The sequence below is a fragment of the Hyperoodon ampullatus genome (genome assembly GCF_949752795.1).
Source record: "Hyperoodon ampullatus genome assembly, chromosome: 18".
NCBI classification, from domain to species: Eukaryota; Metazoa; Chordata; class Mammalia; order Artiodactyla; family Ziphiidae; genus Hyperoodon; species Hyperoodon ampullatus.
Genome location: NC_136931.1, coordinates 34120386 through 34192474, shown reverse-complemented (window position 1 = coordinate 34192474; position 72089 = coordinate 34120386). Strand labels below are relative to the sequence as shown.

Genomic DNA, 72089 nt, shown 5'->3' with positions numbered 1-72089 from the left:
CCTTGGGGCAGAAGCGCTCCTGCAGGCCCTTGAAAAGAATGACACCATCCTGGAAGTCTGGTAAGGCCCCTGGGCAGGCCTCTTTAACCTCCCTCAGTTTTCCAATCTATAAATTGGGGTGAAGGGAGAGAGAAACTTGAGAATTTCTAAGATCCCTTATGACCCTGACATTGAGTCCCATTCTGCATGTGATGGATCTGGCTCCCTGGGAAAGATGTCTTCATGTTTCTAAGCTGGGACCAACTCTCTCATTTTTAAATCATGAGCATTTATTCAGGAATGTCTCTGTTCTAGGCAACCGTGTGGGATTTGGGGTGTGGTTGAAGAGGGAAACAGAGAAAAGAACTCAGCTCTTGCCTTCCCTGGGTATTACATCTGCCTTCACAGGTCAATGCTGTTATATTAGACCCTCTGCAGTTCTGGGCGGCTGTTACACAGGATGGGAACTGTTGGCCAGTGTTTCCAAGTCTTATACGTAATGAAAAGCCATGTTCCTTTATGTATTTGAAAAGAGCAGTGCATCACAACTTCAAAGATTTCTCCTTCTTCTTTCCAGGGATCTATTTATCGCTCAGATTAGAGGTAGAAAGATTTCCCCTGATTTAACATGTTATGAGTGAATAACACTATATATGTTTCAGACACTGGGCTAGAAACCAATATTTTAAAATGAGGACATTCCCTATAAAAATCTATCTTTCAGGGGTTTCTCAAAAAAAGCTGGCCACTCTGGAACTCCATTTAGAATGCCAGTAATTAAGCAGAGTAGAGGACAGGCTGACCCCACGCAGCTGGGCAAACCGGCTCAGGCTGACCCCAAACCCCACCATGCTGATTGGCTTGGACCAGGCCCCTTTGGCTGCTGTATATTACATGCCTCATCCCTGAAAGCTCGTGAACCCTGCTTTACATATGCAGATTTGTCCCTCCCTCAAAAAGCACATCAAGGCAGTAGCAACTGTAGCTATCAAACGATGAAGTTAAAAATAAAGACTTGTAAAAATCTGTCCTGCCATGGAGAGATTTTTCCTTTCTGTGCGATTGTGTAATCCCTGTAGCCTGTGAGGTCCTCGGGTCCTGGGTAGAGCGTGGGCTTTATTTTTTTCTTAAACCGTTGCACAGTTCTGAGAAATGTCACATTCTGTGTCCAGGGGGAGCAAGCTAGCATCAGGTTGATATTTTAAGGGCTCTGATGTTATTGGCAGAGCTTGGGAGGACATTGGGACTTGCTCATTGCATTCTTGACAGATTCTGCTGTTGCCTTAAAAAGAATGGCCAGCCTTGGGAGTCAGGGCTGGCTGGGCCCCGTGTGGACTCTGCAGAGCCGTGGAGGCTTGTTAAATCGTGCACAGTGATTCATGAGCCATCCTGGCTGACAGAAGGTAGAACCTGAATAGACTTCTCTCCCAGGAGAGCTGCAGCTGGGCCGGAGGGCCAGGCCATCCAGGCATGAGTTCATAAAGCCGCAGCTTCCCGGTTGAAAACACTGCTCTGGTTCCTGTTCTTACTCAAACCTCTCTCTGCTTTATCCCCTTCAGGCTCCGAGGAAACACCTTCTCTCCGGAGGAAATTGAGAAGCTCAGCCACAGGGACACCAGACTCTTGCTTTGATGTCTCCAGGTCAACGTTTATCTCAGTTTGCTTGGGAGCAGGCCGTGGGTTTGGATCCCAGAAACGGGATGACATCTGACAGCAGTCCACTCAGATGGAACCTGGTCCTGCCCAGGGCCAGCCCAATAGGTCACCTTTGTTCTGGCAGAGGAAGGCGCATCAGTGCCCTGCAGAGCAGACTTTCCCAAAGCCTATTTTTCCTGTCAAGTTCTTCCCAAGATTCAATCCTGGGATGTGGAAGAGGGGCAGCCCCCCTCTACACGATGGGGCTGGTCTCCGGCCAACCTGACACGGGTCAGTGGAGCCACGGATGCCACTGCGTGCTTATTGGTGTAGAGAGCTCCACGTGAGGAGGGTTATTCAGGAAGCAACTTTCTGCTGTGTCTCAACTCATGGTCACCCATTAGGTTGTTCTCTATGTCTGGTTCCTCCACTCATCCTGGACCCCTGTACATGGCACTTCCTCTGTGGTTGAGGATTCAGAATACTGGCGTTCTCACCTTTGCTCCTCCTGTTACACCCCAGCCCTCCTCCCGCCCTCCCATCCCCCTCAACACCCCACACATCCTGGATGGGAAGGGCTTTAATTTACCCTGCTCTCCTTCTGGTACTTAAGACATTTTTGAAAGGGGACACATGACAGCCGTGTGTTCCTCAAGACATTCTAGATTTTCAAGAAAAATATGACCACACTACAGCTGGTATCACATCTGGACCTTTATTTCCAGTGAAATCAATTACTCTTCAGTTAAACCTTTGGAAACCACTCCCCACCCAAATGCAGCTTTTTAAAATTAATCTGGGCCAGCATTTTGAACAGCCCCACTCTGATGCCTGTGAACTGAACTCTGGCAGCAGACTTCCAAAATATATTCATAAGAGACCGTTCAGTTTTATTTGTGCCAGAATGCTTTAGGATATAAAGTTATGGATCAAAAGTTTACAGGGCAAAATCAAAGGCCCTTCCTTATAAAGCAAATGTTTTTTCTGAATTTTTCAAAATGATGCATGTTGAAGCTTTTCTAAACTGTCAGGTGCTGTGCAAGTGTTATTATTTTAAACACTGTTATCTGTGAAAAACTGGTTAATATTTATAAACCACTTGGTTTTTTTCTCCCAAGTTTGTGTTTTTGTAAAAAAATAGGACCATGAATTTTATGCGCACATAATCACAGAGGAGAAAACTATTGAGTCACTGAAGCTATCTTTGTTGAGACCAAACATTAAAAAATATTCCTGAACATTGTCAAATATTAAAGCACAATTTTCTACTTGAAGGGGGGAAACATGATGTTTCAACCAGATAGTTGATTGCTTAAGGCACAAGCAATTTTTAGAAATAGGCTTGCAATCAAAACACATTTGGCTTTGGTTTAGAAAAGTCTAATCCAGCATGAACTTTAGGCTGTGGCAAATGTGAGAAATGCGAGAAGGACCCCTGGGCCTCCCTCCATTCTCTCCAAGTGGCTCCAGGAGTCTCTAACAGGCGAAGATTTGGGAACAGTTCTCCTCGGCAAGCAGCCTCCTGAGTGGGCCTTGGCGAAATAATTCTTAGATGCCTTTAATTAGCAAGGACTCAGGTGGCTGCTCATCAAGGTGAAATCTGCTTCCTTGAATGGTTTTGTGTGTGTCTGGTTGGTTAAATGCTGTGGCATCTCCCTGGGCCTTTGCCCAGGGAGAGCATGTGTGTGGGTTCTCTTTGTTTGTTTGTTTTAGTTTATTTTACTGATGCATAGTTGATATACAATGTTGTGTTAATTTCTGCTATACAGCAAAATGATTCAGTTACACATATATGTACATATTCTTTTGCATTATGGTTTATCACAGGATATTGAAATAGCTCCTTGTGCTGTACAGTAGGACCTTGTTGCTTATCCATTCTGTAGATCTTACGTCTGCTCACCCCAACCTCCCACTCCATCCCTGCCCCACCACCCCTCCCCCTTGGCAACCACAAGTCTCTATGTCTGTTTCTTTTTTTCTTTTTTTTTTTTTGCGGTACGCAGGCCTCTCACTGTTGTGGCCTCTCCCCTTGCGGAGCACAGGCTCTGAACGCGCAGGCTCACCGGCCATGGCTCACGGGCCCAGCCGCTCCGCGGCATGTGGGATCCTCCCGGCCCGGGGCACGAACCCACGTCCCCTGCATCGGCAGGCAGACTCTCAATCACTGCGCCACCAGGGAAGCCCTGTGAGTCTGTTTCTGTTTCATAGATAAGTTCATTTGTGTCCTATTCTAGATTCCACATATAACTGATATCATATGGTATTTATCTTTCTTCACTTAGTATGATAATCCCTAGGTCCATCCGGGTTGCTGCAGATGGCATTATTTCATTCTTTTTCATGGTTGAGTAATATTCCATTGCATATATGTGTGTGTGTGTGTGTATATATATATATATATATATATACTGTATCTTCTTTATCCATTCATCTGTCGACGGACATTTAGGTTGTTTCTATGTCTTGGCTATTATAAACAATGATGCTATGAACGTAGGGGTGGGTTCTCTTTGTTGGTGTCATCAGGTTCTGTCCAGACCATTCTTTCAAATAGAGAAGATCAGGAGGAAGATGGAGGGGGGGCCTGCTTTCTCAGAGGAGTGGACAGAGCAGCCTGTTTGCATGGCACCATCTTGGATTGTAAATTCATCTGAACAGAACAGACACCAGCCCTGTCATCAAGGCACTGATGGGGAGGGGAGAGGGAGAAGCAGGCAGAAAACAAGTAAACTGGAAAATATGTAAAATAAAGTCCACTGTGGCAAGTGCTAGGAAGGAAATAAAGTTTCAAGACAGAGGGAAACCTTTGGATTGGAGGTTGTTCAGAGACAGGTTCTGCGAGGTGGTGACAGGTAAGGTGACAGGCCCCCAGATGAGAAGGAATTGGCCATGCAAAGAGGGAGGGGGACCTGGAGGGGGGAGGGGGACCAGTCACAGGGAACAAGCTGTACAAAGACCCTGTCATGGAAGAGAGCTTTTTGGGTGTGGTAGGCTGAATAATCCACCCCCCGCCTCAAATAACCAGGTCCTGATCCCCGGAACCTGAAAATGTTGCTTTACATGGCAAAAGGGACTTAAAGATGTCATTAGGTTAAGGATCTTGAGATAGGGATATTATCCTAGGTTATGTGGGTAGACCCTAAATGCAACCACAAGTATCTTTATAAGAGAGAGGTGAAGGGAGACTTGACACAGAAGAAGAAGGCAAGGTGACCGCTGAAGTAAGAGGCTATACTGCTGGCTTTGAAGGTGGAGGAAGGGGCCTCATGGGCCAAGGAATGCAGCTTGAGAAGCTGGAAAGGGCAAGGACACACATTTTCCCTTAGAACCTCTGAAGAGAGTGTAGTCCTGCAGCTACCTTTGTTCTAGCCCCATTTTGGACTTCTGGCCTCCGGGACTGTAAGAGAATTAATTTGTGTCATTTCAAGGCACCAAGTTTGTGATAATTTGTTACAGCATCCACAGGAAACTAATACAGTGTGTCTGAGGCAAGCTAAGGGGAGAGTCCACCACATGGGTCTGCAGAGGTAGGTAGGGCCAGTTCATGAAGGGCCTAGTTGGCCATGGGAAAGAATCATGGCAGGCCACTGGAGAGTTCTAAGCAGTGCAGTGGAACCCATTGAAAGAAGATCTCTCTTGTTCTGGGGTGGAGAAGCGACTGGAATGCATAAAGGTAAGGGTGAGGAGAAGAGGAAGTAGGGGGACCATCTAGGAGCCATTGCAGGGGAGAGGCAGCTGGGCAACATCAGGGGGTATCAGTGGAGGTGGAGAGAAAAGGGTGGATTCCAGAGATATTCTAGAGGTCAATTCCCAAAGGTTTACAAATGGAATGGATGAGAGGGATGAGGGAAAGTGAAGACTCAAGGATATCTGCTAGATTTTTGACTTGAGTAACTGGGGAGGAAACAAGTTTGGAAGCAGGAGAGACTTCTGTTTTGGATTTTCAAGTCTGAGGTATCTAAATAGAAAGGTCAAATGGAGATGCCACATTCTGGAGCCCGTGGGAGAGGTCACCACCAGATATAACACCATGGGCGTCCTCAGCATCAAAAGGGGAATGGAGTCCTTGGGCCTGGATGATATAACCCAGGGAGAGATTATGGAGAACAAAGAGCTCAAGAGGGCCCACGTGGGACTGCTCTGGTGGAGCAGTGGCTAAGAATCTGCCTGCCAAAGCAGGGGACACGGGTTCGAACCCTGGTCCTGGAGGATCCCACGTGCTGTGGAGCAGCTAAGCCTGTGCACCACAACTACTGAGCCTGCGCTCTAGAGCCCGCGAGCCACAACTACTGAACCCGCGTGCCACAACTACTGAAGCCCGCGCGCCTAGAGTCCGTATTCTGCAACAAAGAGAAGCCACCGCACTGAGAAGCCTGTGCACTGCAATGAAGAGTAGCCCCTGCTTGCAACAACTAGAGAAAGCCCACGTGCAGCAACGAAGACCCAACACAGCCAAAAATAAATAAATAAATTTATTAAAAAAAAAAAAAATCTAAGAGGGCCCAGGTAAGGGTGGAACTGAGATCTTGACATGTGATTACCGTCAGGGCTCAGAGTGGATGTTTCCTAACTTGCGAAAGGCCAGTAGGTCCACCAAAGGCGTTCTAGGTATCTGCAGGTAACTTGCGAATTAGTACTCTTAAAATTCTCCAACAGGGAGGTTACCTGAAAGATGTGTGCTTGTGGCCAGTGGCTTATCCAGGAGAAGGCAGATTCCAGATCTGTAGCTCAGAATATTTAATTCTTCCACGCAGAAAAAAAAGGTATCAGAGCAGAAGAATTTTTTAAAGAGCTTGAGACTTTAATTAGATTCACCATCATCTTAGAAGAAAAAAAAAGTCAATCTGAGTGTTTTTTTCCCAAAACCTAGAGTGCCAAACCCAGATGCTGAAATGAATACACCCCACGGAAATGTGGGAGGCGGAATCCCATTCCAAGCGGGCTGCGTTGAGACTACATGCAGCATCATTTCATTATTGCACCAACACCTTCACGCCTCCTTTCCTGCTCGGGAGATTGGTGCAGCACTGTGAGTGAAGCACACAGCGCTCAGGGCACACTCCCCGGCAAGGCCTTCCGGGAGGGGACACAGGGCCTCGGGCCCTGGGTGGCAGGTTCCAGTGGGCAGCAAGGTCATGAACACCATCGAGGACCGGCCTGGGCAGTTGCCCTTGGAGAATTACACAGGGGGAGACTGCAGCTGTGCAGACTGGCAATCCAAGCTCTTTGGATCCCCCAAGGTTTCCTTTTTCTCTCTCTCTCTCTAAATTTAATCCCACCTATCATCACTTCCAGAAAAATCCACAAATCCAATCCCCTAAGTGCTACCCCTCCCCCGTCAATCACCTGGAAATCCTTCCTCTCAGGAAGGGCTGCATCTCTTCTTTATCTGGACCTTCTTTCTTGACATCTTCAGTTCCACATTCCCCTCCTCCCACCTGCTCTCTCCCACCCCCCAAGAAACAAGGGGCTCTTTTGGGGTCCACCCTTGCCCGATTACTGACTGGTCTCTCTGCTTTTGTCCTTGTCCCTCTGAGTGAGCCCATTAAAACATAAGTCAGATGAGCCAGGGCTCTGATTTAAACGCCTCAGGACTTCCCATCTGGTGCTGGGTAAAAGACGAGGTCTGCTGCTGGCCTGGACCACCTCCCCTGTGCTTTCTCTGGCCTCACCCTCGTCACTCACACCCCCATTCTCTGAACTCCAGCCACACTGGCTTCTTGGCTCTTCCTTGGCAACGCCAAGCACACCACTGCTTCCAGACCCTCTCACTTGCCTGTCTCCTCCTACTGGGACACTCTTCCCTAGACGGCAGCATGGCTGGCTTCCTAGTTTCCTTCGGGTCTTTGTTCGCATGCTACCACATCAAGGGAGCCGTTCCCTGAACAATCTACCTAAAATAGCAGTCCCCAGCCACCTCCTCGCCCCTTCCCTGCTTAGTCCTCTCTTCTCAGCATGACCACCTGACGAACCCTTGTTTCTTCCTTCCCCTAGAATGTCAACTCCGTGAGAACATGGGCTATGCTCACGGCAGCATCCTCAGAATCTAGAACGGTGCCTGGCACATAGTAGGTGCCCAAATATTTGTTGAATGGAGAATCCACCTACTTAAAAGGGGCAGAAATAGAAGTTTCTGCCCCTGGGGTAGATTCTGATAATGAGTCACTTTTTTCCAACACTGCTAGTGTCTCCTTCCTTAGGGAGGAAGGCTTCCTGGGACATGGGATCATTCCTAACGTATCTACTGCTCAAAATGAGATTCTAGATGTAGCACAAAGATCCCAATGGAGAGCATGAAACCCTTTTTCTCTGTGTGTGTGTGTTTTCTAAATCACACAGAAATCATTTGTCATTGATAAGAGCAAATAGCTCAAACAGGAGAACATGGATTTATAGTTCAGCTGGATTCGTTTAAAGATGATTAAAGTAATCTCTTTTATCTGATTAAAAAGAGCTTTTAGGTGACCGGAGTACAAGCCCTCAGACAGAATGTTCAGTTGTGTTTAGAGTGTGCCCTCGCTAAGAGAGAAGCACATCCCCGAGATGGAGGGCTCTCGACTCAGCCATTGACTGAAACACCACACTGGTCTATCATGGAGAAAGCAGTGGTATGGTGTCCTTGTCTGTGGGGACGCCTGGTCCATTTAGCCTCGTGGTTTAGAGTTCATGAATGCACACGTTGCTAGGACTGGACCCACGGGAGGCTGGATGAAAAACCGGCAGTTGCCATTTACTGAGATGGGGGAGTGGAAGTGTGAAATATCAGGAGTTCACCTTGGGTTGTGCAACAGGATATAAAATTCACACTGAAGTTGGCAAGGCTGGAAGTAAGGGTAGCCTGTGGCAGCGATTTGGGAAGCACGGGGCAGGATCTCATGAATAAGCATGACTAGTGCTGCTGTGAAGGTTTTGCTGAGACCTGACTGGGTGTTACTCCAAGTCATAGGCCTCTACCAGGCAACCAGGAGGGTCCCAGCTCCTGGGGGAGAGAGCTCCATTCAGTTCACTGGCTTTTTGTTGGGGTCCTGCTATGTGCCATGAGAGAAGTATGCAAGGTAGTGTAGAATTACAGTTACTACCCTGCTTAACCCCCTTCAGAGGGCTCCGACTGCTCTTGGGATATAGACCCCCCCGTGGTCCTCGCTCATCAGGCCCCGTCTGACAGGCCCTTCTGCGCCCACACTTTCTGTGCCCTGCCCCTTCCAGTTCCTCCAATATGTCATGTAACATGTTCCCTTTGCCTGGGGTGCTGCCCTCACCCCGGCTGCCAGTCAACTTTCCTACCTCATCTTAAAGATGACTTCCTCAAATAGGCCTTCCCTGGGTACCCAGCCACCTTTGATGTGTGCTCAGAGCAGTTCTCCTTCTGGGGCTCCCTCTAACCTCCCCAGTTAAGTGATGGTGTAATTATTCGTTTAAGGTCTGCCTTCCTTGCCAGAGGACGAGGGTGGCATCTCTCTCAATCGTTGCCGTGTTTCTTGCTGCTTGCGAAGTAACAGAACCACTGGTCATGTGAAGCCAGGGCCAGGCTGAGTGGAAGAGGCTGCCGGGTGGTGGGTAGACAGAGGGGATCAGTGAGGCCTGGAACCATCAGCAAAGACCCCGGGAAGTGGGAGGACTCTGGCTGAGCCTTAAGTGAAGGAGGATTTGGAAGGCAGAGAGGATGGGCATTTCAGTTGGAGAATCCATTTAAACGAGGTAGAAAGAGCCCTGGCTCGCAATTAGGAGAATCAGGGTCCCAGCTCATCTCCTGGGTGACTGTTGACAAGCTGTTTTCCCTCTCTGGACCTTAATCTCCCATCTGTAAAATGAAAGGCTAGCTTACTAAGGACTGCAAATAATAGCACCATGACACCGTTTCCCATTTCATCCCCTGGCAGGCATCTCTCTTCCCCGTGAGCCTGAATACAGCTTTAGAATTGTTTTCGACACAATGTTCTAGGCGGTCATTACCAACTGATAGGAGACGGTAATTGAGATAAACCCTGTTTATCCCATCTGGCTTGGAAGAATATCTGTTGGATGAATTTGGGCCCTGACACTGTCTGATTCAGGGAACCTGTGACAGGAGGGCTGACCACCGCTGGTAGGGAAGAAAGCCCTCCTGAAGCCTAGGGCTCAGTGGCACCAAATGCCATCATCAGAAAGGACACGAGGATGTTCTGTGCCAGGGGTGGCAAATTCAAATGCCTTCAGGAGCCTGGAGATAATGTAAATGAGAGAAGTGTTCCAGCAGGACAAAATAGGGAATGGTGAGGAGTGTGGCAAACTGGAGAAAGGGAGTGGGCTTGCCCTGTCTAAAAGGATTCAAAATCTTTCTCCCTCACCCCACTTCCTCCTCCTCACTGTATGGGTCAAGCAAAAACAGTCCTCAGGCTGAATTTTTCTTCCCGACCGCCAGACTGTGACTTCGGAGTCCTATTGACTTTTTTTGGAGAATCTAGATCTAGAAGGGAAGTGTTGCCTAAGGCCACACTTAGAGTTAGGCCTGTTGAGTCTCATTTGATTGCTTTCTCCTGCATTGTGATCATGAAGATGGCTAAGGGTGGACTAAGGAGGGACAAGAATGGATTGAGGTTTTTCAAAAGATGTCCATTTCCTTCTGGCCTCTTATGGCAAAGGAGATGGGTGGCCTGTTTACCAGTAATGTTAATAATCACTCCTGTGACTTATTTTATGGACTCACTGGTTTAAATTCTCCAGATTTTCAGAAATGTCACTTTCCACTGAGGAAATTTTCCCTCTCATGGTTAAACACGCACACACACACACACACACACACACACACACACACACACACACCACGTCTTCCTTCCTCAGTATTAATCACCTTCTCCTATAATTGGTACTTAAAATGTCAAAGGAGAAGGAATTAATTAACAGGAGTATCCGGTGCAGCAAGGCATGCTGCAAGGCTCTGAGACTGATTATAAAAAGCACTTCCTTAAATATTGTGAGCACTTTTGGGAATCAGAAATCTCCCTTCTAATTGAAAGATCCTTAACTACACCCCAAGTCCTGGCTGGTGGCCAGGGGTGCAGAGCTTTGGGAGGCCTTGTGTGGAAATCCCTTCTCCATCACCCTAGGGAGACGTCCCTCCAAACTGGGATAGGTGGCAGCGGAGGTTCAGAAACAGCAGGGGTCCCACACAGAATCTGAGGAAGAGGAAAAGACTTAACTTTACTGAGCTCTTGCTGTGTGTCAGGACTTTACATACGATTTTTCACAACAATCCTGTAACACAGGCGATCCGATTGTCTCCATTTTACAGATGGGGAAATTGAGGCTCAGAGCAATTGAGTTCCCCATGTCACGCGGTTACTAATTGAAAGCGCAAAGGATTCAAACTTAAGTCTTATTCTAAAGCTTTGCTTTTTCGTGGAATCCTAGAATCCTATTCCTAGCTTGCGTCTGGGCTTCTCCCCACCCCAGCTCCGAACTCTCAGTCTACGGGAGTTTTGACAGCTAAGCCAAAAGCCAAGACCCGGGTGGAGCCGGGAGAAGCACAGCGCCCCGCCCAGGCTCTGTTGTTAGCCAATGGGGCCGTGGCACCCGCAATATTTCATCCAATCAGCCAGAGCCCCCGCCCCCCATATCTCCAGTTCTCCTCCCCTCCCCTCCGCTTTCCCTTTGGCTCGACCGAGCTTGACGGAACGGAAAGTCCCTTCAGTCCGCTCCGAGCCGGCAGCCATTGGAGGAAGGTCTGTCACAAGAAGGCCCAATCAGGGCGTGCTTAGGAACGCAGCTCGGGCTGCGATTGGTTAGCGTCGGGGTTGCCCCCGCCTACCCCTCTCCCTCCCTCTGTCCTTGGGCGGTTCGGAGGCGGGGCAGGTGGGGGCGGGCCCAGGTAGCAGGTTCGGCTGCACTGGTGCTCGCGCGTTGGAGGTAAATACTAGGGCGGCGGTTGTGGGGCGCCGGTGCCGGCCCGGTAGGCGGGCTAGCGAGACTGGGGAAGGGGCGCCGCCCCGCCGCCCGAGGTGAGTGAATGAGCTGGCGGCCGAGCGGGCGAGCGACTGGCGGCCCGATCCCTCGGGCGCCCCTCCCCGGCCTCTGGGCTCCTCAAGCTACCGCGGCGGCCGTCGGGCCTCGGCGCCGGCCCGTTACTTGCCCCGGCCCTTAGCCGGCCGGGCCCGCGGGGTGCTGAGCCCGTGACGTCAGCCTGGACTTACCTACTCCCCGGGGCTTCCCCACCGCCACCCCCGACCCCCCGGCCTTCCTGAGAGGGCTCCCAAGTCATGGGAGCGTGGTCACCACCGCCAGGACCCCGGGAGAAGAGAGGACTTGGGGGTGGGAGCAGCGCAGGAAACCGTCTGTCCCTTGGGCCCCCCATTTGCAGATGGCGAAACTGAGGCACGGGCCGCTGGCTGGCTCCCGACAGCCCGGGTTGGCATCGAGAGCCCCGGGTTGTAATGTCTCACATCGGTGCCTTGGGTTTTGGAGTGTTTGTGGCTCCCGTCCAGGAGGAGCAGTCGGGGTTCTGGCCTCGTTAATGGCGTGTTGTGTTTTTCTTTCAGTTTCTCCCTTTCCAGGGTGAGGACGGTTTTACACAACAACCCGGAGTTCTTTAGTTGAAAGGTGCGCTCTGTTGAAGCAAGGTATTCATTCTTTTCTTTCTTTTTTTTCTTTATTGACATATTAACGATCTCTGGGGAAATCGTGAAGTCTTGACGGAAGATGGTGTTCCTGAGTTTGGTTTTCAGCCGGCTCAAGTGCCCAGTTATTCATTTACTTGGCATCTTTTCTATTCCACCCTATGGCATTTGCATGTTTTAGGATGGTTGTCACCTTCCAGCCACCAAGCTTTTCAGTCCCCATCATGCCTGCCCCCTTCCTCTCCTCAGGCTCCCTAGAAAGTTGTATGCTTAGCTTAGCTTAGCTAAGGAGCATTCCCTGCTTGGCTTTTGATTTCGGGCTAATAGGGATCTTAATAGGATTGTTCCTTTTGCAGTCATTGGCTCCAGGAGAAAAATCCAGGCCTTGAGAGAGGGTGTTCATTCAAGCGTTGGTTTTCTGCGCACCTCCTCACTCCCCAAGTAGATTGAATGGTCTAAGAATTTAGCTTGCTAATTCCCTACTGAGTAGTGGGTGGATTTGAACTAGCACAATATTAGGTGAAAATGATTTGCTGGAAATTCTTGTTGAAGTTCACGTACTGTGAATGTTGATAACACCTAGAACATTCTCTGATGTTCTGCTACAAAATTTTACAGTACTCCTTCGAAGAAGCCTTCCTTTGGAGGGTAACTTTAGTGAAGAGCTGATAAGACCAGGGCACTTGTAATATAAAACAACAGACATGCAGCAGGAATGATTTCTTGTGATCTGGCATGCCTAAACTGTGATTTTGTTCAAGGAAGTCTTGAACACAGAAGAAAGGAGTAAATTATCCTATTCATCAAACTTTTAGTATTTTGTTCCTGATTTTCACACTGTGATCTCAAATTTGTCAAGGTATTTTCATTGGTTGCGCAGAATTTATAATTTCTGCGCAATTTCTATAATTTCTCACACCAGACATGGTGTGAGGATCTAGGAACCCAGTTTCAAATGAACCTCAAAACAACTTTTCGTAACTGTGAAATATTCCTTATCTGTTTCCTCTTATGTGTGTAACAGTGAAGTGGTATAAAGACTGACCATTCCTTCATTGAGCCAGAGAATTAAAATTAGCATTTATTTAGGGAATTAGGTAAAAACCATTATATACTCTCAACTCCTGAGTCTTTTCTCTTTTTCTTCTTTTAACCTAAAAGAAGCTTTTAATCACTTAAACGATTAGGATGAGGAAGTGGAAGTTTGGCTTTCATTGTTATCACCTGAGTTAACCAAGTCATTCATTCATTTCTTATGTACTGATTGTCTAACGTACTGTCAGGCTCTTGTTTGGGCAGTGGAAATATAAAGATGAAGGACTTAGAGAGTTCACAGTTTGATAATGCAGTGGCCAGGTTTAACTCCAGTGAGACAGGAGTGTTTCAGGTTCTTCGGAGAACGTGAATATGTGGATGTGGGAGCCAGACTTTCTTCTAAACCTCATAAAACCCACTTGTTTAGGGACTGAATATGTGTGTACTTGGGTCACAAATTAATCTGTGAGGAAAACGGACTCTTCTCTGGTTTGGTCTCTTTTCTGGAATCTCTGCTGTTTGGGAATATACAACCTTGTTCTTTTAATGGGAAATATTCTTTCTTAAAATGGTAATTATTCTAGTCATCTAGAAGCATTTGGAAAAAGTCCTGTGTATCTTCTTTTTTTTGGGTATGCACACTGACCTCCCTACCTGTTTGCCATTTATAATTCTGGGCAATTTTTTAGTGTTGTAATGTTTATTCTGATCTACATAGCCCCCTGTGGTTTTTAGAACAAGTCACGATATCTCAGGAGATGCAAAACGTTACTGAATTGCATCTGTTTTTGTTTTCTTTAGTGAAGTTCTTTGAACAATAACCTGATAACTTGAGAATCAAAATGACATTGTTTCTTCTAGATAAGTTAACCATTGTCACTTTTATGTAGCTAATGCTGTTCATCTGTACTATATATTATCTTTGAGAACTAATTTGGACCTTTAATATTTTCATATGAAACTTAATTCTCAATCATTTTCTTTTCATTGCATTTGATAGGAAACTGATATTTGTGCCTTCCTACCCTCATCTTGGTTTAATGACTTTACTGTAATACAATTAAATTCTCCTTTACTCAGAATCCAGACCATCAACAAGCTTAGATAACCAGATATATTTTCAAATCTATCTGACCCTGAATCTCATCCGAAATGTTGTCAAAAGGAAGTCCTGTTCAGTATGGTTTTAGGGTTAAAAATATTATTGTATTCCAACTCTTTGATAATCTTCGTTCAGTACTTATAGTATTTATCAGGATATTCATAATTACTCAGTTTTTCGGCCTGAAATAAGTACGATGGTATTTTAGATGAATCGTTTGTGATACATTTACACTCAAAGTGAAGTACAGTATATTGTTAGAGGCAATTTTTAAACAATTAGACCTGGAAAGTAATAAAAGAACACAAATGATGGCAGCCACCAATCTTAAATCTTCTGTATTTTTCAGTGTCTAACACTGTGCTGAGTCCATAAAAATACTAAACTAACAAACCTTGATTGATAAAGAACTCACTGACAATGTGATTTAAATCTTTCCCATGTGGTCTTGAGTCAGTTTTTACTGCTTGGGGTTCTTTAAGACTTAATTTTAGTGTTGTGCATATCCCAGTGAAAGAAGAATGTGGGCATCCTATTCATTTCTACAGGGAGGAAAGTCTGTATTAGCATATTCTGCTGTAATGCCAGTACGTTGAGATATTAATGATCATTAAACTTGTCTTATATACCTCTAATAGAGCCATAAAGTTCCCTGTTCAACTCTCTCTATCAGTTGCAATGAGGAGAATCAAATTTTAATATGATAATTCCAAACCTATTCTTTCTTCATGTGTTCTTTTTCAAAGAGGAAAAACCACATCCTTTTTACTTTTTGGATAATGCTTTTTAAATATTTTATAACTTTTGCTTTGGCTGTTCTAGTTGTCTAACATGACCCATCCTGTTAATGAGTTAAGCTCGCTCTGACTTGTGCTAATGCAAGTCAGAAAAAAGTTACTACTCCTTGTGTAGTTAACTTTAAAACACAGTTCTTATTAACTATTATTAAATCACCCTCAACCTTTTTATAAACCAAAGTAGTTATATTTTACTGTGGACTGTCTCTTAAATGATTTGCAAAAAACCAGTCTTGTAATCAAATTCGTTTAAAATAGGGTGTCCTAATGCCTTCCATACAGTGATTTAGTTTTGTCTTGGTAATATTCCATTAGCACTGGTGGTTTTTATTTTAAATCATGACATGGATTGTTAAGCTAGAGCATCAATAGAGCAGAAGTTGTTGGCATATACTAATTATTAAGATTCAAGGAATTTCTTAATTTTAATATTTGAAGATATAATTTGTAGGAACTTAAAAGATTTCTTTTCAAAATAGAATTGTCATACTTTAAAAACAATTTTTGGCCCCAAATATTTAAATATATTCTAAAGAGAACAAAACAACTTCACTTTTTTAGGAGTCGCTTTTTGACCGTCTCATCCTTCCGGGAGCAACTGAAATAATGTCTATGCAATAAAGCCTATGCACTTTACTCCTAAAAGACCCGTTCAGAATTTATGCATTCCTCTTTTTGTTATTGTTTTGTTTGTTTTTTTAAAACACACAACCATATTTCATCACCTGGTTAGAAGCAATAAGTTGGAAAGCAGCAAGGCTGTAAAAGAAGTCAAATGCATGTTGCAGGAAACCACAGAAAATGGCTGATGGCAGGGTAAAACCACAGACTGTAAATCTACAGAAGGCAGATGAAGAACTCAGAAAGCATGATGTAAAGCCTCATAACAAAGTAACGAACACCCTTGCATATTGAGGGTCACACATAATAATTTATATTCATGTTGATAATTCAGTGATCAAGATAAAAATGAGGCTATTGTTGAAAAATGCTGACATTTAAAAAGGATTTCAGTCAGCAATAACAAATACTTCATTTGAGGACTTTTAAGGAATAGAGCCAAATTACGGTTTGGGTCGCCTTCCTAAGGGGTTTTGTTTATATGGGGTTTCCACAGGTGTCTTATATAAGTAGCAAACATAAATTGATCCTATTCCTGCTGAAGAGACAGTGCCCTCAAGTGGAATTAAGACAAACACATTATAAAAAGAAAAGAAAAGAAAAAAAAGAGAGAACCACTTTATGCTGCTTGCCCTCACTAAATATTGTGCATATATTTGTTGCGCATATATTTCGATAATGTTGGCTTGAGGAGGTGCCAAGCCCTTTACCCTGTCTTGGGTAATCTTCATGTCTCATTCTGGCTTGTAGAGGGACAGACTTTTAAAAACTTTACCATTGTAGAGAACCTCACTATCTACCAGTGTGTTCTAAAAGAAATATTATTCCGTGTGTAGATTTGCCAGATTACACATTTAATCATTAAGTTAAATGGTTAAACTTAAAATTTGGCTCTTAAGTTTTAGGAGTATTTATTTTTTAATTCCAAGAATAAAATAGATAAATGTGATAGTGCTATCATCTGCTGCTATTACCCAGAATAATGGAAATGGATATGGCTGCCTCAGAGAAGGATGGAATAAATACCGTATTCAGAAACCAAATAGCCACATGCATGTGACAGAGAATACCTAAGAACTATTGTTTTCAGTAAGATAATTAATTAACATAATGAATTAAAGTCTTTACTTGAATTGATGAAATTGTGTAGTTTTAAACCAGTGATTCAAGTAGGGTTGAGAAGGCTATTTTAATTGCAAAAGATTAGTATTCTTGTAAAAATTTTTACTGAAAAATTGAAACTGAAAAAGAAATAATCTTTCATGTATTCCTTTCTAGTATACATAGTTAAACTTGTGGTATAAAAACATTTTATATTTGATGCTGTTACGTGCAAATGTAACTGCAGTTACATTTCTTCCTTATGTAGTACAAGTTTTGATGGCTATAAAATTGATTTTTAAAATATCTTTAATATTAAGCAGATTTATAATATCTGATATTTATGACTGAGAGGAATTAAATGATAGCTATGATTAATACTATTAACATTTGCCTAAGGACAAAATGTACAAGATTAAGGAAATGAAACTGAGTTAGATAAAATGTTCCATTATCAAACTATGGTACACAGATAAATGAATTGTGGTTGAAGTTTCAGAATGTGATTTTATGGTATTTTTATTGATAAAAATGTTCAATATAATAATTGTGATGGGTAACTTTTTACTTAAACTACCTGTACAGATATATATATAAATAGCCTTTTTGATTTGTGTGTGTTGCCCAAATATAGCAGCTTATCCATTTAAGTTAGGCAGGATCTATTAAGACTTCTACTTCTGAAAGTTTGAAAATGTCAGAATATGTATATAAGGTTATCTTTTACTAGAATTTGAATTCATAAATTTCAGTGCCTTGGAAACAAACATTATTGTATTGTCTTTGGAGATAATTTACAATTGAATCTCCTTAATTAAATATGCGAGATTACAGTAGAAACAAGTAATATAGTATATCTTTTAACCTTTTAAGATATTTTTGGAAGTATGTCATTAGTGTGTGTTTTTACTAGTCCAATGAAGAATTTAAAAAGTCTTTGACCGTAATTTTAGCTCACGTAGAGTGAAGTGTAAAGTTTCTTTTTGCTTGTCCTCCAGGCGTTTTGATTTGCTGTCTTTTTACAGCATGGACACCAACTTGCTAAAAACATGCTTTGGGACTGCCAGTGAATTTATCTTTTGTGGTTTTACTACACACTTAGTAGTTCCCTTTTTTTTGAGTTAATGTTTTGGAGTTAATATCACAATGAGTTCGGGCTTATGGAGCCAAGAAAAAGTTACTTCACCCTACTGGGAAGAGCGGATTTTTTATTTGCTTCTTCAAGAATGCAGTGTTACAGACAAACAAACACAAAAACTCCTTAAAGTACCAAAGGGGAGTATAGGACAGTATATCCAAGACCGTTCTGTGGGGCATTCAAGGATTCCTTCTACAAAAGGCAAGAAAAATCAGATTGGATTAAAAATTTTAGAGCAACCACATGCAGTTCTGTTTGTTGATGAAAAGGATGTTGTAGAAATAAATGAAAAATTCACAGAGTTACTTTTGGCAATTACCAATTGTGAAGAGAGGTTCAGCCTGTTTAAAAACAGAAACAGACTAAGTAAAGGCCTCCAAATAGATGTGGGCTGCCCTGTGAAAGTCCAGCTGAGATCTGGGGAAGAAAAATTTCCTGGAGTTGTACGCTTCAGAGGACCCTTATTAGCAGAGAGGACAGTATCGGGAATATTCTTTGGAGTAGAATTACTGGTAAGTTTGATAAGCCATTTTAGTGGGCTGTGTGTATGTGTGTCTGTGTCTGTGTGTGCACACATGTTTTTTCCCCTTTTAAATACAAAATAAGTTTTCCCAGAAATCTTCTGTAATTTTTAATATTCATAATCCTTAGGATTTACTTTCTAATGGTAAACTGAGATGATGCAAAGATGCTGCATTGAAAACTTTTAAAAACTACCTACTATAGTAGGAAATGCAAGTAGATGATGTAATTATTGAAGACTTTCATATCTTAGACATTTTAACATTGAATGTTAAAAATGAACTCTATCAATTGTAAACGAATTCATTACTTAAAAGTGTTAATTATCCTGTGATATTATCATCAGTAGGTTTCTCAGTTTTTCTTAAAGTGTACTATTAAGTAGGGAATTTTGGTTATATAAAGTTGCAGCAGTTTCTACTTGCTTATAGTTGTCCCTGATAATATACGTGAAAATCATCTTGGAATTTGTTTCTACTGAAAAGAGAACCAAGAACTCTGTGATAATGTTTCCAAAATTAATATTAATTCTCAAGGACTTAAATGTCAGTTATATTTTGACATTCTTGCAAGTAGAATTTCATGCCTTGTTTGCTTTTTGATTTAATTTTTAAAAGCAGCAATTGTAAAACAATTGGAGATTTGAATCCTAGCTATGCCATTTGCTAGCTGGGTTACCAGGCTATTTAAGCAAGCCACTTCTCTAAATCTGCTTCCTCATCTGTAAAATAGTAATATTATACACAACTTGCAGTGTTTTTGTGATATATTGATTCAGGATTTAGCACAGTGGCTGGCACACAGTAAGCGCTCAATAAATGGAGCTAGCATTACTGTCATATTAAAGTTTTCTTTTTATGACAAAATTTTTGTTAAAATCACAATGTAGAATCTAGCCCAAGCTCTCTCACAGTAATGATTTGAAATTATCAAGTAATTTTATTTCAGCATCAGATACAGTTTCTTCCTTATTTTTTAAACACCCTAAATTCAGTATCAGCTTCTAATAATTATATTTCTTATATGTGTCATTTAGAATTTGTTCAGTGATTTCTCTGAAGTCCCCAGAGTGGATCTTTTTCCTTAGGGATCATCTTTCTCTATCAGTCAATCATTTTTTTTTTCTCTCATTTAAAAACTAGGAAGAAGGTCGTGGCCAAGGTTTCACTGATGGGATATATCAAGGGAAACAGCTTTTTCAGTGTGATGAAGATTGTGGAGTATTTGTTGCATTGGACAAGCTAGAACTCATAGAAGATGATGACACTGGATTGGAAAGTGATTATGCAGGTCCAGTGGACACAATGCAAGTTGACCTTCCCCCTCTGGAAATAAACTCCAGAGTTTCTTTGAAGCTTGGAGAAACTCTAGAATCTGGAACAGTTATATTCTGTGATGTTTTGCCAGGCAAAGAAAGCTTAGGATATTTTGTAGGTGTGGACATGGTAAGAAACTTTTGAATTATGTTATCTTTATGAATATATCTATTAGCTTTATGACCAATTTAGGTACAAATTAAACACTTTGAATATCTAAAATGGACTAATTTGTAGTAATTTAAAGAACACTTTATAATTTGTCTTTGGTAGAGGAACATTGATAGGGGACAGGTGTCTAGCTGTAGATTTACACTTACTCGTTTTTCCAGTTTGAATAAACTGGAATAATGTTTTCAGTCTTTAAATTTGCTCTATAAATAGCTGACCAATAAACAGAAAAAAGCCCCACTGAAATATATTTCATGATGTCTTATTTTTCTTTATTTTGAAAAGGGTTTTTTTTTTCTGTAAGCTGTGTTTCTCTTTTTGTAATATTTTGCTGAATTTAATTGGCTGATCTGATTTTAATGAGTAGTGTGTAAAAGTCACTCTTGGAAAATATCAATACCTGAACAGAGGAAAGGCACATTGCTTTAGAGGAAAAGACAATTAGAATGTCTTCTTAGGATATAATTCACTCAAAAGAGTTTTTTTTTTTACTGTGGTAAAATATATGTGACATAAAATTTACCAGTTTAACCACCTTAAAGTGACATTGAGTACATTCACATTTTTGTGCACCCATCACCCCTATTCATCTCCAGCCCAAACTGAAACTCTGTACCTATTAAACAATAACTCCCTATTACTCACTCCTTTCAGCCAGTATTCTACTGGTAACCAGAATTCTTTCTGTCTCTGTGAATTTGCTTATTCTAGGTGCTTCATTAAGTGGAATCATACAATATTTGTCCTTTTCGTTTGTGTCACTTATCTTTAATGTTACCTTACAATCATATTTGTTAATTATGGTTACATCCCAATATGGCAAATTGGACGATACCTGTGGGATTAAGAGAAGGAGAAGAAAAAGTCTTGAGAACATTTTTCTCATAGATTGAAAATACGGACAAGAATTTGTTAGGTATAATGAAGGAAATTCGTACGGAATTATTAAATACTAGAAAGAGTTGGGAGAGGATGTGAGTAATAGACTTGTACTCACGGTGTTTTTCGTGATTATTTTTATCACTTCAGGTACACTTTTTAGTAGGATATGAATGTTCTAGCGTAAGTTTCTCTTACGCTGTGCTTGGAAATTCTATTTGATACCCATTAGTTAGACAAATGTTACTCTGTTGTTTAGACAAACACTTACTGAACATTTACCATGTGAGAAGTTAGAGCCAGCGTAAAACATGTGGGTCCCTCGGGATAGCTAGAAATGAAGCACATCTTTAAACCATTATTCTTTAAATATTCAGAACTTGTTTAGAGAAGAGGTTGTGGGCTGAGTGGAGGGAAGGTTGGAGAAAGAGGGCCACTGGTCATTGGGGTTAGTTTCCTCTTGCTTTAGGTCATTTGGGCCTTAAACTTGGCAAAAGCCATTTAGGCCTGTCGCTCCTTAGATGGCAGTCTAGGGAGCATCTTGTTTACTTGGGGCAGGCTGCCTAGTGATTGCACCGCCAGCTTATCCCCCTGCCTCTGTCTGTCTTCCAGTTGGCTTGTGCAAGCATTCATTCCAAACCCCTCTAGTGCACTCCTTGAAAGGAAAGTTCTGGCAAATGCAATAGTGTTCATCTCCTATTTCTGATGACATTTCGCATGCTGTCCATATTGGTGCTCAGGGCTTAATCTAGCTCCATGAACAGCACTTGTACCGTGCTGTTCGTGGAGTACATTTTTATAATTAATATAAAGACCTCCATTTTGGAGGGAATTCTTGCATACCCATAAAATGACAAAAGAACAGTTAAAAAAATAGACTTTCTGTCTACAGAAAGGCACACAGGAATTCAAATCGAATATTTAAGTGCTCAGGGAATGTGAAGTGACTAGAGCAAGCTAGGGTTAATTAGGGGCAGATTTCTGGCTGAAACAGTGTATGATTAATACATCTACCTACGTAGATAGATTGTTATTATATAGATAAGTATTGTCCAGTGAAATATGACAAATGCTTTTGATCCCTTGCTCATCCATGGGTTTACTATGGCTTGATTGTTCTTGGATCTCATTTGTTGGAGGATCTTTTTATGGAAAATACTTTCATATTTATGTTTTGTTGAGGAGGGTTTTAAAGTTTATTCTATTATTTAATTTCTAGGATAACCCTATTGGCAACTGGGATGGAAGATTTGATGGAGTACAGCTTTGTAGTTTTGCAAGTGTTGAAAGTACAATTCTCTTGCATATCAATGATATCATCCCAGGTATGTTTTCTTTGTGTTTTAAATATTATGAAGGCAAAGCTTCTAAGACATATTTAGTTATGAGGATGTAAATATAAGCTTCAAGATGCATTTTTGGAACTTGACTTTTATATTATGGAATTGTTATTACATAGAATATCCTTCCTTACCCCCAAATAAAAACAATATTTAAAGATTTGCATTTCTAAAAGTATGTGAGTGTGGGGTAGCATTTATTCAGTATTGTTCACTTTTTCATTATGTGTCCCTTCTAAGTGGGTGAGAAAAAAACCCTTTCTGATAATTGCAAGGGTCAGAAAATGTAATAAACTGCTACCTGTTTGAGTGAGAGACTGGTTTAAACTAGAAGCCTTTAAGCAGAAGTTGGTCATTTAATATAATCTAATATACTGTGGAGAGGATTCTTGCTGGATGCCCTACGATATCCCTTCCAGTTTTGAGAATGGCGTAATTGATCAGGCTTCATGACTCTGTAGTCAGAAACAGATCACTCAACTTTTACATCTTAAAAATACTCTTAAGCAACCTTTTATTTGACCCTAAACAAGTAGCACCTAGTGGCTGCTGTCAACTAATTGATAAATTCCTATTGATAGCAGCATCAACATCACCTTCTCCCTGCTCTTAGTGGAATTCCAACTATAAGCTAGTCTGTTGGTAGTCATGGAACTAACAGAGGCCATCAGAGGTGGTGATTCTTATTGAGCATCGAAAGTCTGCATTCAGTAGCCACAAATGATGAATCTCTTAATTAGATTGGACATTAATTCTTAATTAGTTTCTACATTCTTGACAAACTTATACGGTAGGTCTTAATTATCCCCATTCTGCTGATAAAAAACTGGGGCTTAGATAGAGATAAGACTGACTAGGATCAAGTAACATCCTAGTTGATTCTGGTAGAGCCAAAATTCAAATCCAGACTTGTCTGATTATAAAGCTCTGACCTTTTCAGTACCTCCTCACCCCAAATCCTGTGTGTATACTTAGGATGTGAAGCCCTGCACAGAAGAACATGATTCCCAGCCTCTCATGTATACTTGGGAATATTGTTTCCATGGAGATGTATTTTGTCTTTAATTCTTTAAAAACTGAATTTTACTATAGCAAGGATCACCACTGAACAAAATGTTGTTTTTGCTTCCAGTGTTATTTCATTACTGTTGATTTTGACACATAACACTTTTGAGTTTCCCAAAGCTCAAAAGGTCATTTCAGGTCCTCAGTTTCTCTTTTTGTAAAACGAAGGGGCTAATACTAGGTGATCCTTGAGATGCCTTGTAGCCTGCCCTCTTTGTCCTTCCTGTTTCCCTGTTGGCTTGGCAAGTAATAAATGCTTGTTTTGCTGAGTTAGGAAATGCTTTCTACGTTAGCAAGAGTACATTAATTTAGTTGGAGGTATGGGATTCAAATGATAGCTTTATTTTGATTTTGCTTTGTAAAACTCTGACATACTTTGTTTTCCTTGACTTCTTTAAAATCAGTTTTTAATTTCTTACACATTGGATTCTTAGCTATTTCTTTGCTTCCCTTTGGAAACAAATGGGGGGTTACATTCAGTGGAAAGCATACATGTGCTTTATATTTTATCTAGTAATATTTAATTTACCTTTTCATGACTGCTTATGGAAAAACACAATTTGTGATCTTATAAATCAAAATACTTTTTAATGTTACAATAAATGCTTATTGTTTAAAAATCAGTTTTGTAAAGGGTTGTTCCTTCATCAAATATTATTAAAGCCTTACTTAGGATTCTTTTAGGTGTTGAGGATTTAGTAGGAAGCAAAACAGGCAAAAGGTCTTCCCACATGGAGGTTTTATTCTAGTGAGTGAAGACAGACAATAAATAAGACATATGGTCAATTAGATGGTGATTGCATGCAGAATGACAAGGCAAGGTGGAAGGGGAGTGCTGGGGTGTGAGGGGTGGGATTCTTCTACTTTATATAGGGTAGTCCCAGTGAGCCTCTCTAATGTGGTGACATTGGAGCTCTTGACATGAAGGAGATCTGAGGGCTTGGCCAGCTTGAGGAATAGCAAGGGGTTCATTGTGGCTTGAACGAGGGAGAGTGATAGGAGAGGTAGTGGAGCTGGACCAGGCAGGGCCAAGTGGGCTGGTGTATGGATTCTTGGCTTTACTCTGAGGGAGATGGGGAGCTCAGGTGGGTTTTGAGTGAAGGACAACTTAACCCTAACTTACATTTTAAAATGATCGCTTTGGCTGCGTGTTAGAAGGCAAAAACAGGGAAATCAGGAGGAGGACTGTTGCAATTATCCATATGAGAGATAGAGGATGGTGGCTTGGATTGAGGTGGTATATTGGGGTGGTATATAATATATTGTTTAGTTTAGCCTGTTTTTAAACTTAGTATAAACAGAGTCACAGTGATTGTATTCTTTAATGCTTGCATCATTTACTTAAAGTGTATTTTGAGAGTCTTTCCTGTGGATGATGGTATTAGTAGTCTGTTCACCCTCACTGCTTCATAGTATATTTCATTGTGTGAATACCTCATGATTTAATAACCCATTCTAATGTTAATGGATGTTTGGGTTTTGCGTATTTGCGTATCCTCTTCAACACTTGGTACTGATTAACATTTTTGCCAATCTGATGCCTTTGGGAAACGGTATCTCAAGGTGGTTTTAATTTGTAGTTCCCTGATTACAAGTAGGGTTGAATAACTTTTCATATGTTTATGGAACATTTGTGTCTTCTATTAAATACCTGTTTGTGTCTTTGCTCAGTTTTCTGTTGATTTATTTATTGATTTATGAGTTCTCTATTTTAAACTTTTAATAAAATATTTTTTCAACATTTTATTATGAAATTTCAAACATATGGAAAAGTTGAAAGAATTTTATACTGAACATCCCTATTCCTATGACCTAGAGTCTACATTTAATATTTTTGTACTTGCTTTATCATCTGTTTATCCATCCCTCTATCCATGCACTGATCCACCTTTTTTTTTAATGCATTTCAAAATAAGTTACAGACATCAGTACACTTCCTCCTAAATACTTCAGCGCGCATATAATTAACTAGAGATAAGTATTTAGGGTTTTTTTTCCTTTTGAGATAAAAGACATACATGTAATGAAATATACATTGTATCGTTTGAGTTTTGACCAATACAAATACCGTTGAGTTTAGTAACCATCAAGTTACTAAAATAATTTTTAATAAGAAATGCATTCACCTAGCTCAAATCAGAATAATGGAACAATATAGGAGGGTATCTTGTTTCCATTCTTATCCCCTCTGCTCCAGGTGCCCCCTCACTCCACTCCTTGCCTCCCACTAGTAACTATTTTTTTCAGTTTCTTGTATATCTTTCCAGAGTTTCTTTACACAATATAAATACATAGTCTTTCTTCCCTTTTTAGGCATGAAGCATAGTATTTACATGGAACGTGCTTTATTCTCTTCACTCTATATCTTGGAGCTCTTTGTATATCTGAATAGAGAGGTTCTTCTCATTATTTACAGTGTTTATTTTTCCATTGTATTGTGGTTCCATAACTTATTGATTCTTATTCATGGATATTTGGATTGTTTCTAATTTTTTACTATTACAAACAATGCTGCATAGCCTTGTACATATATATTTTCCACATGTGCTTAACTTATCTATAGGATAAATTCCCAGAAGTGGGATTGTTTGGTGAAAAGCTGCATTCATTTGTATTGTTCTAGATACTGCTAAACTGCTTTCAGTAGTGGATATAACAATTTATGTTCCTACCAGCAGAGTGTGAGGGTGATTTATTTTTATTTTTTTATTGAAGTATAGTTGACTTACAGTGTTGTGTTTCTGGTGTACAGCAAGGTGATTCAGTTTTACATATATATATATATATATATATATATATATATATATATATATATATACACACACACACGTGTATGTGTGTGTGTGTACACACAAATTCTTTTCCACTATGGTTTATTAAGGATACTGAATATAGTTCCCTGTGCTCTACAGGAGGACCTTGTTGTTTATCTGTTTTATATAGTAGTTTGTTTCTGCTGATCCCAAACTCCCAATTTACCCATTCCCCACCCCCTTTCCCCTTTGGTAATCGTAAGTTTGTTTTCTATGTCTGTGAGTCTGTTTCTGTTTTTCAAATAAATTCATTTGTATAATATTTTAGATTCCACAAATAAGTGATATCATATGATATTTGTCTTTGTCTGACTTACTTCACTTAGTATGATAATCTCTAGGTCCATCCGTGTTGCTGCAAATGGCATTATTTCATTCTTTTTTATGGCTGAGTAACATTCCATTGTATACATATACCGCATCTTCTTTATCCTTTCATCTGTCGCTGGACATTTAGGTTGCTTCCATGTCTTGGATATTGTAAATAGTGCTGCTGTGAATATTGGGGTGCATGTATCTTTTTGAATTAGAGTTTTCTTCAGATATATGCTTAGGAGTGGGATTGCTGGATCATATGGTAGCGCTATTTTTAGTTTTTTTAAAAAAATATTTATTTATTTATTTGGTTGCACCGGGTCTTAGTTGTGGGAGGCAGCATGAGGGCTCCTTCGTTGCAGCATGTGGGCTCCTTAGTTGTGGCATGCGAACTCTTAGTTGTGGCGTGCATGTGGGATCTAGTTCCCTGACCAGGGATCGAACCCAGGCCCCCTGCATTGGGAGCGTGGAGACTTATCCACTGCACTGCCAGGGAAGTCCCTCTATTTTTAGTTTTTTAAGGAATCTCCACACTCTTTTCCATAGTGGCTGCAACAGTTTACATTCTCACCAACAGCATAGGAGGGTTTCATGAGGGGGATTTTTTATAGCCTTGTCATAGATTTTTTTTCCAATCTGATAGGTGAAAGATATATTTCAGTATAGTTTTAATTTGCATGTCTGTGATGAAGTGGTTGAGCATCCTTTTGTATGATTAAGAGAAATTTGTATTTCTCTTTCTGTGGACTGTTTATACATATTTATTGTCTATTTAAAAAAATTGGATTATCGTTTTTTTTCTTTTCTTACTAGTTTCTTCTTTATGTGTTAGGGTTGTAAACTCTTTTGTGATACGAGGTGCAAATGTTCCTGTCTCATTTGTCCCCAACCCTCATTTGTCATTAGTGTTTTTAATTGTTTGCTTATCTGATTGTCCTCATTTTTAAACATTGTAATAAAATATATGTAATAAGATTCACCATTTTAACCATTTTTAAGTGTACAGTCAGTGGCATTAAGTATATTTACAATGGTGTGCAACCATCACTGCCGTTTCCAGACCTTTTTCATAATCTCAAACAGAAACTCTATACCTATTTAGAAATAGCTCCCCATCTCTCTCCTCCCTCAGCCCCTGGTAACTTCTGTTCTCTACTTTCTGTCTTTGTAAGTTTGCCAATTCTAGATACCTCATGAAAGTGGAATCCGTACAATATTTGTCCTTTGTATATAGCTTATTTCACTTAGTTTAATGTCTTTTGACTTTGCTTTAGGTGATTTTTGTCACACAGGATTTAAAATTTTTACATAGCTGAGTTTATCAAATTTGTTTAGAGGCATCTGGATTTTGTCATTCCAAGGTTATAAAGGAATTTCTCCATGTTTTCTTCTAGTACTCTTGTGGTTTTGTTTTTTACATGTATATCTTTGATCCATTTTTATTTTAGATGGTGTATGATGTGAAATATGGATCTAATTTAGTTTCCACCCCCCTGTCCAGATAGTTACCCACCTGTCCCAACACCATTTATTAAAAAGTCCATCTTTTTCTTCCTCCTTTGAGATGCCACTTTCATCATACTAAACTCCCACATATACTTCAGTTATTTCTGGACTTTCTATTCTGTCTGTTCACACTTCAGCACCACATTGTTTTTAATGATTCTTTATAATATGTTTTAATAAGAGCCCTAGTCCTGTCTCATTGCTCTTCTGAGTTTTCCTGTTATTCTATATTGTCTTCTAAAAGTTTAATAGTTTTGCTTTTCACATTTAAGTGTATAATACACCTAGATTTTATTTTGTGTAGGATATGAGGTACATATACCCAATTTTCACTACCGTGCTTGCTGGGTATAAATCACGTTCTAACATATGTATATATGGATCTCTTTCTGTGTTCTACTCTTTGTCTACATTAAGACCTCTAGGCCTTTATCATCATAGCTTTAGAAGAAGTCTTACAGCTGTAAGAGTACATTTCCCTTCTTGTTCTTTTTCCTTTTTCTATTTTATAACTAAAAAGATTTATTAAAATTAATAACCAAGTGTTTTAATTGACATCAGAAGAGCAAAACAATAAACCCTGAGCTTGTTCTTTTTCTTAATGAGTGTCTTGGCTGTGATTGGCCTTTGACTCTTCACTGTAAATTTAACAGTCAGCTTCTCAAATACTATGAGAGTTCTGTTGGGATTTTGATTGGAATTGCAGTTAAGCTGTGGAATGATTTGAGGAAAATTGACATTTCTATTATCTTGAAACTTCTAATACATGAACAATGTATAGCCTTTCATTTGTTTAATCTCTTTTTAGTAAAATTTTATAATTTTCTCCATTTCTTGCATGTATTCTGATACATTATAAAGTAAAACATATTTTCTAATAGTTTTTTGGTGGTAAGTAGAAATATAGTCTACTTATAAAAACAGTTGTATTGAGATCTAGTTCACATACCATATAATTCACTAGTTTAAGCCATACAATTCAGTGTCTTGTAGTGTAATTAGAGATATGTATAGTTATCACAACAGTCAATTGGAGAACATTTTCATCAACTCAGTAAGGAACCCTGTACCTTTTAGCTATAACTCCATTATCCCTTCATCCTCTTCAGTCCTAGGCAACCATCAGTCTACTTTCTGTCTCTGTATGTTTGCCTATTGTAGACATTTCATATAAATAGAATAATATAATCTGTGCTCTTTTGTGACTGACTTCTGTCACTTAGCATAATGTTTTCAAGGTTCATCCATGTTATAGCATATATCAGTACTTCATTCTTTTTTATGCCTGAATAAATACTCCACTGGAGTAATATATCACATTTTGTTTATCCATTCATCTGTTGATGACACTTGGGTTCCCTCCATCTTTTGGCTATAATGTATAATGCTGCTACAAACATTCGTGTACAGGTTTTTGTGTGGATGTATGCTTTCATGTCTCCTGGGTATATATCTAGGAATGGAATTGCTGGGTCATATGGTAGCTCATGTTTAATCATTTATGGAACTGCCAGACTGTTTTCCAAAGTGGCTGCACCATTTCGCATTTTACAGCGATGTATGAGAATTCTGATTCCTTATTTTTTTGCTGTTATTTGACTTTCTGATTCTAGCCATCCTAGTGGGTGTGAAGTAGTATCTCAGTTGACTTTTGTATGCTGAGTTTTGTTATAAACAATCTTATTAAAATCTTTTATTCACAGTTTATCTGTAGATTACTTTTTTAGTAGCAAGTCATTATCATCTGCAAATACTGTTTTACCTCTTCCTTCTAATCCTTATATCTTTCATTTTTAAAATATGGTTTTGTTATCATAGTGTCCCTGTAAATAAAATATTGGATAGAAGTGGTGATAGGAGGCATCTTGTCCTTGCTCCTGATCTTAAAGTGAATGCTTTCAGCATTGCACTATGAAGTATGATGTTTATCATAGGATTTTATTGTTGTTGCTGTCATTTATCAGGTTATAGAAGTTACCCACTATTCCCCATTTTCAAAGAGCTTTATCATGAGTGGATATTGAATTTTTTTTTTTTTTTGGCTGTGTTGGGTCGGGCCTTTGTTGCTGCATGCGGGCTTTCTCTAGTTGCAGCGAGCGGGGGCTACTGTTCGTTGCAGTGCATGGGCTTCTCATTGCGGTGGCTTCTCTTGTTGCAGAGCATAGTCTCTAGACGCATGGGCTCAGTAGTTGTGGCTAACGGGCTCTAGAGCGCAGGCTCAGTAGCTGTGGTGCATGGGTTTAGCTGGTCCGCAGCATGTGGGATCTTCCCAGACCAGGGCTTGAACCCATATCCCCTGCATTGGCAGGCGGATTCTTAACCACTGCGCTACCAGGGAAGTCCCTAAATTTTATCGAACTTTTTTCTTTATATATTGAGATAGTCCTATGTTTCTTTTCTTTTAATCTGCTAATTTTCTAATATTAAATTAGCCTTACATTCCTGATATGTCCAGTTTTATCATGAGTCATGCATTGCTTGGTCCAGTTTGCTAATTTTTGCATGTTTCAAAATTAAAGAACAAATTTGCATTGCATGTTTAAAAATTTTTTTACATAGTGCCCTGGAATGGGCTTGCCTCAGGAAGGGCCTGTTCCTTGGAAAGTGTTGGGGTAAAATTAAAAAAAAAAAATTTTTTAATGCATGTGTTTAAATTAAACATTTTTGTTTGGTAAAGTGCATATGGCATAAACTTACCATCCTAACCATTTTTACATGTACAGTTCAGTGGTATTAAACACATTCATAATTTTGTATAACAATCATCACCATCTACCTCCTTAATGCTTTTCATCTTGTAAAACTCTGTACCCATTAAGCAGTAAACGCCCATCTCTCCCCTACCCTCAGCCTCTGGCAACTGCTGTTCTATTTCCTGTCTCTATGATTTGGATTACTCCAAGTACTTCATTTAAGTGGAATCGTACACTGTTTCTTTTTTAATGATTAGCCACTCCACCCGCCACTCCAGGGTAACCACCACTCTACTCTCTGTTTTTCTGAGTTTGTCCTTTTCAGATTCCACATATAAATGAGATCATACAGTATTTGCCTTTTTCTTCAAAAAATTAAAAATAGAATTACCGTACAATCCAACAAGCCCACTTCTGGATGTATATCCAAAGGAAATGAAAACAGGATCTCAGAAAGATGTCTGCACTCCCATATGCATTACAACATTATTTACAGTAGCCAAGATATGGAAACAACCAAAATGTCCATCAATGGATAAATGGATAAAGAAGATGTTGTGGAATATTATTTGGCCATGAGAAAGAAGGAAATCCTGCCATTTATGACAATGTGGTTGGACTATGAGGGCATTATGCTAAGTGAAATAAGGCAGACAGAGAAAAACAATCTTGCCAGAGGTTTCTCACTTTCATTTATTAAAAAAACCATCTTTTGGATTTCTTAATCCTTTCTAGATATATTGATTTTCTGTTTCAGTGATTTTAAAAATTATTTTTTCTTTGACTTTTTTGTGGATTTATTCTATTTTTTTCTAAACTGTTTAGTTTGAATGCTTAGCTTGTTAATTTTTAGTCTTTTTTTCTAGTGTACAGCATCTAAGGCTATAGATTCTCTCTGTGTACCCAAATACCTACATTCCATAAACTTTGATATATAGTTATCTTGTTACCATTAAATTTGAAGTGTTCTGTAATTTCCTTCATGATTTTTTTAATGTAATTCATCAACTATTTTAAAATGTACTTAAAAAATTTTCAGGTGTCTGTTTTTATCGTTATTAATTTTCAATTTGATTGATATGGTGAGAGAATATGATACTAATCCTTTGACATTTGTTGAGGCTGGCTTTATGGCCTAGTACATGATCAATTTTCAGAGATGTTCTGTGTGTACTTGAAAAGAATGTGTTTTCAATTACAGTTGCATGTAGTTCATGCATATTTTATGTGTCCCTTAGGTCAAGCTAATTTATTATGCTATTTAAATTTTATGTATCATTACTGAGTTTTTAATTGTGAGGTCTAACAGTTACTGAACAGGTGTATTAAAACATCCTCATATGATGATGGATTTGTTAATTTCTTCTTAATCTATAAGTGTTTCCTTTAATTTTGAAATTATTATTTGCTACATACAAGTTTAGAAATTTTAGGTACCTAGAATTGAGAATTGTTGTATCTTCTAAGTGATTTCTCATTATGTGGTGACTGCCTCCATCTCCAGTAATTTTTTTCTTTTTTTTTTGCCTTAAATTCTGTTTTGTATGATATAGATAGGTTTTCTTTTGGTTAGTATTTTCCAGGTATGTCTCTTTTTCATCATTTATTTTTAGTTATGTCTCTTATAATCGCATATAGTTGGTTTCTTAATATAGTTTGACAATTTTTATATTTTAACTGAAGATTTTAATCTATTAATAGTTATCATTGCTGACAGTTGGATTTATTTCTACCATTTTGTGTGTTTTCTATTTGTCCTACTTTATCTGCCCTATCCCCAATGTGTTTTTTTGGATTGAGATGTTTCCCCCCGCCCCACCTTCTTTACTCCATTTTCCCACTCTATCCCACTTGTTTTCTTTTAGACAGCATGTCATTTTAAAAAAAATCCATTCTGATGATCTCTGTCTTTTTGTTGTTGTGTTTAATCTATTAACACTTAAAGTAATTTTTGTTTTTTATGTTTTCTATTTGTCCCTCTGTTTTTCATTCTTCTTATAGTCATTTTCTACCTTTTTGGTAGATTATTTGAAAATTTTTAAGAATTATATGTTAATTAATCTATTGGTTTATAAGCTATATTTCATTGTAATATTGCTTTTAGTGGTTTCTCCAGGGATTATAGTATATATCCTTAATGTTTTAGTTTAGTTTGGGTTAATATTGTGCCAATTATATACATCAGTATAAGGTGTAGAAACCTTGTAACCATGTAAATCTAGTTACTTCTTCCTCATTATTTATGCTATTAATTGTCATGTACATTACATCTATGTACTTTAAAAATGCACAAGAAAATGTTATTTTTTTGTTGAAATAATTATTTATATTTTAAATAATTAAAAGATCTGTGCATCTATTTATCATTTTCCTTCATCCTGAAGAACTTCTTGTGGTGTTTGTTGAAGTGAAGTCTTCTAGAAATGAATTTCTCTTAATTTTCTTTGAGAATGTCTTTATCTTGCCTTCATATTTGAAGGATATTTTGGGTATATATAGAACTCTGCTTTAAAGTTGGTTTTCTATGATTTTCTGGCCTTCATAGTTTCTGATGAAAAGTCATCAGTAGCTTGAATCATTGTGACCCTGTATGTAATGTAATATGTTGTTTTTCTCTGGGTGCTTTGAAGACTTTATATTTGGCTTACAGCATTTAACTATGATGTGCCTAGCATGATTTTCTTCATCTTTATCCTGGTTAGCATTTGCTAAACTTCTTGGATTTGTAAATTTATATTTTTTAACAAAGTAGGAAATGTCTAGCCATTTTTCCTTCAAATGTTTTTTCTGTTCCTTTCAGTGTTGTCTCTTCCTGTACCTTCAATTTGATATATGTCAAAATTTTTCGTATTGTCCCTTATCCTTAAGGTTCTGTTAATTTTTTTTCAAATTTTAGTCCCTCTGTTCTTTAGATAATTCTATTGTTCTACCTTCAATTTTATTCACTTCCCCCTCTTTTATCCGCATTGTGCTTTTAACACATCCAATACATTATTTTTTGAGATACTGTATTTTTAAGTTTTTAAAAGTATTTTAAGACTTTCCATCCAGTTCCTTTTTTTGTTTCTCTAGTTTTTATTTCTCTGATGAGATCCTATCTTCTCCTTCACCGTAAGCATATTTTTCTTTACTTCATTAAGCATAGTTATAATAACCTCTTTACAATTCTTTTCTGCCAATTACAACATCAGAATCATCCATGCATTGGTATCCATTGCAGTTTTTTCTTTTGAGTCTGTCACAGTTTACTGGTCTTTTTTGTTGTTGTTTTTTGGTATGTTAAGCAATTTTTAAAGTTTTTTGTTTTGTTTTACTTTTACTTTTAGCATTAGTACAAAACCTTCATAAGAAGGTCATTTTAGTTGTAAGCCAGTAGTTCTCCACCTGTGGTGATTTTGCCCCCAGAAGACATTTTGCAATGTCTGGAAACATTTTTGATCATCGCATCTGGGGTAGGAGTACTGCTTGAATCTAGGGAATAGAGACAGAGATGCTGCTAGACATTCTACAATGCAGCAAGCAGCCCTCCACAAAAAAAGATCTGGTCCGAAATGTTAGCCTTGCCGAGGTTGAGAAGCCCTGTCCTAATAAGCAAATTCTGTGAGTTATGCTAATTTTATAATGTTAACTTGCTAGATAGCTAAGGGGAATCCCTTGTAAAATCAATTTTCTTTCATTATTTATTCTTACAGGGATAATCAACTCTATGCTAATATCGTCTCACCAGAACCACATGGATAAATGTAATTTAACTTGTCTTACCAAATCAAATATCTCTGTGGGTATTTCTTTTTCTTACCTTTTTTTTTTTTAAATGTCCAAAAGGTACTTTTGAAAGCTCAAAACCTTATTAGTATAACCATCCTTTTTACCTACCTTAATTGAATTTCTTTAAATTTTCCATTTTACAACTAAATATAATTCATTATATCAAGTAAGTTGGGAGGCTGGGGAAATCATTAGTTCAGTATTATAATTTAAGAAAGAAAAAGATACCTGAAATATGAGGTTGGCTTATGTATAATTGATTGTGTTTTTCTCGGTTTGCCATAGAATAAAGATTTGAAATGCCCCCACCCCCTTTTTTTCAAACTCCAGAGCTGTATTTCTTTCTGTATACTTTTTCCATATCTCGATTTGGTTTGAAATGTAAATGATCTTGGTTTCTACAGTAGCACTTAAGAAGAAAAGAAAAGAAAAAGCTACCATTTCTATTTTTCATGTGATGGAATTATATATAACCTCACAAAGAATTCATCTTTAGTAGCATTTATCTTCAAAAACATTTACAATTACATTTTATTTAAATAGTGATGTAGGATTAAAATAATCAAAATTAGTTACATGAATCTCTTAGGAATCACTTGTCAGGCAAACTTTGATCTTATAGATCAGTGGCTATCATTGTCATTGTTACTGGCTCTCAGAGCAGTGTGACAGGCAAGGCAAAGAATGCTTTTTTTTTTCTTTTAAGCCTTGATTTTCATAAACCATGAATAGAAGATAATTAGGAATGATACCAGCTTTTATTACATAATACACCAATTATACTTTTTTTGCCAACAAAATTAAGCCTGCAAATAGACTTTAAAAAGCAAAGTTGTCTAAATGAAAATTAATTTCATTTATTTAAATAGGTCTTCATCTATATTTCATGTCATCATTAACACCCATTTCTTGAGAAAGAAGAAAATAGTCATAATCTCATTTAGTTTCTTAGTTTCTTTCTTGCCCTATTACCTTCACTCGTAGGACAAAATTATTTACAGAATTAAAAAAATTTTTTTGGAAGCAGTTGAACAGTTGATGAGATTAGGAAAGAATTCATCCTATTCAATTGCTTGTTACAGTAGGCTTCTGAAGAATACCATTGACTAAAAATGCAGGAGTCTTCAACCTGTTAAGAGTTTTTCCTTTCTTCATTACTGTTTTATTTTTTTTAATTTTTAAATTAATTTATTCGTTTTTGGCTGCGTTGGGTCTTCGTTGCTGTGCACGGCCTTTCTCTAGTTGTGGCGAGCTGGGGCTACTGTTCATTGCGGTGCGTGGACTTCTCATTGCGGTGACTTCTCTTGTGGTGGAGCGTGGACTCCAGGCATGTGGGCTTCAGTAGTTGCAGCACACGGGCCCTAGAGAGTGCGGGCTTCAGTAGTTGTGGCGTGTGGGCTCAGTAGTTGTGGTGCACGGGCTCTAGGGTGTTCCGGCTTTCAGTAGTTGTGGCTCATGGGCTCTAGAGTGCAGGCTCAGGAGTTGTGGCACACTGGCATAGTTGCTTCGTGGCATGTGGGATCTTCCTGGACCAGGGTTGGAACCCGTGTCCCCTGCATTGGCGGGCAGATTCTTAACCACTGCGCCACCAGGGAAGTCCTGTTTGTTACTGTTTTAAATGTTAAAAACCTCTAACATATCTAATTTGACATTATATTCAGGTTCTTAAATCTGTTGTGATGAAGCATATCAATTAGTGCCTCCCCTAAATTTCTGCTTTTTTTAGTCCAATCTGTGTTGTCTTTTTTAGTTTTGGGGGTTAGGAATGTAATACTAATTTTATTTTTCAGATTATATAGTACATTCATGTTCGCACAGAATTTTCAAAGGGTGTATGAGACCTTTTCCTCCTAGCATTGCCCCCCAACTACCTAATTATCTTCTGTATCCTTCTTGATTAATTCGTTTCTTTGTTCAGTGTTTACATATTTTATACACTTTTTTGTACCTTCTTTTTATAATCTTAACAATTTTAGTGAGTTTTAACTGACATACAGTAAACTGCACATATTTTAAGTTTATAGTTTGTTATGTTTTAACGAATGTGTAGACCAGTGAGACCTTTACCGCAGTCAAGCTAGTGAGCATGTCCATCACCCCAAGGTATGCCCCTTGTGTTTGCTTCCTTCCACTCTGCGTGTCCCATCCTCCAAAATCTAGGCAACCACTGATCTTTTTTCTGTCAGTATACATTTGTTCACATTTTTCTAGAATTTTATATAAATGGAGTAACTCAGGATGTATTCTTTTTTTTTGGTCTGACTTATTTCATTCAACGTAATTATTTGTTGACTCATCCATGTGCCCCTTTTGTTGCTGAGAAGAATTCCATTCTATAGTGAGAAATAATATATATATATTATATATGAATAATATATATTATATGTGTATAATATATATTATATATATGCATTATATATATTATATGTGTGTATAATGTATATATAATATATATAAATGTATAATATATATATGTCTCTGCCCCTGAGTCTTGCTAATGTTTGGTCTTTGACCCAGGTTCCTGACACAGAGCTCCTAAAATCCTTTGGAATTTTCTGGGTGATAGAAGTGTCTTTTGTTTTTATGCGGTGATTCTTAGTGGGCTCCTGGATGGAGGGCTGGTCACTACAGAGACCAAGACATGATTAGAACTTCAGCCACAGCCCCATCCCCTGGCGAGGGGAGAGGAGCTGGAAATTGAGTTAATAATCAAGCATGCCTATCTGATGAAGTCTCCATAAACATTCCCAAAGTATGGGGTTTTGAGAGCTTGCAGGTTACCGCAAAGCTTACGGTCTTTTGGGACTGAGCCCTTAACTTGTGGGATTTGCCTCTAACCCCAGGTAGATAGCATCAGAACCACATTGAATTGTAGGACACCCAGCTGGTGTCACAGCTTAGTGTGGGAAAACTCCTCACACATTTGGTGGCCAGAAGTGTCACAGTTGTTGTGAGCATGAGAACAAAGGGAAAGACAGTGTGTTTTCCCTATAAGCATAAGGATATACCAGTTTGTTTTTTCATTCACTCGTTGGTGTATATTTGGTTTGTTTCTATTTAGTTTGTGGCTGTTATGAATAATGCTGCTATGAAAATTCATGTATAAGTCTTCGTATGGACATAGGTATTCACTTCTCTTGGGTAAATACCCAGATGTGGAATGGCTGGTACTATTGTAGGCGATTGTTGAACTTTAAAAACAAAACAAAAACAAAACAACAGCAACCTGCCAAACGGTCTTTCCAAAGTGGTTATACTATTTTACATTCCCAGCAGCAATGTGTGAGAATCCCAGTTTTTGCATGTCCTTGCCAGCGTTTGGTATGGTCAGTCTTATAAATTTTATCTATTCTAATAGCTATATAGTGGCATCTAGTTGTAGCTTTAATTTTCATTTTCGTGATGGCCAGTGATGTTGAACATCTTTTTATGTGCTTATTTGTCATCTGTATATCTTCCTTGATGGAGTATCTGTGCAAATCTTTGGCCAATTTCTTATTAATTTATTTTTATTATTGGGTTTTGAGAATTCTTATAAATCTGAATATAAGCCCTTTGTCAGATATATGATTTAAAAATATTTGAGATTATTATATATTTGCATGCAGTTGTAAGAAATAATACAGAGAGATCTTCTGTACCCCTTACACAGTTTCCCCCAAAGGAACATCCTATACAACTACAGTGTAAGATCACAACCAGGGTGTTGACATTGATATGGTCAATATACAGAACATTCCCATTACCACAAGGATACTTCATGTTGCCTTTTTATTGTCACACTGCCCGTCTTGTCCGCTTAACCCTGGCATCCACTAATTTGTTCTTCATTTCTACAGTTCTGTCATTTCAAGAATCCTTTTGAGATCAGCTTTTTTCACTCAGCATAATTCTCTAGAGATTCATCCATGTTGTGTCACTGGTTTATTCCTTTTTATTGCTGAGTTATAGTCCATGTTATGGCTATACCACTATTTGTTTAACAGTTTACCCATTGAAGGACATCTGATTTGTTTCCAGTTTTTAGCTGTTATAACTAATGCTTATAAACATTTGTGTAGAGTGAACACAAGTGAGCATAAGTCCAGTGTTTCTGGCTGTTTTTGTATTTCTTCTCTGTTCCCTTCTCTTGCTCTCTTCTTTTGTGGTTTGATGACTTTGTTTAGTGGTATGCTAATATTCCTTTCTCTTTATCTTTTATGTAAAAAGTTTTCTATTTTTCATTTTTTCCTAAGTGTGTTTGTAATTGCTTATTGAAGCATTTTTACCATGATTGCTTTACAGATCTTTGTCAGATGATTCTAACATCTCTGTCATCTCAGTGTTGGCATTTATTGACTGTCTTTTTAAATTCTTTTTGGCATCTTCCTGGTTCTTGGTATAATGAGTGATTTTTATTTGAAACTTGGACAGTTGGGTATTATATTCTGAGATTCTAGATCATATTTAAACTTTGTTTTTGCCGCTTCAAGGGGTGTGTGTCACCTCATTATTGTCAGGTGGAGGCAGAAGTCCAGATTCCCCGCTTGGCCTTTGTTGGAGTGGGTGTGGCCGCTGTGTTTGGTTGCAATAGAGGGATTATTGTCTAAAAGTTTCTGTCTAACTAGGGTTTGTCTTTTCTCATTCTTCGACTAATGAGAGGATACCTTTGTTGGGAGTTTCTTTTGTCTCTCCCCATTGGCATTTCCAGGTTGCTGCCTTCTTCAGCTCTAAGCCTGGGATATATGAGGCAATAAGAAAACCCAGGGAAACCTCGTGTCACTCCTTAGGTCCCGTGCTCCCTAGCTGATCTGCCTTCTCCTCTTTGCCTTTCAGAGGCTTCTCTGTTTTGTTTTATATGTTACATCCAGAGTTTTTAGCTGTACTTATCAGGAGGAATAGGAAAAAGTACACCAACTTATCTTCCCAGAAGAGTAAGTTGCACCTTTTTAAAAAAAGCTAACAGTAGATCTGTCATAGGGATCATTTTATATTAGTACATAAATTGCATACTTAATCTTTTGCTTAAATTATTGCATTGTATTTCATTTTATAAATGTATCAATTTTTTGAAACCAGTCCCCTACTGATGGGCATTAAGGCTGTTTTCAATCTTTTGCTATTATAAACAGTGCTTCAGTGAGTAATGTCATATGTATGTTTCAGTTTGCATGTATCCAGTATAGCTAAAAGATTACTTATCTGTTCATTTGATAGAAGAGTCACTTTGTCCTGAAGAAAATTAGAGTATTTCATTTTAGACAAATCTAATTGTGAAAAAGTCTCTCCTTGTATGATACGTGCTTACCTCTACCTTCCTGTAACTTCCCTCATTGATTCTAGTTCTAACTGGGGATGAAGTTAGGACAAATCCAGCCCCTCTTCCTTGTAGCAACCCTCAGATATTCAAAGATGAGTGTCCTTGACACCTACATCTTCTGTTCTCCAGCCTAAATAGTTTGAGTCATTTTAGCCATTTCTCATATGGCATGCCTTCCAGATATTCTGAATAAGACCTGGTTTGTTAAAGAAACCTTCACACTTGGACACCTAGAGGGGAACAAAATACCATAGTCTGTATGTAGACTAATTATTGCAATAGAACAGGACTTTAGCAGAAAAGATTTTGGGACAGCCCTGTCACAGTTTGAATTATATTACCAGAGACACGGTAATGCCTTCCTTGCATGGAGTTGGTGGTATTTCTTGACTAAATGAATGCACTTATAAACTAATGAATTAATGATTCCTGAACTTACGCTTGACTTAAATCCCCAATTTTGTTCACATGTACTTCTGCTTCTGATCTATATTTGTATGGTTGATTTGGGGGACATATGGCAGGACTTTACATTTGTCCCTGTTTAACTTCATGTCGTTAGAGCTATCCAGTCTTCCATTTTCAGATCATTTTGGATACTAATTCTGTCTTTTCGTGTTTTGTCTCTCTCAATATCATGTCATCTGTAGATTTTTCTTGTGTCCTGTCAGTATACTTTTCTGAGTATTTAAATGGGATATATTATACTCATATTTACATTAAAATATTTATAAGATCTTAAAAAAAAGATAACTTCCTGGAAGTAGACTTGCTGGGTCAAAGGGTATGTGTACTTTACATTTTGATAGATAGTGCCAAGTGGCCTTCTGTAGAGATTGTCAGTCTGAATCACCCTGAATGTTGTCTGTATAGGCAGGACTCCTCTCATATGAGACAGTTAGAGCCCAAAAGGTTATTTTGAAGCACTAGATCACAGTATGCAACCCTCATGTTATCTCTATGGACTTTTCAGGATTTCTTGAACAATTTTTCATATAAAATTGTCTAAAATATAAGGAAAATATTTACTTTGATCAGTAGTCTCACTGTAAGGAGATTTTTGCTTTGTTGTTGTGTATAGTATGTTTGGTATTGGGTTTTATAATTCTTCAATCTACCCAAGTAAACTTACATTTTCTTCAGTAGATTTCTCCATGGATATTAAATTCTCATTTGGGTTTGAATTATGCTCTTGTGGCTGATGATGTTAAGCAGTACATCAGTTAAGCAATTTTCTCAGTTTAGTGGGTCATTCAAATTCACAGACATTTCTTGTGGTTTGTTATTGTTCACTGGTTTATTGTTACAATTTCTAACCCAAGTTTCTCCCAAGGATTTTTCTTTTTCTGATTAAATCAATAAGAGTGATGGGCAGGCTTCTAATTTTATCATTTTGAATGCATTCCTGCTGTGTATATATAATGGGTACTTTTGGCTTCATTTCTTTTCTCAACACAGTGTCCATGTTGTGTATATCAGTTGTTTATTCTTTTTTTATTGCTATGTAATATTCCATTGCATGAACAGATCACAGTTTGTTTATCCATTCTCCTGTAGAATGCATTGTTCCAGCTTTTGGTTATTACAAATAAGGCTGCTATGAACATTTTATACATGCCGTTTGGCGGACATGTCTTGCTATCTCTTTTAATATCTTTTAATCAGAATTGTTTTAATCTCACAAAATTGCCTGCCAGATTTATTCCTTACTTTGTTTACTTTCTCATGCTTGACTTTTCCTGAGACGGTAATCTCTTAAAATTCATTTAAGATGGAAGGGTTTGACTTTGGATCATGAATATAGTTGTGATAAAGAAAGAAGAATTAGTTGGTATGTAACTGCTGGAGGGCAAGTTAGATATGGCATGTGACCCTTTATCTGCATAGAATTCTGCAGGACTGTCCTATTCCTCAAAGTTGATATTTGAGCCCCTACCTCCCCCATGACAAAGTCTTTGGCAGAAGATAACCACCATTTCCAACTCCAGTGCCCTGCATATTCCTAATCCTTGGAGCTCTCCCCTAGTATCACCAGCAGAGTTGTCACCACCGGCTCATCCATTGGCCTTTTGGTACTGCCAGGCGGCCTTAGTTAAGACCATTTTCTGCCTTTATTATAATCACCACTAACTGTATAATGTATATAGAGTATGGTATACATGTGAATATCTTTTCAAAATGGACTTACATGCAATTAATTACAGTTAATAGTGGGAGTTAGTTTTCTTTAGTCAATTTATATACTGTAATTTGGAAACTTTTGCCAGTGACTAAGAAGTTTTACCTTTCACAGTAGCTGTCACATGTGGTATTTAGAGATATTGGAATGGTAACATCATAAAAATATTGGTAAATAGCCTTTCATTTACTATATCACTTGGTTAAACACATGGTTATTCAGTATAATTTTTGAACTAAAATAATATTCCATTTGATCACATTATGAGGCAGCTAAGATATAGTTTAATAATGCATTCTTCTCCCCCTCCAACTGTGGAAAAAAGTTACCAAGCATCATTTATATATAATTAATTCAGTATTATTTCCTTTTTCTTAAAAAAAATAGCCCTTGTGTTTAAAATGTAAAACTTTCCCTCTTTTTCTCTTTCTGTTCTCAAAAATCCACTGTGGGTGATATTGTTTTTGCTGATACATAGCTTTATCAGGTAGGACTCTTAAGTGTCACGTTGGATTCCACGGGTATGTTGAACTTTCCAGGGGAAAACTTTCCAGACTGACTTTTCTACATTTGTTTGATCCGTTTTTGTGAATATCTTATGAAAATCACTGGCCTTTAAGGTTTAAGGTAGTCTTTGTATCAAAAACAAAATTATTGCACCAATTTTTCAAAAAAGTTTAAAGTGTTTTTTTCAGAAATATTGTTGCTATTTATCTCTGGCTTTCTACATTATTCATTTGTGTATTTCTCTGTGTTTTTTCTCTTATATGTATATGTGTTTGTGTTATTCTTAACATATATATATATATATATATATATTTTTTTTTTTTGCGGTACGCGGGCCTCTCACTGCTGTGGCCTCTCCTGTTGCGGAGCACAGGCTCCAGACACGCGGGCCCAGCCGCTCCGCGGCATGCGGGATCCTCCCAGACCGGGGCACGAACCCGTGTCCCCTGCATCAGCAGGCGGACTCTCAACCACTGCGCCACCAGGGAAGCCCTATATATATATTTTAAAAAACTGATACATATACCTAACCAGACTTTTTCCAATCTGTGTCCCATGAAATATATTAATCTGAGATGCTAAGTAGAGTGGCACAAAAAACATTATCAAATAAGTTTATATATCCCTTTTTGAGAGATTCACAATGCATATTAGCATATTAAAGGTTCTGGGGTTACGCAGTAAAGAAGTCTGTTTATCTCAGCATCTTCTAGAGATATTTGAGAGTGGGACACTTCATAACACACAGGGGTGTTCTGGGGATAACTGATTTGGGAAATCCTGCAAAAACTGAGTAAGGTTTTCTTGGTGGTGTTTCAACATATCAAATAAAATTGATTAAAAGTGGTTAAATTTTCAAGAAGTTAAAGCACTTAGCTGAATTGTACTTGGGGTGTATTATCTTGTAGAAATTATGTTTTGAAATACAGCAATGATTTTTTTTGGTATGACCTTTTTCAGTACTTTTTATGGCCTTGACGAATTTGTAAAACTACTCTGAAAATTCTGTTTTTTTGTTGGAAAGGGATTGTTGTTGTTATTGTCATTATTTGCTCAGTTGTTTCTCTTCTATAAGAATTTGCTTTTATCTTTAAAAAACATGTTTACTGTTTCAGATAGCATTACACAGGAAAGGAGGCCTCCCAAACTAGCCTTTATGTCAAGAGGTGTTGGGGACAAAGGTTCATCCAGTCATAATAAACCAAAGGCTACAGGTATGGATTAATAGAATACAGTTCTTTGTTATTTACATGATTTTTTATTTGCCATAGCATTGAAAAAAGGTTAAAAGGTATTACTCCTTAATGTATATGTAGACTTTCTTCTTGCAAACATTTTTAGTAGTTTACTAAAAAATGTTTATAGATGGTGTTGCTTAAGCCAAGGGTTCGCAACCTTTTCTAAATGATGAAAAGTTTCTTGTGGGGACCTGTGTCTTTTTCTGGTCCATATACGCTGGTTTTTGGAATTCCCTACTTGTAACATTTGTATATATAGTTTAGAGTTGCACTGTACAAAATAATCATTTATGGATAATGTTTATAGGATAAAGTATACTATAGATTATGTGGATTTTGCTAACACAGGTGGCACAAATTAAATTCCAAACCACTAAGCAAAAATTTTTTTCTTTCTTCCAGAAACTCCCTTACAATACATGTGGAGTTTTTAGTTGTTTTTTGGTTAGCTTCCACATATTTCATAGGTGTATAGGGTGGTAGTTATACAAGCTAAACAGCTAATTTAAAAAGCTGCAAGAATTTTTAACTCAGATGTAGGTTAAGAAAAGAATTTTTTTCCTCAATTATCTAGTGAAGAAAACTTTTCCAGCTTATTTAAAGGGAAATTGTACTTTAAGAAATATTTTATGTGACATTGGACCCTGGGAGATGTAGAATTAAATAGAATATATAAGTGATAGATAGTACTTTTTATGTTAACCTGTGGATCTAGATAGGCTAGCACCAATTTGCTACTCTCACTTAAATATGAATAGCCTAAAGATTTTCTTAAGATATGTGTACTACTTATGTTGTAACAGATCTTAGTTATAGGTACGAAGTGTAAAGTTATCTGCTTTAAATTGAAAAAGAAATCAGATTTTGTTGTAGGTTCTAGAGACCTCACTGCTCTCAACGATAGCATGTCCTCTTAGTAATGAGGCAGGGGAATGTCTTGATGTGTCTGTGGCATAGCTACACTAAATTTTCTTACATTTAATAAATCTAATGTATAAGAAATAATACTGCTTCACTTTTTCAGAGACATGAAGAAATTCAGCAAGGGATTTGTTGACTAACAATTCAAAAATGTTTAAACCTTAAATCTTTTAAACTTAATTTATGCATCTATTTATATACATTTGAAGACTGCCTTTTTTTGAGGGCAACCGTTTTAAAATAATATGTTAAGTTTGTGAACCAAGAGGTTTGTTAAATGAAACTGGGGAATGGTGATTTTGACATTTGGAAATAAGCCATAGTACATGAAATGATTTTTTAAAGCAGTTTGTTTAAACAAAAAAACAGGCTTTTCTTTTAACTTAACTCCTGTTCTCCTCTTACATTGTTTCTTGGGCTGAAGAATCTTTTTTTTTTTTTTTTTTTTTTTTTTGCGGTACGCGGGCCTCTCACTGTTGTGGCCTCTCCCGTTGCGGAGCACAGGCTCCGGACGCGCAGGCTCAGCGGCCATGGCTCATGGGCCCAGCCGCTCCACAGCACGTGGGATCTTCCCTGACCAGGGCAAGAACCCATGTCCCCTGCATCGGCAGGCGGACTCTCAACCACTGCGCCACCAGGGAAGCCCTGAAGAATCTTTTTGACACTGCAAAAATGGTTACCAAAATTTTAAAAGCTGAAGGCACTAATAAAATATATTGTGTTTGTATACATCTGTTGGTTGTGTAAATAATTGTTGACACCATATACATATTATTTTCTCTTACGGAAAAACTTTCACTTCATATTGACTTTATTTTTAAAAGGAACTTTTCTTGTTCCATAGGATCTACCTCAGACCCTGGAAATAGAAACAGATCTGAATTATTTTATACCTTAAATGGGTCTTCTGTTGACTCACAACCACAATCCAAATCAAAAAATTCATGGTATATTGATGAAGGTAATCTATAATTTTAGTGTTCTTTATAATGATTCTCTCCTTTTAACTCACTAGAGAAAAAATGGCTTTTTCACCAATATAGATAGTTTTTGGAAACAGAATGAGTAGACCATTCTTTATTAATATTGCTGAATTAAAATATTATAGACAATTTGAACTGCACTGCTGTTAAGGTTAATGTAGTATTTAGAAAATGTATTAGCAGCTTGTTCTCTGCACTTCATTGATCTGTTTAAGGTAGAAGATCTCTAGAATCAATTGAATCATTTAAAGACTTTACTATCTTGATATCCTTTTTTTTGATACCACTTTTAAAAAACTCTACCTTCCCTTGGTTCTGGGACATCACTTTCTTCTGGTTTATTCTTTTTTCTTCTGTTCATCTGTTCAACAAGTATATATTGAATGCTTACTGTGTGCCAGAAACAAATGAAGAATTGCAGTCTTGATGAGTATAATGAAGGCATATGATGCTGTGAGAGTATATTAATGGATGCTTTTACTTGAGGGGCTCAGGGATATTTCTAGGAGGAAGTGACATGAGCTTAGATTTACCAGGGGAGTGATAGATAACAAATTGAAATGGGGCAAAAGAACGTTTTAGGCAGAAAGAACAGCATATGTAAAGGCCTTGTGGTAAAATGGAGCTGGTGTTTGCCAAGGACTAAGGAGAGCCAGAGTAGCCAGAACAGAGAGATAGAACATTTTATGAGATGAGAATGGAGCGGCAAACAAGGCCAGGGCATGTGGAGCCTGGTGTATCCTATTAAAAGGAAATGGCTGGCCACTGAAGGATTTTCAGCAAGGGGTTTGCAGGGTTTGCCTTTTGAAAAGATGATTGTGGCTGCAGGGTGGACAGTGGACTGAAGCAGGGGCTGTGTGAATGCAAGGACACCGTTGAAGGCTGCTGATAGGCTCAGCCATAGATTATAGTTGCTGGGGCTAGACTTGTTGGGGAAGGGATGGGGAGAGGTGGATGGCTATGAGATATCAGAAGTGAATTGACAGGATTCACAGATAGATTGAAAGTGAGAGGTAAGGAAGAAAGAGACGTGAGTGATGACTCCTAGTTTTCTGGCCTGCATACTTAGGTGATGATGGAGGAAGGTGATGGATTAGGTGATTGTGGAGGAAAGTGATAGATTTGCTTTGAATATGTTGAGTTTGAGGAGCCTTTTAAACTTCCCAGAGTTGATTTGTCAAGCGGGCAGTTGCATATGCAGATCCGGAGCTTAAAAGAGATGTTAAGAGCTGGAGAAATATATTGTAGGTTGCCTTCACATATGTGGTGATTAAAATCCTGTGAATAGTATCACCTATGGAGAAAGTAGGGATGGAGGGTGTGGCTTAAGTCTGAGCCTTGAGGAGCATAATGGCTGGGAGGAGGAGAAGTCTTCAAAGGAGACAGAGAAAAGGTAACCAGAGGATGTGGGCAAAACAAGAGGTTATTGGGCCAAGAAGCCAAGGAACTAATAGACACCAGTGTCGAATGCTTCTGAGAGGGCAAATAAGATAAAGACCACACAAAAACCTGTTGGATTTAGCCAGTGGCAGTCGCTGATGGCCTTGTGAGTTATGTTTTTACAGAGCAAGGAGATGGAGACATGAGTCCAGTTGCCTAAAATGTAAGTTTCTGCTTCATCCTGGACCTCCTCTCTCTCTCTCATTAGTCACATCCAGATGTCACCAAGTCCTAGGGATTTCCTCCTCTTTAATATCACTGGAATCCTTCTCCTCTCTTCATTTCTGAAACCTCTGCCTTAGTTCAGATCCTTTCCTTTGTTTTTTTGCTGTCTGGATTAATATAGTGACCTTCTAACTGGTCCAAAAAGACATGAAGTAATGAAATTTATATGGAATAGGCCTTCATCCTTAAATTAGAAAATAGAAGCAATTTACTTGTAAAAGAACATCATATCCGTAGTTGTTTTACTTACACATTTTAAAGGCTATTCTTTATAACGTTTAATTCATTTATTCAATTTTTTTATTACAAATATTGAGTATTTTCTTGTGTTAGTGGCTATACCAAGTGTTATGGATCCAGCCATGGAAAAGACTAACAAAGTTCCTCATTGTAGGGAGCTTATATTCTAGTTGGTATGATAGACAATAAACATATAGACAGACAAGGTAACTGTGACATGTGCAATGAAGGAAATGAACAAGGTGATAGCAGCTGGTGGGAAGCTGGCTCCAGAGGTGGTTTGGAAAAGAGTCTTTGAGGAAATGATATTTATGTTGAGATCTGGATGATGTGAATGAAACTGCCAGAAAAAGAGCTTGAGAAGAGCATTGTAGGCAGAGGAAATAGTAAAGGCAGAGGTCCTGAGGTGAGAAATTAATTTGGGGAACAGGAAGTAGGCCAGAGTGGCTGCAGCAGAGTAAGCAAGGAAAAGAGGTGTATGAAATGAGTTTGGAGGGGTAGGTAGGAGTCAGATGATTTAGGACCTAGTAAGTGTTGGTAAGAAATTTAGTATTTATTGTAAGGTACTGGAAAGCCATTGACGGTTTTAAACAAGGGAGTGATACAAGATCATGTAAGATCTTTAAATTTTAAAAAGATCTCACTAGTTGTGGTATGGTAATTAGATTGGAGAGGGGTGAGAAGAGGGACAGAGAGTCCAGGTAAGAGACTGGTTGCAGGGTGAAAGATGATGGTGGCTTTGACTGGGGAGATGATGGTAGAGGGTAAGAGGGGTGGACAAATTTGAGGTATATTTTGGAGGTAGAAACAACATATCTTGCTCTATGGAATTGAGTGTTGGGCTTGGGGGGTTGAGGGTTTGGGAAAGAAAATAATAACTTAAAAACTTTTTAGATTAAATATCATCAGTAAAGAATCTTAAATGGATAAGGTATAAAGTACAGTGAACACCCATGGAGTCGCTACTCACTTTAAGGCAAAGAACATTTTCATTCCCTTTGAAATCCCCTCAGCGCTTCTTCCTAGTGTTGTTCTTTTTACTCTCCTCTGAGCTACCATCATCTTTAATTTAGTGTTTATCACTCTCTTGGTTTTCATTATCGCTTTATGAGTTTGTCCATCTAAACAGCATACTGTTAGTTCTGCGTGGTTTTGAGCTTTATATACAAGGAATCAGGCTGTATGTATATTGTGTAATTTCCTCCCTCAACATTATGTTTCTAGATTCATCCAAGTTGTAGTATGTGATGATGATTTATTTGTTTTTGTTGCTGTATAGCATTGCATTCCATTCCATTTCATTTCTGTGAAATATGGTATTTAAATATACCACAACGTAACTATCCATTCGACCATTGATGGACATTTGAATTGGTTTTATTTTCTTGCTATTATTAACAGCTCTGCTATTAACATTCTTACCCATGCCTAGGGTATGTACCTAGGAGTGGAATTACTAGATGTACATGGGATATGCACATCTTTCCTTTACTAAATAATGCCAAACTGTTTACTGGAATAGTTAGTACCAATTCACACTCCCATCAGCTTTGTGTAAGGGTATCATTAACTCCTCATCCTCACCAACAGTTAATGTTCTAAGACCTTTACCTTTTGAAATGCTATCTCATGTTGATTTTGACTTTCTTTTATGTATTTACTAGTGAGGGCAAGAACCTTTTCATTGATTTGTTGGTGACTTAGGTTTCTTTTTTTGTGAGCTCCCTTTTCAAGTCTTTTGTCCATTTTTTTTCTATTTTTTTCTGGTCTTTAAAAAAAATTGATTTATAGACCTTTTCCAAATTCTAATCCTTTGTCAGAAATAAGGATTATAAGTATTTTCTCCTTGTTTGTGGCTCATATTTCTACTCTTGCTATGATGCCTTTTAATGGACAAGTATCTCTTAATTTTAATGTGGTCATATTTGTCAGTCTTTTCCTTTTTGGTTTGTATACTCATGTTTAAGATATTTCTCTCTACCCTAAAGTCATAAAGAACATTCTTCTATATTCTCTTCCAAAATTTGTAGTTTTGCCTTTCTTTAAGACATCTGGAAATTGTTTTTGTGTAGAGTATGACAGAGGAGTCCAATTTAATTTTTAAAAATATGGATAGTTGATTATCTCAACGCCATTTATTAAGAAGTTTGTTCTTTCCACACTGATTTTGCAGTAACTGCCTGGCAACTGTATTAGTTGTTTTAATGAAACAGCTTTTGGCTTTGGTTCTTTTTATTGGATGTTTGTTTTCTCTTTCATTAATTTCTGTTTTTGTGTTTATCCTTTCCTCTTGACTACTTTTGGGGAGGTTATTCTGTTGTTTTTCTAACTTCCTAAGCTGTATGCTGAGTTTATTAATATTACCCTTCCTTTTTTTCTAAAATGAACTATTAAGTCTATACATTTCTTTTATAAGTATTACTTTAGTTGTGTTCAAGTGTTTATTTTTTCTTTATTTAAAAATTTACATTATCATTTCTTCTTTGATTCATTTGTTATTTAGAAGCATCTTTCTTAAATTTTTTGCTCTTTTTTTGTATTGGTTTTTGTAACTTAATTGTATTTTGGACAAAGAATATAACCTATACAATTCCAATCAATAACATATTTTATTGGTTTGAATAATTGGGTGCCATTTACTGAAGAAGAAAAATTTGGAGGTGGGGATGTGAATCAAGAACACTGACTTGGAGGTAGTAAGTTCGTGATGCTTATGAGAATCATACTAGAAGAGGTCAGGTGGGCAGTTGGACTTATGTATATATTAATCTTTAGAGATGTAGGGCATATTTAATATTCTTGAATAAATTTCTCTAATTAAGAATAATTTTTTATAGTTGCTGAAGACCCTGCAAAATCACTTACGGAGATCTCTTCAGACTTTGGACACGCTTCACCACCACTGCAACCTCCTTCCATGAACTCACTATCCAGCGAGAACAGATTTCATTCCTTACCATTTAGTCTGACAAAGATGCCCAACACCAATGGAAGTATTAGCCACAGTCCGCTCTCTCTGTCAGTTCAGTCTGTGATGGGAGAGCTAAACAATGCACCTGTGCAGGAGAGTCCACCCTTGGCCGTATCTTCTGGTAACTCACATGGCCTGGAAGTGGGCTCGCTGGCCGAGGTTAAAGAGAATCCTCCTTTCTATGGGGTAATCCGTTGGATTGGTCAGCCACCAGGACTCAATGAAGTACTAGCTGGACTGGAACTGGTAATTTAATTTGACCTAAAAATTGCATTTCTTTTCTGTCTGGGGTTTTGTACAGATCTTTCGCTATTCTTTGCTTTTTGGTGAAATATTTTATTTATCCACAAAGCCATCACTAGAGAAAAATTTTATTACCATGCTGCCTGACATCCTTTGCCACCCATTAAGCATCTGATCCACTTATTCTTAATGTTAGTTGATCTGTGTTCAAGGAATGAAAGTAGATTTTTAGGCTAATATGTTTAGGCTTATTATATTAAACAGAATGCAGTAAGGAAAGCAAACTGTTATCAGTTTTTCTTTCTTTTTTTTTTTCTTAGCCTCCCTTCTGCCATCAGTTCTAATATTTCTATCATTGACTTTAAGATTAATCACCATTTTTAGTGACCTTTTGAGATCTTTGGTAGAGGGAAAGACTTTGGAGATTAGAAAGCATATTGTTTGACATTTCATAATCAGAAAGAGAATTTGAGTACATTTAGCTTTCATTTAAATATATTTCTTGTTTTTTCATTTGTTGGTTTATAGGCCAGTGAATGCTATTTTTCTCTTTGGGTTGTTAAAATAAACAGCCCCTTCTGGCCCTCTCTCCCCACTAGTTTTAATGCTTTTGGAAATGGTGCAGGGAAGTCAGTTAACCAGGGAAGGTTTAACATGTATTCTGAAGGGAAATACATTGAGGATTTTATGCTGGAATAAGGCATTAATTTCTCAAATCGTCAGCTGTGGGCTGAAATACTGATTAGTCAACCCCTTTTTCCTGATGGAGTTCTCAGTACACGTGTGACAACGGAATTCTAAGAAAGGGTAAACTTGAAACAAGTCTTAGTTCTTTGTAGACCATCTTTGCAAGATGGAGAATAATGCATGTCTAAGCACTTTTTTTTTTTTCTTTTTCAGGAAGACGAGTGTGCAGGCTGTACAGATGGAACCTTTAGGGGTACTCGATATTTCACCTGTGCCCTGAAGAAGGCGCTGTTTGTTAAACTGAAGAGCTGCCGGCCGGACTCTAGGTTTGCGTCCCTGCAGCCAGTTTCCAATCAGATCGAACGCTGTAACTCTTTAGGTATTTGTGTGCCTTTCATTTATTCATCCATCGGGAATGACTCTAGTTCTGACCTCATGTCATTTTGCAGTAGTTGGTAGTAAACAGTGTTTCTTTCTTTCCTGCCAGTGTTCATCAAGCTTTTAAATGAGAAAAAAATTATTACTTGGTGTATGAGAAAGTTACAGTTATCCTAAGAGGGGACATTTAAAAAAAGTATTAGCCAGGAAACCATGCTTGAGACTTAAAAATTGAGAAATAGTGGGATTTATTTTCCCCTTCCTGTTGATTACAGACATTTAATTTTCAACAACCCAGGAAGTAGAGATTGAAATGTGGCCTTCTTTATGGCACTGATTTTCCTCTCTCTGTATTGTTCAAGTATATCAATAAGCATGCCTTATCAAGAAGTCAGCATTATTACAAGAAATAGTTTTAATTGCTTGATGAAGGACAGATCTCATCACTTATAGTAGGTGGCAGTTTTCTGATACTGTTCCTTTCCAGTTTTGGATAATCATGGTGAAACATCTTGAGGGTTAAACAGGTATAAATAGGAAAGCCATCTTTATTGAAAACAATTTTTCTTACAGTTGAAGTAGTGCTTTGGAATTTTTTGTTTTCTTTTTCAACTTGAAAATGGAACATCTTCAGACAAAATATTTGGGGAACAAAATATTTTACCTGGCAGATGCTTTTTTACGTTACTTGATACTCTAAAGTGTTTTTTAAATTGTGGAGGAAGTAAGGTTGAAAGCAAACATTAGCATTTTTTATAAGCCAAGCTGAATAACAATTAACCAAAACCTACCTTTAACTTAGTTTTAAGTTGGGTAATAAATTGTGCATCAAAATACAAAAAGATATTTTTAAGTGAAGAAATATGTATGGGAATACATAACTATAATAGTTTAAAAGAATTATTTTCATTTTTATCTTTGCAGCATTTGGAGGCTACTTAAGTGAAGTAGTAGAGGAAAATACTCCGCCAAAAATGGAAAAAGAAGGTTTAGAGATAATGATTGGAAAGAAGAAAGGTATCCAGGGTCATTACAATTCTTGTTACTTAGACTCAACCTTATTCTGGTAAGTTTAAAATGAATGCAGTAGGAATATAGTGCCATGGGGGCAGGTGTGTGTGTCCGAGAGAGAGAGAGAGAGAGAGAGAGAGAGAGAGAGAGAGAGAGAGAGAGAAAGAGAGAGAAAGAAACTGCTAATTGCCTCTGAGTGGAGAAACTGGGGGCTGGGGTTCAGGAGAGAAAGGGAGATTTGCATTTCACTATATACTCCTTGGAAGCTACTGGATGTTGCCTCATGTGCCTGTATCCAAAAAATTAATATAAAAAATAATGCAGTGAATGATGGATAAGAGGTGAATGATAGTGTTACAGGTGGTACAGATATTCTGAGGATATGTGGGAAATCATAGGACTGCAGGGAATAAATACAGGATCTTTGTGCACAAATCAAATAACTTGTCATAAGCCATTGACTGGCTTGTGTTTGTTTTACTAGGCAGAGGCAATCATAAAACTATTTTAAAGAAGTATTTTCAGTAGAAGCACAGTTGCCCTCGTATATGTAGTTTGTTCCAAAGTAGAACGATTTAACATGGCAAGAATTTTTACACTCTGAAGCTTGAAACAAGAACATCGCCAGTTAAACTGAGCATAGCCTGCCAGCTCTGTACAGCCATGTTGTAAGAATTAGGAAGTTAATGGGATGTTAAAATTTTTAAGACAGGGAGAAGAATAAAAGTGGTGGGCCATTTTTTGGGCAGAATACTTTGTCTCTCAGAGGTGTTGACAAAAGCAAGAACTGATGTAATATTCTTCAGATTTTCTGATAAAAAATCTGTTTAGCCAAATTTTGTTTTTCTTTGATATCAACAAGTCACTGCTGTTAGTCACTCACAAGTGATTTTGACATTTAAAGGAATTCAGATTTCTGCAAAGGGCTGTGGAGAGAGAGAAGTATAATACCTAGAGTGGGTTACATATTGGCTATGTGTTTGCCTTGGGAAATTAGTTTCCAAACTTTCTCCTCTGTTGTAGTTTAACTCAGATTTGTAGACCTTCTTTCAGCTTTTGCAAAGAAGTTTTCCAGTGTACTGAAGGCGTATTTTTAATCCTTTAACACTGTCAATCTATAGTTTGCCTTCTTGATATTAGTATTCTCCTTAAGGATCTCTAGGCCCTGATGATTAAACCATGGGAACCTTGACAGGGGTCTTGGTTACCTGTATTAATAAAAAACACTAATTTCGAAAAAAAAAACCCCACTAATTTGTATGTTATTTGTTCTCCAGAGTTTGTGATTTTTCTCTTCATATTCTTTTTAGTATGTGTTTCTCAAAAATTAGTACATTTACAGCATGAGGAAAAATATTCTTTTTATTTTGCAGCTTGTTTTCTTTTAGTTCTGTTCTGGACACTGTGTTACTTAGACCCAAAGAAAAGAATGATGTAGAATATTATAGTGAAACTCAAGAGCTGCTGAGGACAGAAATCGTTAATCCTCTGAGAATGTAAGTAGAAGATAGTTATTTTTGCCTTTAGGTGGTATCCTAGGTGCTGTTTTTTGGTACAGTAATTAATTTATTCCCTGCTTTCCTTTAATGAGAAATGGGAGAGAATTAGTTCTCTCGATGATGTGTTAACATCTTTTTTAACTTTCGGTCCTTGTATTGTCTTTTTTTTTTTAAAGAAGATTTCTGTTCAGTCTTTGTTGCTACTTTTATTTATTTTTATATTTTTATTTTATTTATTTAATTATTTTTTGGCTGTGTTGGGTCTTCACTGCTGCACATGGGCTTTCTCTAGTTGCGGTGAGCAGGGACTACTCTTTGTTGCGGTGCACGAGCTTCTCATTGCGGTGGCTTCTCTTGTTGTGGAGCACAGGCTCTAGGTGCACGGGCCTCAGTAGTTGCGGGATGTGGGCTCAGCAGTTGCAGTGCGCGGGCTCTAGGGTGCATGGGCTTCAGTAGTTTCAGTGCACGGGCTCAGTAGTTATGGCTTGCTGGCTCTAGAGCACAGGCTCAGTAGTTGTGGCGCACGGGCTTAGTTGCTCCGTGGCATGTGGGATCTTCCCGGACCGGGAATCGAGCCTGTGTCCCCTGCATTGGCAGGAGGATTCTTAACCACTGCACCACCAGGGAAGTCCTGTTGTACTGTCTTTACTTCTTTAACAGTTTAAATCTGGCCAAGGTGTAGCACATAGTGTATGCCATGAAATGATTAAACCATTTTGGTAGAGTGTACTACAATTCAGCAATTACAGTAGGTTTATAAAAGCTGATATAAGGTATTTGGGATTCTTACCTTCTCCAACACTACCCCTAATGTAATCATGCTTATTAGTTTAATCGGTATGATCTGGCTTCTTAAACTTAATTTTATCTGAATGAATAGCAGCAAGGGAAATTTTTATTTATAGAGTAGCAAGTATTTAATAGTTTTATGTTAGAAATACATGAGATGTATTTTATTAACACATTTCTTGGTTAAAGGAAGATATTTAGGCCTCCCTCCACCTCTCTTAAAAAGGTGATGTTTTTGATTTTCTCCTAGTTTAAGAATTATAAGTATGTCTTTCTTTGGCCACAGGAAGCAATTTGTAATGGTATAAGTACAAGACATCTAGTAAGGACTTTTGTTAAGTGGTAGGAGGAATGTGTGATAATGTCACAGTATAAAATTTAAACTATGAAGAGTCAGGGCCATAGATCACAAATCTGTTCTTTTAGGAATATAGGGAGCAAACTATGTAATTTAAAGTCCATATTAAGATAAATTTAAATTTTGTGACATACTTTTATTATTTAACGATTAAAATAAAAAATAGTTTGATACAAGATTTTGACCCCAAAATGCAGAACACTGAAATATAATGAGCATTCAGAATGACCTACTATATAACATGACTAGGAAAGTATATTATAGGTGAATAAATTTCCCACTTGTATCTTTTGTTTTCTTTGAATCCTGTAATGATGAAAATAACTGTAGTTTTTACCCCCTTAAGATAATTATGAATCTTGAGTTTTACATCAATTATATTGTATTATATTTGTATAAATGCAAAATTTAAACATACTGTCTATTTTCCCCCCAAGTGATTGATACTAGAACAAGACAGATTAAATCCAAAACTCTAAGGCATGTTACCACTTCCTTCTTTCCTTCCAAACACCATAAGTCCGTTAATAAACGTTCTTTGAATACTGTTGTCCAACCAGTTAAGAATCATGGTTTGTCAGACTTTGTCACCCTGTCCACAACAAGAAACTTGTCAGATGCCCTGTTTTGATCAAGATTCCCTGTGTCTGCAGCAGTCATATCTAGGTTATAGCTGACTGGTTTTACTTGGTACTGAAACACGTGCTTTCTCCCTTTCAAGCTTCTCGCAGGCAGAGACCCTGTTTTTTCACCTTATTCATTTTTGTATTCCCAGTGACTGAAAGGTTAGATTACTATGTAAGTGGTAGATGCTCAATATATGTTGGCTGCAAAGAGCTAATGAGTGAGTGAGTAGCCGATATGAAAAATGGATATAAGATTAGGTGGTTCTGACTTGGTCTTATGAAGCCCATGGTGGCCTCTAAGCTGTCTTCTGAAGCCATTTTTAGAATTAGAATTTTGTCAAGGATTGACAGGAAGCTTATTGAATGTATCCTGTATTCAGAGAAAGATAAGAGAAAATGTCATAATTACGATGATTGGTTTGATTGCAGATTTTAGAATTTCAGTTTCTTATTACTTCCCTTTTCCATCCCCCTTGGTAGCTATTTCATCCTTTAGTACAACATTAAAAGGATTCTTTCTCAAAATTGTATATTCTGTTTTGTGAAGTACATGTTTTAATTCCTTAAGTAATATAGTATTAAGAAAACAGCCATCATAAATTAAAAATATTTTTTCTTTTATTAGTATATGATAGTTATTTTTAGGTTATCATAGTATCTGGGATAACTCTGATTATAGATTTAAAAATTTTCAAACCTCAAGAAGAAGCTTATAATTGTATTTTCTGAAATACTTATTAAGCTTACTAATTTATGACACACTGGAGTTACATAAGAAATATTTGATTATCAAAATGTGTTATGTTCATTGTAAGCCAACTGCCCTTCAATAAAAAATGCGTTATATTAATTTAATATATATGCTAATATTAATTAATAGTTTTTTACTAACATAGATACGGATACGTATGTGCAACAAAGATTATGAAACTGAGGAAAATACTTGAAAAAGTTGAGGCTGCATCAGGATTTACCTCTGAAGAAAAAGGTGACTTTTAATTTATAGGATATGCATTAAAAATAACTTGAAAGAATAAATGCTAAATTGTTGGCTGAAATGTTATATCTGTGTAGTTTTGGGGATTATATTTTAAAATATAATTTTTTTCTATGTGATGTACAATTTCCTTCTCTTTTTGTAAATGCTTTCACTCTTCTAAAAGTGAGTGATATGTAGAATAGTGAACCCCTTTAAGAAGCTGGCTGGTTTTAGTATATTATGAATAAATAAGGAGATCTTTCCATCCAGCAATGATATTCGGAGTTGTTTTCTTTTCAGGGGTGAAGAGTTGCACTGAGTCATCCACATTTCTCACTTAGCTTTCCTTGTTATAAAGGGAGTTACAAATGGCTGATTAGGATTAAGTTTATGGTCAGAGACAGTGTTTTAATCTATTCATAGCTAATGAATTTACTCAGAGATTCAACTCCTGACTTTGAATGTATTAACAGCATATTATAACTAGCTATAATATTTACAGACTTGATAATTATTTAAATAGCAGGAAAAAATAAGGTCATATGTCAGGTTTTATTACACTTATCTTAAACCCCCCCCAAAGAAATTAAAATTATTTCCCTATATGTGAATTATTATACCCTTTGAAATATAATAAAGTTATAACAAAATTGGCACGTAATACTTTATCATATCATTTAAATATCCTTTGTAGTTTGTTGTTAGGAAAACTTGAGAACTATGCCTTTAATTGAAATAATACTGATTATGAAATTCTGTATAGGAATATGACTGTATAAAGAAAAAATAGAATGATTTAAAAATCTTGTCTGTGACTTGTTTTTTTATTTTCTCCTAGATCCTGAAGAATTCTTGAATATCCTGTTTCATCATATTTTAAGGGTAGAACCATTGTTAAAAATAAGGTAATTTTAAACTGTTACAGAAGCATTGGAAAAATAGACAATCCTCATATCCACTGCCATCATTCAGTAGAAATGATTTCCTTAATGATTACTTAATATTGTATTTATTTAGCGATCTTAATATGTTAGGTTCCTGCAATGCAAATAAATTTAAATCATTATCTTTGCCATAGTATCATACTTAACTTGAAGAACAAATCCAGTGTAAATTTGTGCTTTGAATTTTAACCCCAGTAATAAGCACTATTGCAAATCATTTTCTTATAAAACTGTTTATAAATATTTTTGTAACTTAAATTAATGAATCCTTTTAAGAGAATATTATTCAAACTCAATCAAACACTGTTGGAGCACTGTTTTTGACGACCCATTAGTCAAAGAATTAATTTAGCCCTAATTAGCTCTCTTGTTCTCAGTTTTATAACTTGGTCATCTTTCCCCCCATCTTTAATGAAAGCCTTGAATCTAATGCAGTGAAGTTCTTAGTGAGATGTTCTAAATCGATGAACTTTCCAGATTGAATGCTGGGCCTTTTTACATTTTAGTCTGGGTTTCTTTGTTGAAAAATCTTGCTTATATACTATTTACTTCCCTAAAAGCTAATCACGGACAAGTATTCTTACTCATCTCAGTGTCTTAAGTGATGTTCTTTGATGTCAGTGTTGAATTGATGAGTAAGAAGGACGGAGGGAAGGGTGGACAGTACTGCAGTTATAGTTTGATATTATTTTGGAAGTTCTAGCTAATGAAATAAGATAGGATATATTTATTATCTATTCAAATAAGGTCATAGCTATATGTACACCCAGAAAATCCTAGAGAATTGTTTAGAAACTACTAGTATTAACACAAGAATTTGTAATTTGACCATGCAGGAAAAAACCATGGAGAAATCAGTCATATTCCAGTATCCCCACTAGCAAGTATGAAAAAGGGATAGTTTCATACTTCATGAAAGTATAAAATGCTAAGAAATCAATTTTACTGAGATAGGTTTTTAAAGAAGACTTGCACAGAGCTAAAAGGTGATGTAATTAATTAGTGAGAAAGATTGTGTTCCAGGTAGGAAGATTAAATAACTTAAAGATGTTAATGTGGGCTTCCCTGGTGGCGCAGTGGTTGGGAGTCCGCCTGCCGCTGCAGGGGACACGGGTTCATGCCCCGGTCCAGGAGGATCCCGCATGCCACAGAGTGGCTGGGCCTGTGGGCCATGGCCACTGGGCCTGTGCGTCCGGAGCCTGTGCTCCGCAACGGGAGAGGCCACGGCAGTGAGAGGCCTGCGTACCGGAAAAAAAAAAAAAAAAAAGATGTTAATGTTTACAAAATAACTTGTACATAATCAAGATCTTAACTTTTTTTTTTCCTTTGGAACTTAGTAAAATGATTTTAGAATTCTCTACAAGATGAAATGGGTGAAAACATTGCAGTTTTTTTTTTTTAAAGAATTCTATTATAAGCTATAAAGACAAAACAACAGACATTTAAAACTGTGTCATACTGGTATACAATTAGAAATTGGTTAGATAGAATTGAATAGAAAGCCCAGATATAGAATTAACTATATGTGGTATTTCAGTATTTTATAAGCCGACCTTCAAAAACAAAGGAGGAAGGAAATATATATTGAATACATGATGTAGGAAATCTGCCAGGCAATTTGGGAAGAAAAAAATCACTTCTGTTTTTCATCTTGAAGAGATAAATTTCAGATGATTAAAACAGTTTTCATTCTTTCTTTTCATAGCCCAACACACCTTGGGTTGTAATACACTCCTGGTGTGTTACATAGGATGAATACTGCAGTGCACAGGATGTACATAGGATGAATACTCCAGTGATTCTCAGAGTGGGTGAAGAAGGGTCAGTCACATATAGGAATATGTCTGTGTCTGAAGGGCTTGTGGAGTTTGAAGAGGGCCCTGGGAGGCTCTGCCTCTCCTCCCCATTCAGCAGCCTCTTCATATTGAGAATCACTAGTTTGAAGATTATAAAAAGATTTAAAAAATACTTTAAAAGTTAGCAGTTTTTTCCCAAGTGTCATTCTTCCCCTCCATGAGCCTGTCTTCCTGACTGAGGGAGCGTCAGCTGATGCAACAAATAGGAGGATGAGTACCTTAAGACCTTGAAATAGTAAAATAGTCTAAAAGAGTCTATTCTAAAGTGATATTCTTAATATGAATATTCTTAAATAGTTTAAGAGAAAAAGAAGGACTTAGATACCTATGGAGGATAAATGCAGATTTGATAACAAAGAAAAATAAATAAAAATAAAACTCCCCCAAATAGAATAAAAACTATATGTGTAGTTATATATATATAGCCATATATGTATATATGGCTGGGAGAGGATACCTCACTGAATGCAGTATGCACAGCTAAAGAGAGAATTGCTTACTTGAAAGATAGATCTAAAGAAATTACCCAGAATGTAGCCCAAAGCGATAAAGAGTTAGAAAACAAGAAAGAGGAGATAAGAGACATGGAAGACAAATTCTAATTGTCATTGTAGGAGGAGACACTAGAGAGAATAGGGAAGAAGCAATATTTCAAGAGATAATAGCTGAAGATTTTTTGGAATTTTTGACAGACTTAAATTCTAAGAATAAAGCTGCACAAAATTCCTGAGCTGGAAGAACCAAGACTAAATTACCAGTCAGAGACTTATTACAGGGTGTACTTTAATAACATAAAACTGAATTTAGAATAAAGGAGTGGTATGCAAGAAACAAGAAAGCCAAACAAGAAATTGGTAAATGTGGGTAAGTCAAGCCTTCATGCTTAAAACAATAACAATGATGGTAGTAGTAATAATAATGACTGTGTATGGGGTGCTAAGGTGAAGCTAAAGTCATAGCCACTAATGAGAGAGGCTAGTGGATGGAGGTAAAGCATTACAAGAAAAATAATGGAATAAGATCGGCATCAGGAAGCAAATATAAGGGAATATTCACGTTGTATTACTGAGTACCTCTCATTATAGAACAGTAGAACTGGTGATTCTTATTACATGGGTATGCTATATTCCATAGTACTAGATAATCCAGAATCTGTCAAAAAAATTTTAGTTGACTACCCATTATGGTCTGTGTTACAAAGGTAGATAGACCAATATTATGCAAACCCATGGATACTTTTATCTTCTCTGTAGACGTCTGTATTCTTTTAAGGTTAATACAACATTTGTACCCTTCTGCTCTTAGATGTTTTTGGTGATAAACAGCAATGTAAATTTCATGGTTTTGTACAACAGCACCGGTTTTGTTGTGATTCTTTTATATGTGTGTCTTAATGCCCAGCTAATTACCCTAGGATATTAGCCTTCTAAAACTTTAGTTATGAGGTTCGAGTGGTTGCTGCCCCCCGCTCACCCCCTCCAGTTTTTCCGTCCCAGTATCCCAAAGCTGTGGGTATTACATCCTCATTTCTGGTTCCCGTCTCTTGTGTTTGCCACTCCGTGCTCCCTCCACTATTATTATTATTTTTTCCCATCAGTATTATTATTTCTAATTTTTGCAACCACTGACCTCTACTACTTTCTGCTTTCTTAGTTTCCAGTCTTATTTTCTCTGTTACCTATTAATTTTTTTAAATGCTTTTTGGCTTTTTTTAATGGCTTTTTTTGGTAATGCTTTTTGGCTTTTTGGCCAGAAAAATGCTGGCCTTTTATTGTCATCAGTAACCAATTAAAATATTGGTACAGCATTAACCTTCAGGTGTTTTGGTTATCATTTTTTTCTTTTTTTGTTGTAGCTTCTCAAGAATCTTTGTTACCAAATAAGTTGTGTTTATTTCAGGATATAAGTTGCTTTGGGAAACTGAGGGTTTCTGAGGTTGGCCTCTCAATAGCTGAGATTTTATTATGAAATCTATGTTAATATTTTTCCCTAAAAATCTTGAACTGTACTTGTGAATCTGATTATAAACAGTCTGATTCTATATGCAGAAATTCTGCTAAAAAGGGTAAATAGTAAATTGAAAGATTATTGATTCTTTTAGTAGAGTTAGTCTTGAATTTTCATGCATTCTGAAGTAAAATATTTAGAAGGGAAAATGTTCAATATAAGGGTAACACTGTGATTGGCATATAGTGGGCCCTAACTTGGTGTTTGTTGAATAAATGAGTGACCATCTAAAGAGACAGCATGCTTTAGTGCAAAGAATAGTAAGCAGTTGTTAGGACACCTGGGTTTTATACCTGGCTCTGATTTTGAGTTACTGGGAAGGATTATCCTTCCCCAGATCTCAGGGCCTTCATTTTAGAAATGAAAAGTTGCATCTGGAAGGTCTCTCAGGGTCTGTCCCATTCAGGCATGTACAAATTAACTTTCCTGTTTCAAGCATTAAATGCAGTTTGCTCCTTTCTAGCTTTGGCAGTTAAGTTGAACTAAGTCATGTTAGCTTCTGGTTTTTATTGTTCACACAGTGCTTCTTGACTGTGGATGTTATTGCATTATTTTTCTTCTAATCACTAAGGCAACTTTTCAATATGAGAACTTAAACAAGAAATCATTTGCAAGGTCTTATGCATAAGTACATTTAATTATTTTATCTAAGTGATTGTCTCTGCCTCTGTTGTTCTGAGTGTCAGAGTTGCACCATCGGTTTCTGTTCTCAACAGTTTTTCTGTTCTCAAATGCCTCTGGAACCACTTCACTTTTTGATGCATTTCATAAATAAATTATCTGCATATTTTTAGATCAGCAGGTCAAAAAGTTCAAGATTGTTACTTCTATCAAATTTTTATGGAAAAAAATGAGAAAGTTGGAGTTCCTACAATTCAGCAATTATTAGAATGGTCTTTTATCAACAGCAACCTGAAATTTGCTGAGGTTAGTGATAATTACTTATTGTATTTTTTATGCAAGTCATTAGGGTTCTCCAGACAACTATAGCTTCTATAACTATTACTTTTAACCCACTGAGAACAGTTAGGAACACAAATTGTTAACAAAACACAAATTTAAAAAAAATATGCCATGCTTCAACTTTGTCCATGTAGAAAATACCTTAGAATTGATTGAACTTTTTAAATTTTTGGTGCCATAGAAAATATCATTCTAATTTGTAACTTGAAAACTTTTAAGTAGCTTAAAGCAAAGAAGATTTGTGTTTTTTTGTTGTTCTTGTCCTTTCACCCAGCTTAACATTTTACCCAATTAAAAATGTTTCCCAAGCATATTATCCAAATATATCCAAAAAATGTTTACTTTTCCTCCTTCAATAAAAGACAAAATTCACTTACTGTAAATGAACAAGTGATTTAAATTACTTTTCTTTTACTGTTTACTGAGTATCTTCATGATCTTAGTAGTACATGCTTGTGGTTCATTTTCATTGTATCCATCTCTGAAGGAATGTTCTGGTAAAACCTTAACAGCTACCATTATTTATTTGTTGAAATATAAGGAATAGTGTCCTTCAGGTTTTTCCAAAGCCTTTTAAAAATATAAACCCAAAGTAGATGACTCTGCATGGTCATCATATTATTTGAGACCCAAGGTTGTTGAACTGCCTGACTTCCGTGTCCATGTGTCCATAGATCTTGGACTACTTGAGGCTTGTGGCTCCTTGGTGCTCTGCCTTCACAGTCCATTTCACATGTGGATCCCATTTGTGAACACGGAGTAGCCATCCATATTATGGTGGAACCACTGCTTGGTTTGACAACCACGACTATTTCAGGGAAATTTTTTTTCAGCGTTTTGATTCTAAAATTATGTATCTTTTTTTTAGGCACCATCATGTCTGATTATTCAGATGCCTCGATTTGGAAAAGACTTTAAACTATTTAAAAAAATTTTTCCTTCTCTGGAATTAAATATAACAGATTTACTTGAAGACAGTAAGTATAAGATTTTTTAGTTTGTTTTTCAGAAATAGTCTGTCAGGTCATTCACATTAATTGTGAATAAGAGTCTAACAGGATAACGAGTTTTCTAAAGGACAATTTGGTATCTGAAGAGCCTGGAAATACTACACTAAAATTTATTCTGAAAAAATAATCAGACATGTAAATCAATATTTCATATGTAAATATGTTTATGAGTAAGAAATTAGAAGCACTCTATATATTAATGAGAGTAGTTAAGTGAATTATGGTGTATCTCTACAACAAAGCTACTGCCATTAAAATTCATGTTTTTGAAGACCAATGTTATATGAAAGTGGTCATGATGTAATGTTAAGTGAAAAGGAGAGTATGCTGATATTTTCTATAAGAGGAGCTACACACACACACACACACACACACACACACACACACACACGCCGAGTTATATAAGTGTGCAGATATAAAATTATCTGAGAAAATTCACAGTAGTATTGACAGTGGTTATCTCTTGCTAACTGAAATTGTAGATGCTCTCGGTTTTCTTATTTATACTCTCTTGTATCTTTGCATATTCATCAATAGAAATTTTATAATCAGGGGAAACACTCTAGAATATATTATTTTTAAAAAATTGTCATTTGGTCAGAGAAAATGTCTTTAAGGATATCCTGAATCCAAGAAAATCCAATAAGCTTATGGGGATGGGGAGGGGTGGACTTTACTGAGTCCATGAGCATTATCCTTTTTAAAGCTTAACTTTTCTTTTTAATCTTTTTAATGAAAGAATGCATTTTTAAAGACCCCTTAACTCCCCGCCACCCCCAACGTTTTCAGCCCCTAGGCAGTGCCGGATATGTGGAGGGCTCGCAATGTACGAGTGTAGAGAATGCTACGATGACCCTGACATCTCAGCTGGAAAAATCAAGCAGTTTTGTAAAACCTGCAACACTCAAGTAAGTTTGACTTAACTTAATGGATATTCTCTTAATAAACAGTGAATCATTTGTAGTTTAAACAGATTTCAGGTTTTGAAAAATTTTCAGAATCATAATTTAACTTTAAAAATTCCATAATTAAATGGTATTGTTTATGCCTCCTCTGTTTATTTGATGGACTTCTGTCAGGTACTCAGTTGCTTTTTGTGAGGATGTATTCAATTAGAGTCAGTGGCATTCATTCCCTTCAAACACTGAGTTCGGCTTCTTAATGGCATTCTCTTCATGTTCCCTTTCAGGTCCACCTTCATCCCAAGAGGCTGAATCATAAATATAACCCAGTGTCACTTCCCAAAGATTTACCTGACTGGGACTGGAGACACGGCTGCATCCCCTGTCAGAATATGGAGTTATTTGCTGTCCTCTGCATAGAAACAAGCCACTATGTCGCTTTTGTGAAGTACGGGAAAGACGACTCTGCCTGGCTCTTCTTTGACAGCATGGCCGATCGGGATGGTACTTTCCAGACCTTTTCTACATGTGGCGACATTTGAGTTTGTAGTGGGATAACCATAGTGGGCTAGCCTGGTCTGAGTAATAAAAAGTTGGGAAAAGCCGTTCAGGAATATCTTGGTGACATAGTCCAAAATCTTGAAATGCATTAACAGCCCTGCTACTAAACTAAGGGATAATATTGTTGTGATATTTTGACATGCATAGAGTCTTTTAAAAAAAAGAAAAGAAAAAGGAACCAGAAATTTCTTTCTTTAGGGCTGAAAGGTTTTATTTTCAGCTTTGTTGTCTTTGACTTTCAGCCTTCTCTTATTTTCTGTACCATAGTCACCATTTCCAAAATACCAAGCTCTCAGGGAGGTACTTTACATCATTATACCTAAATCCTTGCAAGATGGGAATGATTCCTATTTTTCTCTTACTAAAGCTGAGATTTAAGGTGCCTAAGGTCTCAGAGCTTGTATTTATTTAATTCAGTCTTTCTGACCTCAGTGCTTATGTTTTTTCTGTTGTCTTCTAGATGACAAAGCTAAGAATAGAAGTAAATGTCTTCTTTGGAAAAATAAGCTTATTCTGTGTGTAATGTGTCTTCCTTAAGTGGGGAATATACTGCACCTTCTAGGCTGCTTTCTAGGATGTTTAGTCATTATTTAACAAATACCTAATGAGTGCATGTGAAGTGCCTGGGGCTCTAGAAGGCTTCAAAAACGAAACAGTTGTCAAAACAGCTGTACTTCTGCTTGTATAGAGTTTACAGAGTAGGACTGGTCCTAGGCAATGTTGTGAAGTATGACTTACACGTTCCTCCAGTTCTCTGATACCCCATTTTTCCTTTAGTCACTCTCACGCTCCATACCCCGAGTCTTCTGGTGTGGCCCTCTGGTGACCTAGGACGCCACCTTGTGGCAGCCTCTTGATCAGATGCCCAAGGGTTCTCAACGTTTTCTCAGCTCTCAGACGGTTGAGGGATATAGCACAGCCCCAACTGTAAATAGGTCCTTACCCCAGTTAAAATTTGCATGTAGCCATGTAACTCAAAAGCACAAGGGTTCCAGGCATTTTTAGAAAAGCCACTGGGAGGCTAAAGCCTTTCCTGGAATCCCTAAGACCACGCCTCATAGCATCTTCATTCAGTCTAACGAAATGTAGAACAAAACCTTGCAAGAATCACACAAATACATATTTTAAATTTAGCGGAATAAAATGGTATTCATTTTACTAGATCTGCCCTAAACTGGACAGGCTCATGGTAAAGCATATAGGGAGGGGTGCTTGTGTCTGGGAAGGGATTTGGGAATGTAAAGAGTTGAATGTGTGTGCGTATGTGTATGTAACATTATTCCCTGATTGAATACACAGAGAAGCCTGGGAAGTAGGTTTTGGACTTTGCTCAGGATATGTGTCCTTTTATCAATAGTATTCACTGTTGGTCCCGGAATCCTTTCAGAAACCAAGAAATGAGACTCTGTCAGGAGTTAACAAGAGGATTTAACTTCTAGAAACCAGAAATAAAATAAGGTCTTTCAGGTCCTGGGAATTAGCCTTAACTAAATTATGGAATTGTAAAATTACTTTGGTGGGGCAGGACAGCAAAAGGGTTTAGAACTTGCCTGCCCTAAATACAGCTCTTCCTCTTTTCCATAGGTGGTCAGAATGGCTTCAACATTCCTCAGGTTACCCCATGCCCAGAAGTAGGAGAGTACTTGAAAATGTCTCTAGAAGATCTGCATTCCTTGGACTCCAGAAGAATCCAAGGCTGTGCACGAAGACTTCTTTGTGATGCATACATGTGCATGTACCAGAGCCCAACAATGAGTTTGTACAAATAAACGGGGTCATCTGGACAGGTGCAGAAACCCAATGCACAATTTTAATGTTGCATTTCACGCGAGCTGGCAGATTTGTTCAACGTCCATTGCCGGCAATGGATGTCTTTGTGGTGATGATCCTTCAGAAGAGGATTCCTGCGTTTAAAAACAAATTGCTTTTGTGTTACTAAAGTATTTAATAAGAAGCATTTTGCACTCTAGAGAGTATGTTTGTGTTGGTTTTTTAAGATGCCTAAATGAAGTTATTAATACCTGAAGCTTTAAGTTAAGTGCATTGATCATAAGATATTTTTGGAAGCATAAAGTTTTAATTGTGACAGTTTAAAACCTCTTTTAGTCCATTGAGAATGTAAATAAATGTGTCTTCTTTATGGACCAAGGATATGAAATCATTTTTCCCTTGTAGCTGATGGTTGCCTTGAGGAGGATATATTTTGGTTTTATTAAGAGTCTACTTTCAATCCAGTTATTAAAGTTGTACTGAGTTTGATTTGTTAATTCTTCCCTGTATAGTGCTGATTCCTGCATGTCTGAAATCTGCTGAGTTTCTGTGTTTCTGCAGTAGTGGTCAGAAAAGTATTTAAATTCCCTTAGTGGTGTTTTCTATTTGTTCTGGTTTTGAGATAAATGAGTGATTTTGTCATAAAATGTCCATTTTTGATGTAGTTTTCCTGGAGGATTAACGTATACAGCAATTGAAGCTCTAAATTCATAGTAGTAACTGTCAGCTAACAGCTTTTTTTTTTAAGGCTCTCTATTTTATGCAACAGGGCACAGTAAGTTTTATTAAAGCGTTGGGGTGATAAATATATTCCTACACAAATATATATGGTTCATAAGAAAATTAATTTGGCATATAGAATCACTCATTAAAATTTCCCTGAAGAGATGTATTGGATATCTAAACCTCTACTATTTTAGATAAGACTGTCCAGAACTTAGATCAGTACCTGCATTAAATTCCATCTGATTTCCCTTGAGATAATGACAATTACGAATCAGATATTTTATTGAAATGTTAGCAGCAGCTTTGCCTTCCTCCTGATTAGATAAGTAGAAGATGGGTGTTTTTGTAGCTAATATCCGTAGTGTGTGTCTGTTGTAGACTAGAAGCATTGGCTGTAAATGTAAGTGCTGTGGGATGTGTTGTATGGCGTCATCGTCTCTCTGGAATGACTTCCCAACCATGTGGAAAGGCAGAGGCTGTCACGTGTGTCTAGCATATGACTTCATAAAATATTGAATGTCCAAAAAAAGGGAAAGAATCCTTGCAAACCCTGCAATTGTTTCTTTTTCAAGTCACGTTTACTTTTTGGTTCTGTCATTCCATTTTCCTAATATTTATTAGCTTTATAAATCATAATAAGGTACAAAAAGTTCTTTCATCTTGTGATTTTTTCAGTTTTGGAATGAAGAAGTCCACAACTTGTGCGTGAAGTTTTGCTCAGTGCCTGGGTGGGGGGTGAGATGGTTTCTAGATCGGGGGGACGGGGGTGACCCCGCCCTGTCACCCCGGGGCAGGTGAGGAGCATGGGACGCAGGATGTCTGCGGTCCCATCCAGTCCTGACCTTCCGCAAGTCCAGTCACCGCTTGATCAATACGTGCTGGGGAGTAAATGGATGAAGGAGCTTATCAGTGTGATTTTAAAAGGCTGTCTGGAGGAGTGACTAGGACTCTATATCTGGGTACGACTGGATTTAACAGTTAAAAAAGAGAAGACGGTGCCTTTCCTGTAAAAATTACAACAAAGTACAAGTTGAGGAAGCTCTGTCGTGCCCAGCCCCTCGCGGCCAAAGACTTGAAGAGGACTTGCGAGGGCGCATGTGCGGTGTCCCAAGGTGGGTGGAGGCGCTTTCAAGTGGGAGGGGCCTCATCCATAAATGATTTCTAAGGACAGACTCTTCAAGCACTAGCTGAAGAATGCTGACAGTTCTTTTAGCATTAGCTGGGGAGGGAGTACCCAGTAAAGGGAGGCAGGGCCTGCTGTGGTGGTTCCTGGGGAGGCAGGGTCCTTTCCGGCCCTGGGTGTCCTCCCTGCCCCCCCCCCACAGTCCTGTCTTGTTCCTGGTCCAGCAGAGGCCTGTGTGTCAGGTGGGCACAGGCAGGGCTGGGCTGTGTGGCACCAGTGGCCCGTGTGCCTGTTGATTTATTACTTTTCAGCCTTAAATTTTCTTTAATGTTTTCCTGTTGGCTTTTCAAATGTTTTTGTTATCCTTTCTTCCATATCATATCTACAGTCAAGATGGCAATATAGTAGAATCATCTTATTTATAAAACAAGTCATGTTCCCCCACCTCCATTAAGTACACACGTGTAAGTGTGTGTGTGTTTGTGTGTGAGAATTTATATATGTGGGGTGGGGAGGGAGAGCAACCATGCCATAATGTGTTCAGTCCCTCCCTATCAGCTTTATGAAGGAGTTTGACTCCATCCACAAAAGAACGTTTTATAAGACTAGGGATACACATTGCAAACCAAGAGAAACAGTAACAAAACTCAATAGAATATAGTTGTTACAGTTGCTAAGGATTATCTCCCTGGACTAGTTGAGGATTTTTATAATTCTTATTTGCCAAATGTTATAGGTAAATAACTTCTTTCTATCCCATGGATTCATTTATTATTATTATTTTTTTTACATAATTCACATAATTCAGGAACAAGTGGAAGACACGGTAATTCTTATGGAACTTGCATTGTCATTCAAATTCCTGTTGTGTGAACATGGCACCTTCATAAATTCAGAGGCGTTGCTGCCCTCCTCAGGTGGATCTCGATATCCAGCTAGATGATTTTGCATCTGTGTGGATGATCGCAGACAGAGATGTGAGTGGAGAATACAGAATGAGGCCTTAGCTGAGGGACTGCCTGCCAACAAGTATTTCTTAGACACTTATAACCTAGGATTGTGTCAGAAGGAACATGAGACATGGTCCCTGCCCTCAAGCAGCTTACCACCTACTTCTAACAACAGAATGTCTGCTAAAGGCTGCTTAGCCTAAGTGTAAGGGTACCAGGTCGGGGGAAAGCTCTGGGATGCAGTGAGGTGTGACAGAAATAGTGGTGGACAAGGGGACAAGAGAGCTGGTGCTAGCCCTTTCTCTGTCGCTTGCTCTCTTAGTCTCGGGCAACATCTTGACTTCTCTGGGCCTTAGTGTCCTCCTCTATATAGCAAGAGGGTGGGACTATTGAATTTTATAGGAAAAAAAGACAAATTTCTGGGTCCCTGGCTATGCCTGCTGGATCTGACTCTTCACGAATGGGGTCTAGGAAATGTCAAAGGCCCAACCAGGTGACCCTGATGATCAGCCAGATTTGAAAAGCACTGAACTGAAAGATCTCGCAAATACCTTCTCTTTATGTGATTGTGTGATCATAGAATGTTATTGTGTTAATTACTCTACATTCACGTGGGTAATTGTATGTTTGTCATATTGTTTCTCTGTGTTTACATGTGAATTTATATAAGAAACGCATTTTAGTATCTATGCCTCAGCCCGCTGTTTCCTAGAGGTTTTAGCCATCTTTGGAACACACTTAAGACTTAAAGAGGACATTGGATGTTATTTACCTGGCTATTTGCATTTCATTTAATTTCTTTAGGGGAAATTGAGGCTCTGGGAACCAAAGAAATGGAAAAACAAAATTCTTATGCAAAGTTAAAGAAAAAAATGTAAACTAACTAGCTGCTACTTTATAATGAAAACTTTAACCCTATATGAGAAGATGCTGGTCATAAAGTAAACTGTCCTTGTTAAAGTAGGGGGACTCTAAGGCTTATAATGAAGAAATAAAACCACCTTTTCTAGGGGTCAGTGATGTTAACACACCCACAATTCTCCTTCAGTGAAAATAATACTAGAATTTCCCAAGGCGAGTTGGGGTGGTGGAGGAGGGAAGGCCACCAGGTGTGGTACCCAGCCTGTGAAGGTGGGTTCTCTGCTCGCAGGCTTATGTCGCTGCTCAGAGACGGGCTGCAGAGATCGAGGCTTCCTGTAGGGAGTCAGCACTGCATTGTCTAGTTTCCTTTCAGAAGCTTTACTGGAGGGAAAAGAGAGGAAAAAAGACTCTTCATCTTACTCTAAATCCTGGAACAGCCAAAGGGTCTTTCTTGAGTCAGAAAGTGGTGGTAAAAAGCTAACCAGCAAATATGGCCAAGGATAATGAAAAAGGGGGAAAGAAGGACATTCCTTCTTCCTGTTCACAATAAACATCAGTATTTGGAGCAGGTCACTCAAGAACCCCATTTGCTTTCCTGACTCTCTGTCTTGTCAGTGATGCCAGTTTTTTTCACTGTATTTTAAAGTCCTTCTATAACACAGGTTGGAGGAAAGGCCAGGTATGGAGGGATCATCCTTGGGGGCATCGCAGTCTCAGATATAATTCTCTTGCACTTTTAAACCCTGTCCACTTTTGCTTTTCATTTTTTCAATAGAGATTGTGTTGGAGACTCAACTGTCCTTGGTTTTATTTTCTAAAATGGCCTATAGTACTTCAGAAAGTCATAGTATCCTGTCACAAACATTCATTTAAAAAAAAAAAATCCCATTTGGAACCTCCCAGGGAAGTCGTGGTTATAGGAAATTGGTATAAAGGAGCACATTTTGTATTGCATTTCCCATATTTGGTATCTCGTTCAACATTTTTTTTTTTGGCCTGATGAACATTCTATATTTATGAAGACATTCTTTAAAAATAAAACCACATAAAATATCCCTTTACTATCAGATTGCTCTGATTTAGCCTTAATTTTGTTAAATTTTTTAGAGATGATTGAAGTGCAGCTGTGGAAAGAAATGTACTATATACTATTTCTGTATCATTAAAATTAAATTTGTATGGTTCCTTTTCCTTGATTTCTTTGGGGAAGGGTTTTGGGTTATGGGAAGACTAGAATTGAGTACAACTTCATAAGTTTTTGCAGTGGTGCCTGGAAAGAAGATTGCTTTAGGAAAATGCTGTACCGGGCACACCTATGTCTTCCTCAAGTCTCTGCCATCATCACGATTGTTTTAGAAACCCTTACAGACTTTTCCTGTTCTGGGAGATATGCCAGTGGCCTCTGGGTTGCCTCCTGACATCATGACTCCTTGTAGTTTCTTGAAGTAACTT

At 37.8% G+C, this 72089-nt stretch overlaps 2 protein-coding genes across 4 annotated transcripts in view; both read left to right on the top strand.

Annotated features, from left to right (window-relative positions):
* Window positions 1-1611, top strand: part of NOD2 (nucleotide binding oligomerization domain containing 2) — a gene marked incomplete at both ends in the record, with an annotated part of 23629 nt that extends 22018 nt beyond the window's left edge. Inside the window, 2 exons of the mRNA XM_079723183.1 lie at window positions 1-60; window positions 1539-1611. The exon at window positions 1-60 is cut by the window's left edge and continues 24 nt beyond it. Of these exons, the coding sequence (XP_079579309.1) occupies window positions 1-60; window positions 1539-1611 (133 nt within the window). The remainder of the gene's footprint in view (window positions 61-1538) is intronic.
* Window positions 1612-18011: 16400 nt separating this feature from the next.
* On the top strand, window positions 18012-67474 carry CYLD (CYLD lysine 63 deubiquitinase; the record flags this gene model as incomplete). Of its 3 annotated transcripts, none has more annotated exons than XM_079722909.1 (16): window positions 18012-18515; window positions 19668-19970; window positions 22111-22216; window positions 43492-43590; window positions 45380-45496; window positions 50261-50640; window positions 51538-51703; window positions 52627-52768; window positions 54087-54209; window positions 56882-56973; window positions 57803-57869; window positions 62566-62698; window positions 63603-63711; window positions 64534-64652; window positions 64934-65150; window positions 66792-67474. In XM_079722909.1, the coding sequence occupies 16 exons, from the start codon at window positions 18012-18014 to the stop codon at window positions 66974-66976; spliced, it is 2862 nt and encodes a 953-aa protein (XP_079579035.1). In that variant the 3' UTR covers window positions 66977-67474. The 3 variants fall into 3 exon arrangements, with proteins under 3 accessions (XP_079579035.1, XP_079579034.1, XP_079579036.1); XM_079722908.1 differs by having other exon boundaries at window positions 22111-22229; window positions 43496-43590; XM_079722910.1 differs by lacking the exons at window positions 50261-50640; window positions 51538-51703.
* Window positions 67475-72089: the final 4615 nt, after the last annotated feature.